Genomic DNA, 72089 nt, shown 5'->3' with positions numbered 1-72089 from the left:
AGTGAACAGGGGCATGAAGTAGGGTGGTGCATTATTCTTACAGAGGGGTAGAGTGCTACTGTTGTTGGAGGCAGCTCCCCAGGCCTTTTGTTGAATTGGGAGAGATGGAATGCATCTGCTGAACTCATTGGTGCACTGTATGGGCTGTGAGATGATGTAGTTGAAGAGAGAGCCAGGGGAGCATAGGGGTGGAGTGGGAGGTGTGGAAGGTGGGTTTGGATGAAGGTGTATGGTAAGATGGAGGAAGGAGATGTGCTGCCCATCAGAAGCCCCCCCAGCGGGTCAATAAATGGGTGAGGCCAAGGCAAGGAGTGTCTTTGGCGTTTATCCTTCATTCTCCTGTTTTGGAACCATACCTAGAAGGATGAAGTGAATTATTCAGTTCAATTACATTTTATTTATATGGTGCTTTTTCACAACAACACTTCTCTCAAAGAACTTTTTGTAAAGACTAGAAAAATTAAGAGAGGGCCCTAGGAGGAACAACTGTGAATCCCTTCTTTTCGTTTAAAAAACATTAAGGTTTAACAAAAACATCTAAAAATTTTTTGAGACATTTCACAGCTTGCCTGTGACACTAAAGGTAAAGCCAATGGATCACAACATTTCTATACCTAGAGAGGAGCTGCTACAATTTCTATAAACATGAAAATATAAATGCAGGGGTCTCACTAACACTTTGAATCAGATTACATAACACATCACTTAATTTTCTTTTAATTACTACTTTTCTCTATGTCAAAGCTCAGAATGACAAGTTACCTTAGGCTACGTCCATACCTACCCGGGTATTTCTGAAAATGCAGATTTTTCTATGCGTTTGCACCTTCTGTCCACACGCAAACGGCGTTTTCGGTCACTGAAAACGGAGATTTTTAAAAACGCCTGCCAGGGTGGATATTTTCTAAAACTCAGTTTTTGCATTTAAGTGTGGACGAGAAAAACGGAGAAAACGCAGCATCAAAGGTGTGCGCCTTTTTTGACGTCACACTGTGCGCCAGGTTATTGTTTCGGTGAAATGAATTTCTACAATACTGTTACTGTTAATTGTACTCTGTGCAGTGTTTAAATGCTTACATATACACACACAGTTACTGTCCCTCCACACATACCACTCGTGTCTGCTTCTATGCCCCAACTTTGTTTACTATTTCCCACTGAGGCTTCTAGACTTCTGATTGGCCAACATTTCTACACGGATAGGAATATAGCGCCACCTGCTGCTTTGGCATGTTCCTAGCATCGTTTTCCTTCATTTCTGACTTTTACGTGTGGACGGGATTTTAAAAAAAAAAAAAAAAAACGAAAACGGAAAATCTCCGTTTTCAAAAATACCCGTGTACGTGTGGACGTAGCCTTAGACACTGTCCAGTTCTCAACTATTTTACCAGCCCATAGAATATTGCAGAAGGCTGTGCTTCTAAAATGTCAGATGCCTGTGAAATTTTAAGGCTTTTTCTTATATTCCTGATCTTTCTTTAAGAAAGACTGCTACTGGTTGGCAAAAGGTTAGTGCATTTATTGTGTATTATATGTGCTGCCTTGGGTGCAGTGAACATCTCCATTAAATGTAGAGGCCCTAAACTTATCACTACTCAATCTACCATAACAACCAATGTCCTTTCCAAGGTGTGTCCAGTGATACCATCCTAGGTGGCAACATTCAAGTAATAGCCACATGAGTGTAATCAATAATAATGACCCAACAATACACTAATCACATAAGATTCTACATAATGGGCACTTTTACTTTCCGAATTTGTAAGTATATTTTGATGCAAAAGGTTTAGTACAATTACTGAAATAGTATTATCACTTTACCTTAAGTAAACAGTTGAATTTTTTCTTTCACCAGTTTGCAAAACAGTTCATTCAATACATAACCACCCCAGGATCTTGCTTAGGGCCCACGGCTGCCCTTATAACCCGAGAATATACCTCTGATGAAATATAGTGTTAATAGCCACCTTCTTGTGACTGTTTAACTAGATTGTCAATGTTAAGATGATTGAAGCAAGATAAAAAAGGATATCCTGTTTCACAATACAAACCAGTCTAAAGAGTATTTTTGAGTCACCCAGTGGACCTGAAACATCTTTGAGCACCAGTGGTTTCTTGCATTTGCAAATTTATTTCCGGTATACACGTATAGCTAGGTCTGTGATGTCACTCTATAGCCACCAACAGCTGGATTAACAGCCATTAATCTGTTTGTTATATAATTTACATTCACCTTTCATAACGTGTTTAATTTTCTTAGGAAAAGTAAGATTCCCCATATTTTTAGTTTATTTCTGTTATACAACTGTAGCATAGACCGAACAAAAATACAGCTTATTTGTTAAATATGGCTTTGGCGTGGCCCTTTATTTTCACTGACTGCAGTTAAACACGGTACCTTTATTGTAGTCTCCGGTAAATTGAGCGCAGTAGCCAGTTCGCAGCGCCGGGGTCTGGATACATAGTTTTCCTTGCCATATTCCTGCTCCAGACGAGACAGCTGCTCCCGCGTGAACGCCGTCCGATGCCGTCGGCTTTGGTCCAACAGGGTGCTCTGTGAGTCTTGCTGCTCTTTACCGGTGGAACTGTGCACTACCGCAGTACCAGCCACCGGATTCTGTCTGCCCTGTGCTACTGAAATGAGACATTTAGATACAGACGCACAGTCGGACACTTTACAGTAAGGATAGTAATAACTTACCTGTTAATTCCCAAATGGGTCTAATAAATCGCTGCAGAACCCTCACCGTTAACTTTTTGTTTTAGGGGTCCTGGAAAACCCAGTCTCCTTTTAAAAGCTCAGAGACAGAATTATTAACTTATTTGCTTGTAATAATTAACACGGACTTCTCGTGCTTTTATGAGAATTACTGTTAACCTGGTTTTGGGCTGATATGGTTTCGGTGAATCCCACATTCTGATTAGGGCGTGAACTCCATCTGCAGCATATTAAACAATATTTACTAACCACATTTATCCTAAAAGCTCTTAAGGAAGGTCGAACTGTCTGAAGTCTAACTGACCTAAACACGCGATCCATTGACTCCTGCATGCAGAGTTCGGTCAGGTATATAGAAAACTATTTTACGAGGAAGTTTTGCAATTGTTATCATCTTAAAAGGACAGTTTGGGTGTAACGAAGTAAAACCAAGTGTTAAATTATGGCTATATAATTTTTAAATCTATTTTAAAGGGAAGTTACTTACGCATCGGTTGTTGTTTTGTTCACCGTGTAAAATAAAAATCTCTTTAGGTGCTCCTTCAGATCAACCCTAGCAACAAATGCTACTTGCAGCCCGAAACCACACTTACACACAGGTCTGTTTAGATAGAGCTAGATGATGAGGTGTTTCAGTCGTCTCATCTGCCCCACCCCTCACCCACCGCAGAACATCTATGATCCCCGGGGCAGCGCTCCTCTCCTCCCTTATCCCAGGCGCTCCAGACGGGCGCCGGCGTGTGCGTCGGCTCGCGGAGGCGCCGCGGCCCGGAGAGGTGTTAACGGTGTTTAGGGGTAAACCCTTTGTTCTCCGTCTCAGCCTTTGTACTTTTGTTATGGAGAATTAAAGAGAAGAGACAGCAGCCAGACCCTCATTGTTCTCCAGCGTTTGATGTTTCTGTGTTTGGAAGTAAATCATTACAGGCCTAATGGCTCCAAATTGGCCAAGGTGGCACACTGGAAATAGATTATTACTATAGATAATATCAACTATTGGTGTTAAAGATGCAGTTTTGATTTAGTTGCTTGAAACATCACAATATTCCATAAACACACAGCAAATCCAGCATGTCCAAATTAACACTGTCAGATTTGATTTCAACACTATTAAAGTGTCTATATGGGTCCACACCAGAGACTGATAATTTAACTCTTTTTGGAGAGTTGGTACGTTAACTCTGATTTAGTGTTAAACACCAAATCTGTCTGGAGTTGATAATTTAACACTTGGTGTTAAGAGTTTATATATTAACTCTCAAAGAGTATTTTAGTTTAACTACGTAAGAGTTATCTTCTAATTCATTCTAAAAAGCGGGAATTTTACTGTTCTGAACTTCTAGAAATTTCTTTTGGAAATAAACATTTACTAAAAAGATGCAATGGTTTTTGAAAAACATTTATTCTGAACTGTGCACCACAATTTCAAAACATTTTCTGAAAGATGTAACAGTATGCATGTTCTCACTTTTATTAGAATTTTGTTTATCAAAAGGTCTGACATGGTAAATGCAAATAACAGCATTCTCATCACTTATTTCTTCAATACAATATGCATGTCCTTCATTCATCCCTTTGTGGAACTTCAACGCACTTCTGCTCTCCCCCATATTCCATCTTCACAAGCATATCCTGTGTGGAGATTGAATAAAAATTAGTTGACACTAATTAACGGCACAAATAATCCAGTAAACAATTGCAGCACAGTAAAAAAAAAAAAAAGGAATCCTCTTTGAGCCATTACTTGTGTAAAGTATTTTCCCAAAAGACAAGGACACAGGCAACAGGTAATACTGAACTAAATGTAAAACCTCAACCTTTTTCATTTTTACCTAAACCGTGTGCACAAAACTCTGGAGGGATCTATGCTACCGTAGAATCGAGTCAGGACGTCTGCTACTGCTGTTTGCTCGTTTTTTGTTTTTTTTTATGGGCGATCGTTTTCAGGCTTCAAGTAGCACCATTATACCAACATTTCACATTCTAGACATTGTTTTAGGTGTATTTGACCAAACGTTTGACTGAAAATTCACATGCAAGCTTTTTTCAAGGCTGTGGTATTTGCCCGCAAACAATACCTTTCAGCTAGCTAAAACAGAATATTATGCTATCAGCGAGCAACGTGGCTAATGCCTTTCACACAGCTTTGTCTCAACTCCAAAGAGCCACAGAAGTAAAGGCTAATAACAATTGAAACAATCTTTGAAAAAATGACTTACCAAGCATGGCAAACAACTCAAATATGTAGAGCAAAATGTTCTGAAACGGCTTCACTTCAGCTTCGATTGGAGCCGTGCTGGGGGCGGAGTCTGCGAATTTACTCTGTTGGTGTCATAGCCCCTCTAGGAGTTCAGAGTTAAGAGGTCAAGAGTTAATGTTTCCATTGTAACACCTCCAGATTTGACAGAGAAACACTCATTTTTAACACTCGATTTTAACTACTATCATTTTACACCTCAGAGTTACATTAAAAGAATGTGACTCTGCTTAGAGTAAAATTAACTCTACTTTTGCAAGGAGACTATTAACACCAAAAAATTTAACACTTTTGAATTTGCTGTGCACTTTTAACACAAATACGCACAGCTGCAGTTTCATATACCAGCATATGAAATTGTAATACGCATATTACTCTCTGTATTGAAATAACAAAGAAAAAAAAGCTTTATCTTTCCTGCGAAAAATAAACCAAACATTCCAATCTTGGCTAATCGCCGATTAATTCATTTATTATGATAATAAATATCATATTTATTTATCAGCGGAGGTCAGAGACTCTCAGATGCTAGGGAGGGTAAGATAAATATGTTGCAAATTGTGCGAAATCTGAAACTGGATTTTTACATTTTAACTTTTAATCTTTTTGGCACATTCACGTTTTAAATTTACAGTTATAGACCACAATGTGTAGATTGATATTATACTGAGCTGCAAAATTGCAAGTCAGATTTTACTCATATTTATTTCTTTATTTAATTAGTAATACTTACAACCACAACTTCTCAAAGTAGTGAATGCGAGCACTCTACTGCGCCCTCTCAAGTCACAAATTCACACATTGAACGCTTTGACTTTTCCAACATGGTGGGGGTGGGAGGCGGTCAGCCAATCAGAATGCAACTAGCTATACACCATAAATACACTGATCAGTGTGCTGCAATGGCAAAAGGGTTAGCTGCGATATTTGACAATCCTTCAGTTCACATCCCAGCAGCAGTCTTCTCACTAATTTTATCCCACAGTTGGAGCTAAAAGAAGACTTTCTTTCTCAACCACAGCACTGTCACTCAGGAACATCAGTACAACACACTTTAAGTCACACTAAACCAGAGCCTTCCTCAGTATTTTCATGCTACCCATTACCCATGTTTATTATGCAAAAAGGAAAATATACCAAGTTGGTGTTCAATTCAATTCTATTCTATTCTATTTAGACAGCACCAAATCACTACAACAGTTGCTTCAAGGCACTTAATATTGTAAGGTAAACACTCTACGGTGATACAAAGAAAAGAGAGAAAAGCATCACTCTGAGACAGGATGTTTATAATTTTGGAGATTCTGTACAAACGGAAGAAAGCATTCCTACATATTTGTTTAATATTGAAGGACACATCCTGATTAAGAACCAATATCTGAACTAAGATTCCTCACAGTGTTACTGGAGACCAGGGTATTGGCATGCAAAGTAAGCGTCTGGTTAGATACCATGTTTCTAAGATTTTCCAATTCTGACCCTGCACTTTCTTCTCTTGCTGCCTCTCCCCAGCCCAGAGAAATTATGATTTAGCTGAACATGAGTTGTTGGCTATCAAACTGGCCCTGGAAGAATGGCGGCACTTAATAGAGGGGACAGAACATCCATTCGTGATCTGGACCAATCACAAGAATTTAACATACCTGATGACCAGTGTTGGTCAAGTTACTTGAAAAAAGTAATCAGTAACCAATTACTGATTACGTCCCCAAAAAAGTAATTCCGTTACTTTACTGATTACTTATTTTCAAAAGTAATTAATTACTTAGTTACTTTTTAAAAACGCGATTTACAACCTGAAGAGGTGATAAAGCGATAGATCTTTCAGCCCAATTCTACTTTTTCTACATAATCCATCATACAAAATGTAATCAAATGGAAAAGTCTCTTTTTTTAACTTGTTTTATCAGTTTTAATCTTTTATGCATCAAGCAAAATTTAATTATATACAACATTCTCTGACTTGAATAAATTAGTTTAACATTTAAACCTATTTTCTGCACATTCCAGCACATAAAATAAAATATTTTTTGTGTTTACACTCACTCTTTTTAAATAGATGCAAGTAAAACACAGCAGAAAATAAATAAAGTCAAAGACTCAGCGGTCCTCTCGCTCTATTTTCACATGTAAAGCAGGAGTGGGGTAGGCGGAGGTTTACCCTGGTGCAGGTGTGCCGCGGTCAGTTGAAGAATCCGCGAGTTTCTCTGTGAATTTCCCATTATGTCGTTGCGCACTCGGTGCTTGCTTGGAAGTTTAGGGGTTTTTTTTCGCTGTAAAAAGAAGTTTTCTTCCCACGCACGATGGACGCTAATGTTTTTGTCACTTTTTATGGAATCAAACTCAAAGTAAGGACAGTACTTCCACGCTTTAAACGCTGCACGCTCATACTCTCTCCCACAATCGATATGTGATCCATTGTTGATCTGCACACAACTGTTGTCACTAACGGCGCACTCGCTTACGTCACTGTCATGAGACATTCTCGCAAAAAATCACGGTTTTAGTAACGCAGTAACGCAGCGTTCCTACGGGAAAGTAACGGTAATCTAATTACCGTTTTTGCAATAGTAATCCCTTACTTTACTCGTTACTTGAAAAAAGTAATCAGATTACAGTAACGCGTTACTGCCCATCTCTGCTGATGACAGCCAAGAGGTTAAATGCCTATCAAGCTCACTGGTCACTATTTTTTGCATAATTTAACTTCTCTATCTCCTACTGCCCAAGTTCCAGTAATGTCAAACCAAACGCCCGCTCTTCCCAATTTGGCATGGAATTCAGTGCCCCAGAGCCCACCAACATTCTCAACACTTCCTGCAAGGTGGGCGCAGTGATAAGCAGACAAAAAAAACAAACATATATCAATCACCTGGTTCACCTGTTGAGAAAGAAAGCAGAAGAAAACGAGAGCAATAGAATAAACAACATCACGATGATATATGGGAATATAACAGTAAATACTAAATATTAAACATTATTGTGCAGCATGCAAGATCGATAGCGCACAGTGTGCTTTGAGGTAGGAGCTAAAAAGGGTGTCGTTTTTGTGTGTGTGAGCACCCGTGTGTACACCTGTGAGCATGAACGCGCTTGTTTTTAAAAGGTTCCTTCATGTAATGATCTGCTAGAGGGTGTAGGGAGCCACAGCCCCGTCCACCAGGGCATGAAGCAGGTATGGAGGAGATCAAAACTCCAGACATCCAGAGGCCCTCAGAACACAAGAGACCAAGGAAGACCAACAGAGGGGCAGCCGCACCACTATCCCAGAAAGAGCTGATGAGAGTCTCAGATGAGGGGTCACTCAGCAGCCGCGGAGCAGAAGCCAGGGGGGGTTGCAGTGACGTGCCCGTGATGGTCTTTTGTATTCCGTGTAGCGTTCCCACCCCCAAGATCCTATATGTATGTGTTATGAGAGTGTGAGTAATGTGAATGTCTAAGTTGTGAGATAAAATTGAGGCACAGGCAGCCAGAAGGGGACAGAGGGGGGGGGGGATGCCTCCCCTGCACCCTGGTGACACACCTTTACCCCAAGGCCCTGCATGTGTGGGTGATTGTGGTGGAGCGGGAAGAGGGAGGCAGCTGGAGATTGGGAGGGAAGGAAGGGAGGGGCAAGTGACTCCTCCCTGGGGCCAGTAGGCACCCCCATACTCTGCAACCCACCAGAGAAAGGGTGGGTTGCATGATGGGGCCCAGGCCCATCCGGACCGGGGCCCATCATAACAGCGCCGCCCGGCCCCACAGAGCCCGGGACGGCCCACCCGACCCCACCACAGAGAAAATTGCACCCACCCTGTCATCCACTCATCTTCCAGACTGCACTTAGGCTGAGATCTTCCTCCACCTCTCCTGTATCCTCCTGAGAGGAGAGCTCCTGCAAGATGTAACCCCCCCCCCAAAAGTTGAAGAGCCCCCCAGGTGGCTTGATGCACTGGCGGCATACACCCACCCGCCCACAACCCCGGCAACACACCAACCAGGACCCAAGCCCCCAAGGCCCAGCCAGGGCCCCAGCCCAGAGACGGAGCGCTCCCAGAACCTCACGCCCGTCCTGGACCCACCCAGGGGCAGCCAGGCTACCAGGTCAGTAACCCACATCCGTCAGCACAGACCCTCCCCTAGCCTCACTGCACGCAGCCACGAGGAAACCGTCACCTAAGAGCCAACAGAGCCCTTAATAGGCCATGACCGCTACCCTGGGTTGAGCCCTCCAAGGAAGATGCTCCTGGGGAACCCCCCGACACCCTAAGCCTGTCCCTAACCCCACACCATCACAACAGCGCAGGTGGGACCAAACTATGACCCCCACTAGGTGATGGAGCTGATCAAAGGAGCCCAGAGCAATTGATCTGATGTGGTGGCAGAGGCTGTATCAAGACTAATGTAATCTAATAGATAATTTCTATATTGGTTAGAATTAAGATTATTTTTATTTTTCCAGTTCATGAGAACTGTTTTCTTGGCTATGCATAGGGCAGTGAAAACAATATGGGCTATATTCTTATCTGTAGTGACATTATCTAAGCTGCCCAACAAACACACTAAAGGGGAAGTTGGAATGTTACATTTCAGACACTTCGATAAGTCTTCACATATCTCGCGCCAAAACTTCTGAACTGGTGGACAGAACCAAAGAGCGTGGATATAATTGTCCGGTGAATTGGTTTGGCAGTGTGAGCAGTTGTTGGTAGACGTAATGCCCATCTTTAACATCCAATGACCTGTATAGTGCACTCTATGTAGTATTTTGTATTCAATTAATTGAAGACTGGGATTTCTAATTAGATGAAAGGTTTTTAAGCAAATCTGAGACCAGAAGTTTTGGTCTAAGTTAACTGATAAATCCGCTTCCCATTTTGCAATAGGAAGTGATATTGATTCATCTGTTTTAGAAAGCATTCTGTATATTTTGGAAAGTAATTTGGGGGGGTTTAAGAGTAAGAAATTGAACCACACTTGGTGGTGTTTGTAGTTCAACTTGACCATACTTACTATGGATTTCATTTGTTGATATTCTAAAAATCTTTTCTTGTTGATCCTATATTGTGTAACTAGTCTGTCAAATGAAATAAATTCTGTTCCTTCTAATATATGTTCTAAATATTTGATTCCTTTACCACTCCAATCTGAAAAGTTTAGAACATATTATTGTTTTGTAATATGTCAGGGTTGTTCCAGATAGGTGTACGTTTGCATGGGATTAATGAAGACTCCGTCAATCTTAGAAACTCCCACCATGCTGTCAGAGAAGAGCTGATGAATGGCGGATCTGAAATCTCTAGATTATTGCAAAGTGCTTGTTCTACATCTTGCCAAGGTTCATCCATGAAGGTATGTTAAGATAAGATAAGATAAGATAGAACTTTATTAATCCCTCGGGTGGGTTCCTCTGGGAAATTCGACTTCCAAAAAGCACAGCAACGACCGAAGTTACAGTTACAGAATTGTTATATATATATATATATATATATATATATATATATATATATATATATATATACACACACACACACACACACACACACACACATATATATAAATACAGAGACAAATATAAATAAAATATACAAAGGGGATAAATAGAATAAATAGGAATAAAAAATAAAAATACAAGTGAATTGCACATTTCAAGTATTGAGTCTATTGCACCGTTGACTATTTACAAAAGTATTGTATGTTTTAGCCATCCTGAGATAAGCCTGTTGGCTAAGAAGTAGTGCTGGAAGTTAGGTAGTTCTAATCCTCCTCTATCCTTGGTCTTTTGTAGTGTTTTTAAGTTTATACGTGGGGGTTTATCTTTCCAAAGGAATGTGGACATGTATGAGTCTAGAGATCTGAACCAATCTTGTGGCAGTTTAGTTGGGATCATTGAGAATAAATAATTTATTTTTGGTAAGACCATCATTTTTATAGCGGCAACCCTTCCCATGAGTGATATGGGTAAACATTTCCATCTAGCCAGATCGCCTTCTACCTTCTTTAAAAGTGGGATATGGTTTAATTTAGTTAGATCTGCAAGCTTGGGAGAAACATTAATACCTAAATATTTTATATTTCCCGATTGCAGTGGTGTAGAAGAAAAATTATGGAAGGAGCAATTAATCGGAAGGACTGTAGATTTTGACCAGTTAATTGAGTAATCTGATATTCTTGCAAAAGAGTTTATCAATTCAGTCACCCCAGAGATATTGGTTTGTGAGTTTTGGAGAAAAAGTAACACATCATCCGCATAAAGGCTGATTTTATGTTCCACGTTCTTGCATTTTATGCCCTTAATTACTAAATTCTGTCTAATTGCTGCTGCTAGTGGTTCAATAAAAATTGCAAACAGTGAAGGGGAAAGTGGGCATCCCTGCCTGGTGCCCCTCAGGAGACAGAAGCTGGAGGATGTTTGGTCATTTGTTTTGATCAGTGTTGGGTAAGTTACTTTAAAATAGTAACTTAGTTACATTACTAGTTACTTCTCTCAAAAGTAACTCAGTTACTTCAAGTTACTCGTTACTTTCAAAGTAACTAGTTACTAGGGAAAGTAACTTTGGTTTTACTCAGAATTCTCTTGTCAATGTGTTTCTTCCATAACTTTGCCAGTCTTCTAGCTTGCTTACTTGCCACAAGTGCACTGTGCCACCGACCAATAGAAAGGAAAAGATAATGTGCATATTTCCACGAGAGAAATCCCACGCCTGGACCGTCATTGACTGCTGCCATGATTCTAGCCTACGTCACAGCGTCATGTGCGCCTTTTACATCCAACACAAAAACTGCAGTCGTGGTGCTTTCAATTGTACTCAGAACTCGGAAATTCTGCCTTCTGAATAGGAAGATGTAGGTAACACCAGACTGCAGATGAGCTGGGAATTTTGACTAGAGACCGGCCCACCATTATAGGAAAAATTATAAAGACTTTGAATGAAAACAAACGCTGTTGTGACAGTGATGAACACTGTTTTGATGGTATATATGCATCAATCTATCAATCGTTTGTTGTAAGATTCAGATAATTATTTTTTTAAAAGCTAGACATTTTAAATGAGAATAAGAAAAAAAAAAGTATTTCTTTGTGCCCCCCTCTCCCTGTTAATGTCCTACCTGCCCCCTGGCAACACTTTGCTAGACCCGCCCCTGCACAGTTACCAGCTGTCAGCTACCTAAAAAAGGATCCTGGTGTTATTTGTCTCTCAGATACAGTTCATAACTTCAACTCATTCATGTGACCTAAAAGGTAAACCTGTTTCTCCATCACCTGTTCAGCTCTGATGATCCAGTAAGGACATCTCCTGGTTTCATCTTCATGTTTCCCTCTCACCAGATAACCAAACCATATCATGACCAGCAGCTTTTTTGCAGCTGTGGCTCCAGCAAACATCAGCTGATACTAGAAATTAATATTTAATAAATTCTAACAACAGCTGATCAAGCTTAAACGTGCTGCTGTTGTTTAGCGCGACATCCGCTGGTTTTCTCTTTCAGCGCAAAGTGGGTGATAAACAAACAAGAGAGCCGATCAGCTGATCATTGATCAGTTTCATGATTGAAGTAGAAACGGGAGAGGGAGGGGGGAGAATGAAAGAAGAGGCAGCTGTGCAGCGTAAAGACACAGAATAACTCCAGCTTTGTGCCTTTTTCATTGTAGCTGAATTACGGGACAAACTGTTCCTTTTCATCTCAATAAGAAAAGCGTAATATTTTCTCTGAATACCAGGCGGGACGGTTGGCAACTCTAATAACTTATGAACAAAATAAAGTTCAACATCATTAACATCATAGCACCACCCAGCTGTATAGAAACTCCGTCATGCTAGCTAGCACGCAGTACGGAAAAAGTCAGAATAACAAAAATAAACTCCACCTAAACTTGGTTTATATCTGACCCAGAGAGACTGCAGGTCATAACTTCTTACCTGAAGTTCAGTTCACACTTGGACCGGCGGCCGCCTCGGGTCTCTTTTCCTTCTGCCTCCCTTTTCCTTCATCCACCTGCTGGCCTCCACCACTTGCTAATGTTACTGAATCTGTGGAAGCTCCGCGATAGCCACCACACGAAGTAACGACCCTATCTAAATCCCAGTAACGAGTAACGCGTTCCTGATTTTGGCATAATAACTAGTTACCGTGCTTGTTACCACAATAATAACGTAGTTACTGTAACGCGTTACTTAATAACGCGTTAGTCCCAACACTGGTTTTGATACAAGCTGTTGGGGAATTATATAATATTTTTAACCAGTTAATGAAAGAGGATCCAAAACCAAATTTGTGTAAAGTTGCAAATAGAAATTTACTCTGTCAAATGCTTTTTCTGCATCTAAAGAAAATATTGTACTTTCAAGGTTTTTACTGAGTAGTCTATCAAATTAAGTAACCTACATGTATTTGTTGATGAGTGCCTACCTTTTATGAAACCAGTTTGGTCAGGATGAATTAAGAGGGGGGTTATTTTCTCTAGACTCTTTGAGAGAGCTTTGCAGATTATTTTAAGGTCTACATTTATAAGGAATATTGGATGATAGCTTGAGGGATATACAGCCTGGTTTTAGCAGGAGATTAATGTTTGCAGAATTCATATTTGATGGAAGTCTGCCCTTTTCTTTGATTTCCAACAACGTTCTGTAAAAAACTGGTGCTAGAATTGTCCAGAATTCTTTGTAGAATTCTGCAGGAAAGCCGTCTGAACCTGGAGCCTTATTATTGGGCATACTTATCAGGACTTCCTGGAGTTCACCTGATGTCAGTGGCGAATCCAGTGCCATTGCTTGAGTGTCTAATCATTTTGGAAGAGTTATGTTGTCTAAAAACTGATCAATTTCCTTTTTAGACGGGTTTATTTGTGGTGAATACAATCTTTTATAGAAATCCCTGAAAATGTTGTTTATTTGTTGCGGGTCATATACTGTGTTCCCAGATGAATCTTGATCAGCACATGTAGTTGTTTTTTCTTTTTTTAGCTGGTTTGCTAGAAATTGACCGGATTTATTACCATGTTCATAATTTTGTAAGCATAGTCTTTGTACTAAGAATTTTGTTTTTTTTAAATCAATTATCAAATTTAATACTAGTTTTGTTTTGCGTATTTTGTTCAATGTTTCCTGATCTTGGTGGGACGCATAGGCTTCTTCTAGTGATTTAATGTTTTTTTCTAATTCCTGAATATTTTTGTTTTCTTCTTTCTTTTTATGTGATGAGAAAGAAATTATTTTACCTCTCATCACAGCTTTCCCTGCTTCCCATAAAACAGATGCTGAAGTTCCGGGATTGTCATTATAGTCTAAATATGAAGTCCATTCTTTTTTAAAATATTTAATAAAGTCTTCATCTTTAAGTAGTGATGTATTAAATCTCCAGTTTTTACTTGGCATAGTATTATTCTTGTGCATTAGTATTAAAGATACAGGAGCATGATCGCTGACAGCTATAGGGTGAATCTCAGTGTCTGAAATGCCACTCAGCAGTGAGCTGCTGACCAAAAAATAATCCAGACGAGAGTAGGAATGATGAACATGTGAGAAAAAAAGTATATTCCTTACTGGTGGGGTGAAGGGAGCGCCATGCATCGCAAAGACCAAAGTCGCTCATATACTGTTTGATTTTACTTGTGGATTGCCAATTGAGTTCCTGCTGTGTTGAGCCATTTCTTCATTTAGTCCAAGGTTGAGGTCGCCTCCAAGAACAAGTGTGCCATCTAAGTGGCAAATACTCTTATCCTTAATGATAAGAAAACTGAAATTATGATTTTTGGTAGTAATGCTCTTCGTGCCAAACTTCGGGATGCCTTTGGTTTTCTCACTAGTTCTTTCTCTGACACTGTTAGGAATCTGGGTGTCTTATTTGACAGCTCATTTAAACTTGATAAACAAGTGTCTGCTGTTGTCAGATCCAGTTTTTACCAGCTTCGCCTTATTTCTAAGGCCAGGCACTATATCCCGTATAAAGACCTAGAAAAGCTCATCCACGCCTTTGTAACGTCAAGGCTTGATTACTGCAATTCACTTTATTGTGGTCTCCACTCTTCCCTTTTACATAGATTACAGACAGTTCAGAATGCTGCAGCACGCATTCTAACTAAAACCAAGAAGTTTGCCCACATTACTCCTGTCCTTGCTGATCTGCACTGGTTGCCTGTCAAATATCGTATTCAATTTAAAATTTTGTTGTTTACTTTTAAAATTACCAATAACACTGCACCAAGCTATCTTAAGGAACTTTTAAACCCATATGCTCCTGCTAGGGCTTTAAGGTCATCCTCACAGTTACTGTTGGTTCAGCCCAGATCTCGACCGAAATCTAGAGGTGATCGATCGTTTGCTCTAGTTGCACCGGAGCTGTGGAACAATCTCCCGATTGGCATCCGGGCGTCTGATTCTATTCATTCTTTTAAATCACGGCTAAAAACATATCTTTTTAAACTTGCCTTTTCTACCAGTTAAATGCTGGCTTGCTTGCAGTGACCTATTGTATTGTATTGTATTAATTTCTCTGCTATCTTTCCATTATTGGTGTCTTTTATCATGGTGGTACAGTCTTACCTTGCTATAACCTATGTGCTGCAGTTTACTCTTATTGGTGGCTTTTATCTGTGAACATAATCCGTTACTTTTATGTATTTGATGTTAATGTGTGAACTGTTTTATTTTTTATTGTTTTATGTAAAGCACTTTGGTATGCCCAAGGCTTTTAAATGTGCTCTATAAATAAAGATTGTTGTTGTTGTAAGTGTTCAGAGAGTGCACTGAAAAAAAAAGTGAAAGAATGAGGGATCATCAACATTTGGACCATATGCACTTGCAATGCATAGCTTTTTCTCACGTATAGATAGTTTAATGATTAAGAATCTGCCCTCTGGATCTATAACTGTATCGAGTACTGTGAAATTAATATTTTTATGTATTAAAATTGCTACTCCCCTTTGTCTAGAATTATAACAAGCTGAGAACACATTAGGAAACTCAGGTGTTTTAAGTTCATTCGAACCTATAAGAGGTCTGTGGGTCTCTTGTAAAAGGACAACATCTGCCTGTAGTTTTTTGAGTTGGTTAAATATTTTTAACCTCTTTTCTTTGGAGCCAGCTCCATTTATATTCCATGTAACAAACTTTAGTGCGCCTGTAACAGGGCAGCCCCTAGCGGCTGGAAACACTAGTGATGGGACGTTCTGTATCGAGGCTTCGGAGCGTGTGTCGAGTAATGGAGGGGGCGTTTCCGCGAAGCGCGTATCGAGGCTTGCTTCATTTATGGGAGGAGCTGAAAATGATGACGTCCGAAGCCTCGCTGCCCGGCTGTACCACGTGACTGGTTCATGAAGTGGTTCGAACTTTGCCGCGAGATATGACAGCGATATAAACCCCTCAGACTTCATTCAAAAATGTGGGTGTTTGATGGAGAGTTGCGGTTAGTGAGAGTTTGGAGACCGTATGGAGGTTTATGAGAGTGAGGAAAGTCAGGAGAGAATGGAGCCAGCTAAGAAGAGGAGGATGTCCTCCCCTGTGTGGGAACATTTTGATCTTATTCCTCCCAACAAGGTATGTAAATTTCTACAGAAGATGTATTTTCATGATACTGATGGTGCAATACAATTTATGTTGAGCTGTCTTGACTTTTGTACAAGGTGAAGTGTTTGCTATGTGCCAGGGAGCTGGGATATAACAGCAACACCTCATCCATGCTTAGGCACTACAGAGCTTTGCATGAGAATAAGGGGGACACCGATCGTGGAGCAAGACCAGGTGAGCCATCAAATGCAATGATAATATAGGATGCAGTAATGTTACTAAATGATATAACAATATTATACAACTGTTATAAGTTACGTGTGTGATATTTATATTTGTGCTTTGTCTTTATTGTCTTTCCTCAGGAGAACAATCTCAAATAGATGAAGACCTGGTCAGCATGGTGATTGAGGACTCCCAGCCATTTAGCATTGTGGAGGACAAAGGATTCAAAAGATTTGTTAAATCATTAAATCCTAGCTATGTTCTCCCCACTAAAAAGGTCATAAAAGCAGTGAAAATGTAGTTTTTACAGAATAAAATGTGAACAGTGTAAAATTATGATATTATTTTATGCCATGTTATACCCCTAATTAAAGATTGTGAATTATTATGTAGTTTTAGTTTGCATTATTCTCCTGAATTAGAAGAAGCTGATAACTATTGCATTAGTTAAACTGATTTGCATTACATTAAACTGCTGACTTGTTGTGAATGAATGATATTGTTTTATGATGCATTATATTGCTGAGTTATAAGAAATACTGTTCGCAGAAGGTTATTGTCTAATTTGTCTGAGTAGAAGAGAACAGAGTGTGCTGGAGTTTTCTGCCCCATTTCAGCAGGAGCAGATAAACAGGGAGCCAAGGTCGTAGCTTAGGCGCTGTGTGAGAGAGAGCATGTGAATGTTTAGGCTTTTTATGATAAGGTGGAGGCACCAGAGGTTATAAAAGTTTGAGCAATGCTCCACCATTTTGAGATTTTGAGGCTGTCTGCATCAGTGTCCATCTCCCACGTGTGTGATCATTAAATCATCGTTTGACTCAACCCGGCCGGACCAGTGTTGTTATTGTGGTTTTTTCTCTTGTCTCCATCCCCAATATTTTGAACCTTAACAACAGGCAGGACTGAGGCTCAAAGCCTCAGTGTGTAGCTGTCCATACCTCAACGTTACAAAAGCACAACCACTGTCCACACCCCAACCACACCTCACCTCACAGTAAATGATCATTTCCATTTCAAGCATTTCCAAATAATCATTTCCCATACTGCCACTATAAATATACACAGTATACTGCCATCACTACAATATACATGTTTTACACACTCCTTTTGTTGTTGACATTTACAGGCTGTGTGCAAAATGCCACACTCTTCAAATTCATGCCAGCTATTATTTTTACGTCCAGTAGGTGTCCTGCTAGAGCAAATGAAGCTTCATGAAGCTTCGCGTTGGGGTGAACCAATTGGATGAAAAGCTTCAGTGCTTCATGGGGCTTCATCTGCCCATCACTAGGAAACACAGTGAGACAGACCAAGGCAAGTGTAGTGGAACAAAGTATTTATTTGCTATATGGCTCTCCTTACCACAATTAATTTGTCGAGCTTCTTCACAGCACAAAAATCCATCCTCTAATGACAACTGGCAGCCTTAAATATGTTCAGCTGTCACAGACTAAACCATTATTCCACTCTCGGGTAAATTCTTAAATCCCAACCTTCCACCACAGTATACAATATATCAATAAGAATAAATAAATACATAAATACATTTTCACATTTACATATTAATAAATACTTCACACTTTAATGTTACACCAAACCCAATATTATAAAAACCCAGAAACCCGAGCACAAAAAGATTCACCACACTCTCTTTACCAATGGTCTCTCCCGGAACCTTTAAATGGTGTCTGGACCCCCGGGGAAACATTTGCCCAAACACCTTGAAGAGGACACAGGCAAGAAAGGTGAGTAATCATTAACTTACAAACACTTATTTGCACCACTTTTATCCCTAGATTTCACACACACATTTGCATTAGTTTTCCTTATTGGTAAACCTTAATCACAATCGCAATCACCATTCTTCTCTCCTGACAGACAACCACCACATTCCTTGATGAGGAGCAGCTGTGCAGGATCTGAAACAAGGCTACCAACTGATTTTAAAATTCCCAATAAATAGTCAATAAATATTTAAACTTCTTGTGTGCAAATCCATGCTTAAAGTGCAATGCTCATAAATTGCTTGATAAGGTGCTTTTAATAAAGTGAAAGGTGTGCTCTAAAGTGCTATACAGACAATACAATATAAATAAATGCAGTAAGGGAGTCCTCTTCCTTACAGCGCCCATAGATGTCTGTGTATAACTAGGGGTGTACGCTGTGTGTGTCGCTTAGACAGGTGGCGAGAATACATCACTTGTTCGTAAATAAAGAGAAGGAGAGAGAAAAAATGTGTGGCGAGATGCTCCCTGAGTTTGACTATGTGTGTGCATATTTACTAACATGAGTACGCTTGGCTTAAGTGTGTGTATCCTATAGGTCTGTGTGCGCTGTCTGACTGATGTAAATGTGCTGCCATTGAGCGCATGATTGTGCATGATCGTGCTGTGTGTATGTGTCGAAATAAAGGATGTTGTTTGTGGATGAATGTGGAAGCAGGTGATCTATGGAACGCCAGGACTGCCATAATGTATTAATTAAATACACCATTAAATAATTAATTAAATGTGTCAATAATTAATTACAATTGGAATTAATTAATTAAATAAATAGTTATGACACATTTAATTAATTAATTATTGACACATTTAATTAATTATTTATGTATTTCACATTGTAATTAATTATTGACACATTTAATGAATTAATTATTGACACATTTTATTAATTATTTATGTATTTCACATTGTAATTAATTATTGACACATTTAAATAATTATTTAATGATATATTTATTTATTTCATTTTGGCAGTGGCTCTCATCATGAAATAATTTTATCTGTCAGCCTCACCCATCAAACTCAGGGGGCGGGGTTAACGCTGCCCATGCAGCTTCTCTAATATTTGATTGGTTGCCGTGCAAAGTAAGTCAAAACAGGTCGATCCTCGATAATCGATTGCTTGTGTAGACTTGGGGCAGCCAGGTATCCCAGAATGCAGATCAAATCACAGGCAGCAATGGTGGTTGTGTAGTTTTTCTGTCACGAGCTACACTTTTAACAGTGTTTTAGCCGCGAATGTCGCGACGTATGTCTGGTCAGGTTGTCAACATAGAACATGTTTGCAAAAGTGCTCAGATGTTTTCAGAGATTTCACTAGCTCTGCTAACAATTAGCATGCAGAGTGCACCCAGGGGGTTACGTTAACCGGTTTGTTTACATATTCCACTCTCCGTGTTCCACATATTGCATTCGCAGATTCTCATTTTCACCGAACGATCGTCTCTTTCCGCCTGGTCTTGTGTCTCTGTGCTTCTTGTAACATAAAGAACGAGCTGACATTTTTCTCACGAAACCAGCGATCAGCTCAACAGACCCTCAGTTTACCTGCATGCATTCTCCTCCTCATCTGTCAGCTGTTTAACACCTGCTGCTAATTCAAGAAACACGCCTACGTTACCTGGTGATAGTCACAGTTTAACTGGGCAGCCGGTGCTCGATATAAAGCAATGTCAGCGCATTTTTCTGCACAAGATAAGTAAATATAGTGTTTTCCCCGAGCGCAGAGCTGCTGGAGCTTGTTTCCTTACAGAGCACTTTATAGGCGAACCAGCTTCATCAGCGGCTGATGTCCAATCACCGGCACACAGCTTTGAAACCTCAGCTGAGTTTTAGCTCTCAGTGGTTAAACGCTGGACTTTATTCACTCAGGTTCTGTCTGTCGGGTCACGTTTACTTCGCTGTTTTATTTACAACTGAGCAAATCGGTTTGGCTGAGGTTAAAGTTACGTTTCATAACTGCATAGTTTCACAGACGTTTAATGGTTCACTGGCACATGTGTTAGACTGAACTATCATCTAAATATCATCTGTTTTTTAATAGTTATTTAACTGTATTCTAAGCACCAGCTGTCTGTTAGAATGTGATTTTTTTTCTCTCTCTGTTGGCAGAGGTATAAAAATGCGCAGGAAAATCTGACGTGCATGGCAAACTTCACCGACGATATTTAGGGAGGAATAAACACACATCAAACATAAATGAACCATTTGCCTGTCTCCATAATTGAGAGCATTTTCTCTTCTTATGTCAACACTCTCTCTCTCTCTCTCTCTTTTTTTTTTTTTTTTGCTTTTTCGGTCATGTTATGTTTACCTGTCAAAGGTTTGTTACAAACTATGAAACACATCGTGCAGACTTCTGGATGTTAGAAGAAAACTAATACTGCCCATGAAGGAGACTAAAGGCAGGAAGGTGTCCTTCAAAACTAAACATGTTAATAGGACCTCCCTATTTATATCATAGTTTATGATATAGCACGTGTATTTCAGTAATAGCCTGCTGATTTCAGTGTAGTGGTGAACAGTCGCACAGCTCACGTAAGCGTTATCTGTGATACTCCTTAACTATAATTTATCCAAGTTAACTTCAGTTAACCATTCAGACAGTTCTTTTGCAATGAAAAACATAAACACCCATGCTGCCGGTAGGTTTCCTCAGTGCCAGCTGTTAACATTATAGCTGCTTATGCAGTAACCATGGTAACCACGGACTCTGAGCGGCTGGATCGACGGAGGTCAGACAACAATTTTACATGTATGATCTTAAAACAGGACACAGCCACTATACGTGCTGGCCTCATATCAAATGTGAAGGCAGACTGAGTCTATGTTTGACGTTTGTTTATATCTAATCTTCCTTTTCAAACATTTAAACAGCAGTGAGTCTGCAGCTGAGGTAATGGCGGCAAAGTGAGGAGACCCGTGCTTCGCGAGCTCAGTTGTTTTTTCTTCTTTAAATACTCTCTATAAATCCAAATAGAACTTACGTTTAATATAGCTAGCTTGGGATCATAAGAGAACGCTATCATGCCTAAAAAATTTAACAAAGACAAACAAAAAACTACGTTTGAGGCACAAGATGAAAGCGGGGTGGAGGAAGGGCAGATAGACGCTATGCATGAACACGAACAACAAAAACAACCGGCAAATTCAGATATGCCTTCTACCTTGGACTTATTGAACGCTATTCGTTTGTTCAAGCAAGAGTTCCATACTGAAATGGGCGGAATTATGTCAGCAATAGGAGCTGTTCAAGTTGATATACAAAAATGTGGAGGGCGAATTGACGAGGCTGAAAAAAGAATCTCCAACGCGGAGGACGAAATCACCTTATTGAAAAATGATATGGAAAGTCTTGAAAGACAGGCTAAATTTCTTTCCAAAAAGGTGGAGGACTTGGAAGGAAGAAGTCGGCGTAATAATATCCGGATCCTCGGCATTCCTGAAAAAGAAGAAGGTACAGATCCACGGTCTTTCATGGAGAAGTTTATATCGGATACTTTGAAAATTCCCCCTCCTGTCCTGGAAAGAGCGCATAAGATAAATACAAGGCAAAGCTCCATTGCAAACCGATCGAGAGCCTTTATAATTAAGTGCTTAAGCTACAGAGATCGAGAAGGCATTATGAAAGCCGCTAGGACAATAAAGGAATTGTCGTATAAGGACAACAAGATAGCCTTCCTGCCGGACCTACCTGCAGAGACATATAGACAACAGCGCCAGTATGATGGTGTGAGGAAGAAGCTGCGGGAGATTGGATTTAGTTAATAGTATAGGTTAATAGAAGTGAATATACATGACAGAAGTCTTGATTGACTGTGCTTCTTGGAATTGTAGAGGTTTGCGCACGTTAGTAAAAATAAAACAAGTCACTAGTAGGATTAAGAATTTAAAGGCCAAAATAGTGTTTCTACAAGAAACTCATATGCTAGATATTGAGACAAATAGAATGAAACGTAGATGGCCAGGTCAAATATTTTCAGCGTCCTACTCCTCCAATTCCAAGGGGCGTCATGATAATGATTCATAAATCTATACCTTTTCAAGTTGAGCACGTGCTTAAGGATAGTAATGGACGTTTTCTAATAATACAAGGAAATCTACTCTCCACTAGACTAAATTTAATTAATATTTATGGCCCAAATGAAGATAATCCAAACTTTTATAGCAATTTATTTCTTAAAATCTCAGACTTGCAAGGTAAATGTATAATTGCTGGGGACTTAAATTGTGCTCTGAATCCACAGAAGGATAAATCCTCAGGCATGGATAATACTCACAATAGAACACGAAAGGTGATCAAACAATTCATGAAGGAGTTAAATTTAAGTGATATATGGCGAGATCAAAATCCAACCAAGTTACAATATTCTTGCTGGTCAGGTACACATAAAGCGTACTCTAGAATAGATTACTTCTTGGTATCAAATGAGTTGGTTCATTTTATAAAAGATTGCCAGTATAAGGAAATAGTAATTTCGGACCATGCAGTCGTTACTTTGACTCTCATAGAACCAAAACTGATCAAGACTCGATTTGAATGGAGGTTTCAACTGAAGTGGATGCAGGATAAACAGTTTCTTGAGTTTTTAGGCAAGCAAATTAATGAATACTTTGAACATAACTCAGATCAAACATCGGCAAGTGTAAGATGGGAAGCCTTTAAAGCATACTTAAGAGGGCAAATTATAAGCTATACTAGTAATAAAACAAGAGAAAGAAATCAAAGGATAAAATATCTGGAAGTAAGAATAAAAAAGTTAGAAGAGATTAGCTTTCAATCAGGTCAAAACAATGAGTATATTGTAAAAGAATTATTACTATTGAGAACGCAATATAATGAAATGACAAGTGAAAAAGCAGCTGTTAATTTATTGAGATTAAAGCAACAATTCTATGACCAAGGTGAAAAACCCAGCAAACTCCTGGCATGGCGTATAAAAAAGATGGAATCTGAAAAGGCAATTACAAAATTAGAAAATTCAAATGGTAATACTATAGTAGACCCATTAGAGATAAATAATGCATTTAAAAGATTTTATGAAACGCTATATAACTCTGAACTCAATAATGTAACTAGAATGCAATCTTTATTTCTAGATAAACTTGAAATACCAAAAATTTCAGAAAAAGACAAAGTAAATGTTGATAGGCAAATTAGTATACATGAAATTATAGATGCAATAAACTCCTTAAATGCTGGCAAAACAGCTGGTCCAGATGGATTGCCAATTGACCTTTACAAATATTTTAAAGATAAATTAGCACAGCCCCTCTTAGATATGTATATAGAATGTTTTAATAATGGCAATCTTACTGACTCATTAAGGAAGTCCCTGATAATACTGCTTCCTAAACCTGGAAAACTAAATAATAAGTGTGAAAATATGCGTCCTATAAGCTTAATCAATACAGACACTAAAATTATTTGTAAAATTTTTGCTAAAAGATTAGAAAGTATTCTTCCAGTTATTATAGGGGATGATCAAAATGGATTTGTTAAACATAGACAGGGTTTTCATAATGTAAGACGAGTTTTAAACATTCTTCATAATCAAAGTGAGCAGGACGATACAGCCATTCTTTCGCTTGACGCGGAGAAGGCTTTTGATAGAATTGAGCGGTCATATCTTTTTGATGTCATTGTTAGATTTGGGTTTGGAAAGGTATTTCTGCATTGGATCAAGCTATTACATTGTCACTCTGTGGCTCAGGTTAAGACAAATGAGATAATCTCTGAACAATTTGATATTAAAAGAGGGTGCCCGCAGGGTTCACCCTTATCTCCACTTTTATTCCTTTTAGCTATTGAACCTCTGGCAATAGCTGTTAGAAACAGCGGACAGATACAAGGTGTTAGGATTGGTAGAAAGGAACATAGAATTGCTTTATTTGCTGATGATATCATAATATTTTTAAAGCAATTAAAAAATTCTGTGCCCGCTGTAAAGGATTTATTAGATCAGTTTGGGGTTTTCTCAGGGTATAAAGTTAATGTAACAAAATCATCATTAATGTTACTTAATCAAGGGTACAATCAAAACGTAAATCAGAATGTATCTGGCTTTACTGTTAACTCTGAATTCATCTATCTAGGTATTAAAATAGTTCCTTCATTAAAAGATGTGGTGGTACTTAACTATAATATAATACTACAGAAAATTTCCAAAGATTTGGAGCGTTGGATAAGTCTACCACTATCTATTATTGGAAGGATAAGTGTTCTTAAAATGAATGTATTACCTAGACTGTTGTATATGTTTCAAAATGTCCCACTGGCTCCTCCTGCTGGATTATTTACTAAATTAACATCACTAATCAGAGAGTTTATCTGGAACAAGAAGCAGCCTCGTATTCGTTTGTCTTTGTTGTACCTTCCCTTTGATACAGGGGGGTTGAAATGCCCCAACTTTTACTGGTACTATTTGGCTATTCAATTAAGGACAATAAGGTTTTATTTTTCATCCCAAAATACCCCGGGATGGAAGCAAATGCTCTTAAAATGCCATTAAATTTGTACTTATATTCTGCGAAATCCAAACAGTTAAAGAAAGAAACAAATAATCCTATAGTTCAAAACATGATTGAAGTCTGGTTTACAATAAAAGAAATGATGAATATTAAGAACAATCTCTCTCAGTTTAGCCCCATCTGGGGAAATGCCTTATTTGTACCAGGAAAGTTGGATGCAGGGTTTCAGGATTGGGCAGTAAAAGAAAGTGGGTGATCTGTTTTGTGATGGAGTAATGGTCTCATTTGAGGATTTAGTCTCAAAATTTCAAATCCCCCAAAAACACTTTTTTAAGTATTTACAAATTAGAAGCTTTATTTCATCTATGCAAAATAAATCCCTTAATTTTCCCCAGTTAAGTAAGCTAGAGGAGTTTATGGTGAAAAAAGGTGGTAATAAAGGCTTAATTTCAACATTTTATAATTGGATTGTTTCTGCCTCTTCAGAAACATCAGTTTCTAAGTTGGAAGCTTGGAGAAAGGACCTAAATATTAATATTTCTGAGGAGACATGGAAGTTAATTTGCTTAAAAGCACAAAAACAATTGATTAACAGTAACTTAAAATTACTACAATACAATTGGATCATGCAAACATATGTAACACCGGTGAAACTGAATAAATATAATAATAGAATACCAGATACATGTTTTAAATGTGGAGAAGCCCGTGGAACATTTTTTCATTGTATATGGGAATGTAGAATTGTTTGTGCCTTTTGGCAGGAGGTGATGAACAAAATAAACCAAATTTTAAATAAAAAGATCACTTTGGATGTAGAAATGATGCTACTACAAGTGTATCCTAAAAATATTAAATTAACAACCTATCAAATTAAGTTTATGGATTATTGTACATTACAGGCAAAACGTATGATTGCAATAAATTGGAAAACATCAGTTCCTCCTGCTATTGGCGCTTGGATAAACTCCTTGACACAGTGTATGGAAATGGAAAGGATTACGTACTTTCTGAAAAATAAGTTAATATATTTTGATGAAATTTGGAAGCCATTTAAAAAAAATGTAAAAGTAGTAAATATAGAACAACTTATGTAGGAGAGTGGAGTAGGAGGAAATTGTTTAGCATGTGCATGCTATTTTTTATTGTTTATTCCTATTGATTATATTTTCTTATTTCTTTTTTTTTTTTTCTTTTTTTTCTTGAATTATGTATAAATGCCACATATGGTACAATTGTATATATATTTCATGTGAGCTTGTTCTTTTTTTTCTTTGTTCGGAAGAGAGCAGAGTGGGAGGTGAGGGTGGGGGAAAAGGGTTTCTATTACAACAGCATATTATTGGAAACTACCTTTGTATGTTGTTGGAAAAGTAATAAAAATATAAAAAAAAAAAAAAAAATCGAGTCTGCAGCTGAGGGAATACAAACTCAAATTGTCGGAACAGGTTTGCTCGTTTCTTGGATTCATTTGGTGATTTATTAAATGTATAACTGTTATTCTAATCTGCTGCTGAGTCTCTTACACTTTTCTTTATGCTGTATATTTTCAAGTCTCTGGAATAGTTGGAAGTTAGATAGTCAGCTGGGAAACTCTGTGTTAACTGTTAGCTGAGGATATCGTGGATATGCTGACCTCGCTGCGTGGTGTACAGAGCGAGGTCAGCATGATTAATATTCACAATAAAAATATTAGCCGAACATCATGAAGTCTGTATGTGTTTCATAGTGTCGAGCAACCTTTGTACAGTTAAAGCCAACATGACAGAAACACCAACGTTATCTCTTTTATGCGTTTATACACAGGTCACGCTGATTACTGAACAAAAACCCAAAGATCAGATGTTAAACAGATTTATTTGCTCTCTCTCCTCCTTAAACATGTTTTTAATGTTAGTTATAATTCAGAATTGGCGACTGAAACACGTAGGACACATAAGAACATCAGGAAATAAAACACCGATAAATATAACCTCAGTAAAAGAAGTCAGCGGGGCTTACTACAGCTGTGTACCGGGGCCTGCGCTTTGTCGGTGGGATTGCTTGCGAGGCGAGCGGGTCTATCCCACGCTTTGCCGTGAGACTGGGCAGACATCTCCGAAATCATCGAAGCACTTTTGCAAAGAAGCTGTATCTTGACAAACCGACCAGACACATGAAGATTAAACCACTACATTCTCGGCTAAAAAAATATTAAAACGGTATTTGGTGACACACAAACAGGGTTTATCAAAGTTCAGTTCTGTTAGCTTCCACATGCCGGTTGTTGTGTGCTAGAAACAATGGCCACCAGGCCAAAGCAATGGTTTTGACTCGATCAGCGTTAACCCCGCCCCCTGAGTTTGATGGGTGAGGCTGACAGATAAAATTATTTCATGATGAGAGCCAGGCGCCAGGACTGCCAAAATGAAATAAATAAATATATCATTAAATAATTAATTAAATGTGTCAATAATTAATTAAATGTGTCAATAATTAATTAAAATGTGAAATACATAAATAATTAATTAACTGTGTGAAATTTTATGATTTAGTTGAATATAAAATGGCACAGATAATGTATAAAGCACAAAATAACTTGCTTTGCCCCAGTACTCAGAAGCTGTTCAAAGTCAGAGAGAGTCAATATGACTTAAGGGGAACAGATTTCTTTAAAAAAAACAAGATAAGGACAAATATAAAGCAGAGATGTGTTTCTGTTAGAGGAGTTAACCTGTGGAATAGTTATGACAGTGATTTAAAAAGGTGTGGTTCATTTTCCTTGTTTAAAAACATGTTTAAAAATCGAGTAATAGAAAAATATATAAATCAAGAATGAAAAGAGCAAAAAGGAGAAAAAAAACAACCTCTTGATTCTTTTGCTTTGATGTAGTTACTTATCTAAGGTGGAAAGTTGTTTTTTTTTCTTTGTTTTTTTTGTTTGTTTGTTTGTTTGTTTGTTTGGTTTTTGCTTTGTTTTATTATTTTCTTCAAGCCCTGTGTACAGGAGCTGCATACAAAAAGATATTTTGTGAAAAGGGTTGGCGTAATAAGCAAATGCTTCAGCCAATACCTTTTGATTAGCCTTGTCTCATGCTTTCTTTCTTTATGGTAAATTTTTGTTCTGTTTTCACTGTTTGTTTGTTTTTTTTTCACTGTTTTCACTGAGATTTGAATTTGAATGCTAATCAATAAAATCAAAATCAAATCAAATCAAATCAAAATAATTAATTAATTACATGTGTCATAACTATATATTTAATTAATTAATTCAAATTTTAATTAATTATTGCCACTTTTAATTAATTATTTAATTGTGTATTTAATTAATTCATTATGGCAGTCCTGGCACTCCATAGTGATCGAGGCAGTGAAAGAAAATAAAAAAGAAAGAAACCAAGGACAAGGGTGAGCAGCATAAAAACAAGACGGGGAAAAAGAGGGGGAAAAAATGAGAAGAAAAAAACCCCCTGAAACATTCCAATTAAACCATTGACGGAGAGTCTCCACCTGCTGCTGGCTGAACTCCAGGGATTCTCGCAAGGATTTAAATTCCCGGTGAAGAATCTCCACCAAGGACAGCCTTGCATCAAAACTGGACAATCGTTGGTCGATTGACTCCAGTATGTCGACAATATCTTTGCCGGCTGGCGATGTTGTGCCGGGGGAATCTGCTGGGTGAAGTCTTTTTGACGATAGCGCCTGTGTGTTTGGCATGCCGTCTATCGCTCTCTTCTATTTGTTTTATTTTATTGTTTTTAGTCAATTTTGTGCAACATGTCAGCCCTGCATTGTTTTATGATCGCCAGACATTATTGGAAATAGGCCCATCTACCCAAGCTTTAGCTCGGTTTGGAAATGACAACCAAGGCTTTCTGCCTCCCGATTTGGAAGTAACACCACCTCACTGGCGCTCCTTACCATTGCCACTGGATGTGCGGAAGCGACGCAGGAGACGAGGTAACCGTGGAGGTCGCCTTGTCAAACTGAGACTCAGGATCTCTTGTTTTCCTCATGAGCTTCGCTCAATTTGTCGATCCTGCCCGCTACTCTTGGTGCCGTTGCGTGCTTTGGACCCGGTGGACTCCTGCTTGGTTCCTGTTGTGGGATCTCTCGAGAAGGGTTCTGCAAAACCCTCTCCTCTCCAACATCTGCGTTGGCGTGGAGTGGACCAAACAAACCTCCGACCTGTGGATCTGGTTGTTGCTGCCTCGGAAGCTCCCGAGCCAATTCCTCTCAGGTTGGGATTAATTAACGCCAGATCGGTGGCAAATAAGACATTCATTTTGAAGGAATTTTTCGCTTCCCATGCACTGGATATTCTTTGCTTGACTGAAACTTGGATTCCACCCGGTGAGTTAAGTGCCTTTTCTGAATTACTGCCGGCTGGTTGTGCCTTTTTTAGTGTTCCGAGAGTTTCTGGTCGCGGAGGGGGGCTAGCTGTTGTTTTTAAGGCACATCTTGACTTTAAGCAGCTATCCCCATCAACACGCCACACCAGTTTTGAACTCTGTTTGTGTGAACTGGGCCACTCGTCTTCGCTGTTGTGTGCGATTGTTTATCGGCCCCCAAAATATAACAAGGAGTTTTTATCCGAGTTCTCAGAGTTTCTTGCTGACTGTGCATCACGGTATGACCAGATCCTTTTACTTGGTGATTTTAATATACACGTCTGCTGCCCGGGGAAGCCCCTGGCTAAGGACTTTCTGGACTTAGTGAACTCTTTTAACTTTATTCAGTCTGTTAAAGGTGCCACTCAAGAACGTGGTCACACACTGGACTTGGTTTTATCACATGGTTTATCTGTCCAAAACGTACTTGTCGAGGATGCGGTGTTCTCTGACCATATGCCTATTTTATGTGATATTGTTCTTTTTAATCCTGTTCTTAAGCGTGCTGTACCTGCTCAATGTTATCGTGCTTTTGGCTCAGATACTGCCGAGCGGTTTTCCATATTGTTTGACCAATTTATTTCTTATCCTCCTGAGTTGTCCATCTCAGATGGATTAGTTTCTTGTTTGGATTCTGCTTGTAAATCTGTCCTCGACGCTGTCGCTCCTTTTATATTCAGACAATGCAAGCCAAAGGCTAGTCCTTGGCTAACTGATTTTACCAGAGCCGCTAGAAAAGAATGTAGAAGATGTGAAAGACGGTGGAAAAAAGATAGGCTGTGCGTCTCTATGGAAGCTCTTAAGACTAGCTGGAAAGTCTATCAGAGAGCAGTAAAGGCTGCCAAGCACTCCTATTTTTCTCAACTTATTGCTGCCAGCTCGCATAACCCTTGTGTTCTATATAACACTATAAATTCTGTACTTAATCCGGAAGGCTATATTCTTTTGCACTCTTCTGCGGTTATGTGCAATAAGTTTCTTAATTATTTTGTGGAAAAGGTTGCTAGTTTGAGACCTCCGACTCTACCTATTGCTGACCCAGCCATGCATGGTTCTTGCTCAAGTCTGTTCTCTGCTTTTCTACCAATTGTTTTATCTGATTTAGAGAAACTTGTGTTGAATGCTAAACCGTGTGGCTCTCCAAATGACGTTGTTCCTCCCCGTTTTCTTAAAAAGGTATTTCCTATCATCGGACCACATATTCTGAACATTATTAATACTAGTCTTTTGTCTGGTCAAGTACCTAGGGAATTTAAGCATGCAGTCATACATCCTTTACTTAAGAAACCAGGTTCAGTCATATCAAATTTTAGACCCATCTCTAAGCTTCCCTTTCTTAGTAAGATTCTGGAAAGGATTGTTTATACTCAGTTGATGGACTACTTGAATGACTCTAAATTGTCAGAAATCTTTCAGTCCGGCTTTAAGCCATTCCACAGCACGGAGACAGCCCTCGTAAAAGTTATGAATGACATCCTGATAGCGACAGACCGTGGTAAATATGCAGTGCTGGTCTTGTTGGACATGACAGCTGCATTTGACACTGTGGATCACGATTTGCTGATCTCCCGCTTACAGCACGGTGTGGGAATTACTGGTTCGGCACTTTTGTGGTTAAAGTCCTATCTTTTAAATAGGACATTTTGTGTTAAGTTGGGGTCGGCTTCATCCTCTGTGGCCCCTCTGCTTTGGGGTGTTCCACAGGGATCTATTCTTGGGCCGTTATTGTTTTCATTGTACCTCTTGCCCCTTGGTGCGATTTTCCGAAAGCATAAAGTGCCATTCCATCTATACGCAGATGACTGCCAGCTCTACTTACCTCTTAGTCATTCTGATAGTCTCCCAACTGGACCTCTGCTTGACTGCCTTACTGATGTCAAAGCATGGATGGCAAACAACTTTTTAAATTTTAATGATCGGAAGACAGAAGCAATTTTATTTGGCCCAAATCGTTCTTCTCATACTCTGGATGTTGATCTTGCAGCTTTGACTTCCCAACTAAAGAGTTCGATCACAAATCTCGGAGTTAAAATTGATTCTGCACTCACCTTTGATGACCATGTAAACGGGGTGGTAAAATCAGCATTTTATCACCTCAGACCTTTAACAAAGGTTAAGCCCTTTCTTTCCAAGCGTGACTTGGAAAGCGTTATTCATGCCTTTATTACCTCACGTTTAGATTATTGTAATTCTCTTTTAACAGGGGTTGGGCAGGGCACTTTGTCACGCTTGCAATTAGTGCAAAATGCTGCGGCACGATTTTTAACTGGTAGAAGAAAATTTGATCACATCACTCCGATTTTGGCCTCTACACTGGCTTCCAATTGAATTCAGGATCTGTTTTAAAGTCCTTTTATTGGCTTTTAAATCTCTAAATGGTCTGGCACCTGTTTATTTGTCTGATTTGTTGAAGCCCCACGTCCCCACTCGTTCCCTTCGGTCAGCTGAGCAGTTGATGCTTTCGGTCCCAAAGTCACGGCTGAAACTTAGAGGAGACCGAGCGTTCTCTGTTGCCACGCCGATGCTTTGGAATAACCTTCCTCTCCATATTAGACAGGCTGCATCAGTGCCAGTTTTTAAGTCTTTATTAAAAACCTATTTTTATTCCCTGGCTTTTAACTCTGTGGGTAACTGACATTTTTATTTTATTATTTTTTTTATTTTTTTTATTTTTTATTTATTTTTTTCATTTTTTATTGTTTTTTAACTTTATTGCTATGTCTGGTTTTATTACTATGTGCATATTAGTATTGTACAGCACTTTGGTCTACCAGGTGTGTTTTTAAAGTGCTATATAAATAAATAAATGATGATGATGATGATGATGATGGCGTGTCAGGTTTGGGGGAAGCTGCACTCTGGGCCTTCTTCATCACGAGATCCTGGAAGCACTGATCAATGTAATGTTGGAGAGCCTCTAAACTCTCCCCGTTGTTCTCCAGGGTGTTGGAGATGATTTAGACAAATGTTGTTAGTTATAAGACAATTGATAAGTGTATTTGGTAATACTGAAGCTTAAAGGAATTTGTTCAAATGTAAACTACCATTCGCTTTAATTTTCCGCCAAAATCTCCGGCGTCTGACATCAGTTACAACATGAGTCGCTTACCTAGGTTTGAAAAACACTCTGCAAATCGCTATCTCTTTCTCTTGTGACGGTCTGCGGACCTCGTGTCAACAATGGCAAACATATTTACTTTAAATACAAAAGAACAGGTAGAGGCACAAATCCAGCCTTAGGGATTTACAAACTAGTGCATTCCTAGTGCCGGTCTCTAGTCTGGATGAATGATGGCTTCCATCAGATACAAATACAAACATGTTAATAGATAGATAATAGATAATAGATAATAGATAACTCTTTATTGTCATTGCACAGTCATACATAGTACAGTAGTACAATGAAATTGGAAAACTGTCCTACGTCGGCACTACATATAACACAACACGACACGATATGACACATCACAACGCAATAAACAACACAACACAGTATATTAACTTAGTATAAAAAAGAAGAATAAGTGTATGTGTATTGCACAGTGTTATTATTGCACATTAATTATTATTGCATCTTGTTATAAATATAAATATTATTATTGTTATTGTTTTAAACACTGTTACCTCCCCCCTAAAAAAGTCCAGGGAGGTAGCCAGTCAGGTCAGCTATTTGCATTGATCGGGGCTATTGCCCTGTTGTAAAAGCTGTCCTTGAGTCTATTTGTTCGGGACCTCAGCAGCCTGAACCTCCTGCCAGACGGCAGCAGCTTAAACACCCGGTGTCCTGGGTGTGTGCAGTCCTGTAGGATGCTGCGTGCCCTCTTGAGACAGCGAGTGCTGTACAGGTCCTTCAGGGAGGGAAGAGGATGTCCATTGATTTTTTGGGCCATATTGATGACCCTCTGGAGTGCCTTTCTGTGTCCTGTGGTGCAGCTGGAGAACCACACACTGATGCAATATGTCAGCACACTTTCAATGGAGCAGCGGTAGAAGACGGTCAGCAGCTCCTTCTTCGGGTCCATTTTTCTGAGGATTCTCAGAAAGTGGAGACGCTGTTGGGCCTTCTATAAGACCGCAGAGGTGTTAGAGCTCCATTGTAGGTCTGTGTCTATGTGCACACCCAGAAACTTGAAAATTGAGACCCTTTCCACGCACTGCCCGTTGATGCTGACAGGCTGCAGCTCGGACTTCCTCCTTCTGAAGTCAACTACCAGTTCTTTTGTCTTGGTGGTATTGAGGTCCAGGTTGTTATCTACACACCAATCTGACAGCCTCTGAACTTCAGCTCTGTACGCAGTCTCATCTCCCCCTGAGATGAGCCCCACCACGGTGGTATCATCTGCAAACTTGATGACTGTGTTGTCTGGGTGGGAACTAACACAGTCATGTGTGTACAGAGTGTACAGTAGGGGATTCAGTACACAGCCTTGTGGAGAGCCGGTGGTGGAAGGAAGTCCAATTTCCAGCAGTTTAACTATTAGTCTGTCCGGGAGTATTGTATTGAAAGCAGAGCTAAAGTCAACAAAGAGCAGCCTGGCGTAATGGCCCTGCACTTCCAGGTGAGAGATGGTGGTGTGGAGCGTTGTAGCAATGGCATCTTCAGTTGATCTGTTAGCTCTGTATGCGAACTGGAGCGGGTCGAGTGTGGGTGGCAAGCAGGACATGATGTGAAGTCGGACCAGTTTCTCGAAGCACTTCATTATAACAGGTGTTAGAGCAACTGGTCGGTAGTCGTTGAGGCTGGTAATGTTAGTATGCTTTGGCAGTGGGACAATTGTGGCTGACTTTAGGCACGGCGGGATGCAGGACTGGGACAGTGAACTGTTGAAGATCTTAGTGAAGACCCCAGCCAGCTGGTCTGCACACTCTTTTAGGACCTTTGCGGTTACCCCATCTGGTCCGGCGGCCTTCCTGGGGTTCACTGCCCTCAGTGTGCGCCTCACCTCATATTCCTGCACTATGAGGCTTGGGCTGCTGCTGCTGTCCAATGTTTTTGCTGCTGCTGCCTCTGGTGCCTTCACCTCAAAGCGTGCGAAGAAGTGGTTCAGCTCCTCCGCAAGCTCCGCGTTACCCTCAGTCAACGTGGTATTGCAAGGTTTGTAGTTGGTTAAGTGCTGAACTCCCTGCCATACCTGTCGTGAGTTGTTGGTGCTGAAGTGGTCTTTGATCCTTCTCTTGGCCTCTCTGATGCCTCTTTTCAACTCAGATCTGGCTGGACTGTACTGCATACCATCACCGGATCTAAAAGCGGTGTCACGTTGCTTCAGCAGGACCTGGACCTCTTTAGTCATCCAGGGTTTCTGGTTGGAATACACCCGGAGAAGTTTGTCCACAGTGACACTGTTGGCACAGAAGTTAATATATGAGAGCACTGATGTTGTGTGCTCTTCAAGGTCCTGATGTTTGAACACACTCCAGTCCGTGTTTTCAAAACAGTCCTGCAACTGATGTGATGCACCTTCTGGCCAGGTTTTCATAGTTTTTGTGACTGGGGGGGCTCTTCTCCTAATGGGAGTGTATGCAGGGATCAGCAGCATGGACATGTGGTCTGACAAACCTAGATGTGGTAGAGGGGTTGCTCTGTTGCCTTTTTGGATGTTGCTGTAGGCTTTATCCAATGCGTTTTCCCCCCTCGTTGCACATTTAATATGCTGTTCAAATCTGGGGAATACTGACCTTAAATCAGCATGGTTGAAGTCCCCAGCTATAATGTGCACTGCGTTTGGATGGGAGTTCTGCTGGTTGCTTATTGTCTTGTGCAGCTCCTCCATGGCCGAGTTAGCATTAGCATCGGGTGGTACATACACAGCCGTTACCATGACAACAGTAAACTCGCGAGGTATGTAGACGGGTCTGCACTTCACAGTCAAATATTCCAAATCCGGGGAACAATGGCTGTCTACAGTCTTTGTGTTTTTGCACCAGCTGTCATTGGTGTAGATGCATAAACCCCCTCCTTTGATCTTACCGGAGTGGCCGTTCCTGTCGTGATGGTGGACCGTGCGGCCTGCTAGCTCAATAGCCGAGTCCAGAATTGATGGCTGCAGCCAAGTCTCTGTGAGTAATATTATGCTGCTGTCCCGTACACACTTGTTGACTGCAATTTGTAATCTCAGTTCGTCGATTTTGTTGGTTATGGACCTGACGTTGGAGAGGAAAATACTCGGAAGCGGTGGCTTAAATGGCTTTTTCTTTAACCGAGCTAGTGGGCCCGCCCTGCAGCCACGCTTTTGCCTCCTTTGTTTACGTTTCCTCTTTGTCTTGCCGCTGGGAAGAACCAACCACGGAGACCCTGGAGCTCTTATTATGTCCTCCGGAATGCCATGAAAGTGGTGGTAGTCCGATGTAATGCTCCTTGCACAGCGTAATCCCAAACTCAGAAGGTCCTGACGACTGTAGGTGGACTCTACTCGATGTATAATAATAAAAAACACACACATCCACAGAGATACACGTAGAAAAAGTAAAAAACAAAACACCGAACGTGAGGAGCGGTGAGCCGCTGCGTCTGTGCGCGCCGCCATCTTGAAAATCTTTATTTGTTGATCAATACAAATACAAACATGATGATCCATCTACTGTGGTGACCTCCTGGGAAATAGGGAGAGCCACTGAAGTGCTTTTCAACATTCAACATCACAGAATTGTCCTGTTCATACTCATCTATCTATCTATCTATCTATACACACACACACACACACACACACACACACACACACACACACACACACACACACACACACACACACACATATATATGTATGTATGTATATGTATGTATATGTTGTGTGTGTTTCAGTGACAGCCAACTGGCTGAAGTACAGGCTGATAATGTCCTAATACAGCTGAATAACTTGGAAGTCTGGGGCTTGGAACAATGAATTATCCCAATCTGTGTAATTGATCAAACACTCAGACACGGTTTTCTTCACTAGATCCATATTTGAGGAGCAATGCACATGTTGCATTTAATCTGCATGTGCCAAACATATGTAACTATGCTGTTCTTGTTGCTAAAATGTCTTGGAAATTTACAGAAAATGTGTGTGTTGTCCTCTAGTACACACACATAACAAATCGATTCACAACTCAGCCCAGGTTCTGAAACATACTTTGTATGAAATGTTCTCAAGGTGTTATTGTTGCTTTTTTATGTGGTGTGGACCTGTACCAGTACCAAATAGACCTTAAGGGATCTTTTGACAGTGATAAATTAAATGTAAATTTGACAAAATTATTTCTTAAAAAGAGTCCTATAATCTCTCTTGCATTTGCAGACTACATGAGCTAGCCTCCCCCCCTCTCCACATCTTCTGGAGCTTCTCTCTCAGCTCTTGATATTTCTCAAGCTTCTATGCTCTAAGATACTATGTCCAGTTCGTTAGTCATCATCAGTTTGTCTGTCTATATCTGAAAGTCAGAGAAGATCTTAGCTCGGTCATTCTTAATCACCCGGGGGGGCGTATCGCATTACCTTGGGACTTTCAGGCCATACTTGACACAGATGTTCCTGTATACTATGCCAGCCACTTGGTTATGTTGTTCCATGTATGTTGTGCCTGCTAGCATCTTGCATCCTGCTGTTATGTGCTGGATTGTCTCGGGGCGTCTTTGCACAGCCTGCATCTCTTGTGCTCAGAACTCAAAGCTCCTGTGCTGCCATGATTACTGCTGCCTGAGGTATTCACTAAGCACACGGTCAGTTATGGACATTTTCCTGATGTACTCAAGGATGTTTGTTGCCTCATCCTGGAAGCAGACCAGACTTAAAATGTGGGAAAGTCTTTCTGCCGTGACCAGTTGGTGGTGAGGGAGGTGGTGTGTAAATACATACTGAGTAAAAGAGGTGAGAAAAGAAAAATGCTTAGTGCATCATGTGAAGCCCCCTTGCAGGCTAAGCTAGCATAACTAAATGTGTTTACAGTATATGGACATCATTGTATTTCTCATTGTCATTGATCATACAGCTCTTACTCGCTTTATAATCACATATTACTCACATATATTCAGATAGGGACTGACTACAGTGGCAAGTGTGGTACTACATGGCTGATGCGGGCCTCATCAGAAACACATGTTATGCAGAAAAAAACGAAGAACATCCTGTGCAGATATATTATTGAGTGCATATTTCCCATGCAAGGATAAATAGCATCATTTGTGACCATGCATGACAATGAGATTTTCTTATTGTCTTTGATTTCAGCTTCATCACCGGACTTTTTACAGATGTCATGCTTTGCAGAGTTTGCATGTGGACACTGCCAAACTCTTTTCCAAAGGGTTGGTATTTTTGATCAAATGATCAAAGTACACAATTGTATCTGTATAACATATGGCTATTGGACTTGTTTTTATCATGACATTCAAATAGTTTAACATCCATAGTTTTGTTGCCCACAGTACCCAGAATAGAAAAATGAGTTTGCTGTTGCAGTTTTTCTTATACCTATGTACTTATACTTGTACTTATGGTGGTGTGGAGTAAGTGTGTCATGTCTTTCAACTCTTTATTTACCTAAACTATGGAACTATCTTTCATTTAATAAAATCAGCAGTAACACATGTTCTAAGGTAACTTTCACTATAAATTACTACCAATCACAATGAAAGTCTTTAGAATTCAAGTCTGAAGGCATTTGGAAACTACCAACAAATTATTGTAATAGGATGTTTTCAAATACTTGGGCAGTTATGACAACTGATTATTTTAATCTTGATCAGGTGATCCTAAAAACCTTGTTTATTTATGCTGTAAAGGACCTAGGGTGGTGGCAGCTTCCCATGATGCACTCAGTGATTCTTCTTCACTCACTTTTTTTACTCACTATGTATTTATACACCACTTTGCATTTAATCATTAGTTATTATTACCATATGGTTCAATTGCAGTATGTATTTTTTGTATTGTCTTCCTCCTCCCACCCAAAACCAGTTGTGATGGATCACTACCTCTTCTTAACCTGGTTTTGCTGAAGGTTTCTTCATGTTAAAAAGTAGTTTTTCCTTTCCACTCTTGCCAAGTGCTTGTCTATAGGGGGTCATCTGATTGTTGGGATTTTCTCTGTATTTTTGTAGGGTCTTTACCTTACACTTTAAGGTACAGAGATGACTGTTGTTGTGATTTGGTGATTTGGTGCTGTATAAATAAAATTGAATCCAGAATCATGAAAACAGAGAGCTTTGAAAAAAGCTTTTATCTGTTGTAACCAAGGACTGGATTCAACACCAAAGCAAACAAAGAACAAAAATGAACCTAAATGCAAACTATGTAATGTAAAAAAAATAATAAGTAATGTAATAAAGTGTAAAACTTCTTGGTTCATTGTGGGTCTCAATCTGTGGTTGATGATGTGAGGAGCAAAATAACTCATCCACCTGGTCTGTTCATGCAAATCAAAGAAAGGAGACAATTTCCTGTCCAACAACTCAAATTAATAGATTTCACTTTGTTAGTATTTCATGAAGGGTTTCTTAATTTCTAATACATGTATGGTGTATTCATGTCATTTTGGCTCTCAAACGTTATATTCCATTCGATTGCCCATTCACGTTGTGAAGCATAAATAGGTAGCAGTTTTGGCAGTTAGAGGAATAGCTCAACATTTGCTTCGGAAAAATGTGTGACAAATTGGAATTCATATTAGCATATTATAATAGGTGTCTGAATCTGTAATCAGTACATTCTATTTAGTAGGATTTTATATGCCAAATTTCCTTACTGACACAGTAAATTCGTGCAGTATTTTCATTTCATTTTCATTCTTAATCTAAAAAAATAATTTGTTGATAAAGTGGGACTTGTTCCAATTCAAGTCAAATGAATAAAACAAATAGACAGATATAAAATACCTAATTTTCTTATGCAAGCAAAATTATTACTTAAATTAAGTACTTTTGAAGGCAATGACAGCTTCAAGCTTCATCATTCAAGCTTGGCACACTGTTCTTTTAGATGGCTCTTGTAGAAATTGCTCAACTAGGTTGCCTATGAAAGGTATTTTGAGGATTTTCCAGAGTTACTTTATTGGGTTCAGGACTTTTGCAGCTACCAAGCATGTTCTTGGTAGTGTGCCACCATTTTCTTGTATTTATTTATTTTTTGGCTCAGGATTGCTGGCAAGCTACACCCTTGACAGGTTGCCAGACAGACAACCATTGTCACTCACATTCACACCAAAGGGCAATTTAGAATTGCCAACTAACCTAACCCCACTAACTGCATGTCTTTGGACTATGGTAGGAAGCTGGAGTACCTGGACAGAACCCATGCAGACATGCAGAGAACATGCAAACTCACTCTCACACAAAAAGGCCCTGGCCTGATGGTGGAATTGAACTCTGGACCTTCTTGCTGTGCTAATCACTACACCACAGTGGTGCATGCAATTTCAATCAGGCAGAAGTAAAGCAATGAAATTGCTTATTTGTTATCTCAACAATGTTTGTTAGAAGCAGAAATCTGTAGGGCTATTTCATACTAGTTATTTTGATCTAGAATAACAGAGTAAACATAGCACATCACAGTCATTCTAGTGAACCACCCAGTGGTTATTGAATTCCCACTATAAAGACTCCAGTTGAGTGTTTTTACTGTCTCCTTTGTGTTTAAAACTGGATGTGGCAGATGGTCATATGCTGGATAAGTGACAAGGGACAGTGAGGACACTGCACACTGAAGGACACTGCACACTGATAAGCTAGTGACTTGTGAAATAACATGCTAAAATATATCATCCTTCTTGACTCAAAAGCCTTGATTGTATTTTATGGCTGCCAATCTGCTCTGAGTGACAAAAATGTAGTCAAATTGTGGGCTGGAGTCACCCATCCAAGCACTGAAATCATCTTATCTCTTGAGGCAGAGAAAGCTTTTGACCGAGTGGGAAGTTTTACTTGCTACACTCCATAAGTTTGGCTTTGGGGTTGGTTTAATTTCATGGATAAAGTTACTTTATTCCAACCAGGTGGCAGTTGGTGGAGGCACATGCGAGGGATGCCCGTTGTCCCCACTCCTCTTTGCGGTTGTTATAGAGCCCCTGGCCAAATATCTTTCTTTCAAATATCTTGGAGTGGAAGTGACACGTAAATTGCAAACACTTTAACAAAAAATTTTTCTCTTCTTTTAAAGAAATGTAAATCTGATTTTGACAGATGGAAAGACCTTCCTTTGTCTGTCGCTGGAAGGCTCAATATAATTGAAATGGTCGTGTCTTGATGCATGCTCAGTCATCCAGGTAAGTAAATCCCAAAAGGTTGATTCTGTTCATCTGGATGTAGCGTTTCAGTTGGAGAAACATTTCATCACTCATCCAAGTGACTTCTTCAGACTTATAAACACTGATGTACTGAGTACATTATAAACAGTACATTTGCACAATAACTGAAACTAGCTCACAATGGCCTGTGAGGTCAGTTTTTTTATCATTAATATTCAAACTGTCCTAACCATTGATCAACAAACTGATGAAAACACATTGATCAAAGACCACTGATCAGGGACCATAAGTACTATTCACAGAGCGTTGGGGAATGGTTACAATCACAGCATTGTAAGATGGGGAAAGATGTAAACTTAGGCCCCCCTCCTTGATTCAGAGGTGGTCTTTCCTTTTTTGTGTAAATTGCCTCCGTGACACCACGCTCAAACCAATGTTCTTCCCTGTCCAGGATGTGTACATAATCATCATTGAAAGAGTGTGTGCAAAAGGTGGACATGCTGTCTGTGCTGATTTTCTCTTTTATTGTAGTGAGACACAACTGACAGTTTATCTCTCTACTTTTGGCTCAGCACCCACTCATGCAGCTTTCCAGCTGCACTCCGACACTCCTCTCCCACACGCCGCTCCAGTTTTACTAAATCATAAAGGAAGAGAGCGATCTCATTAACAAAACACCACACACCTGTCCCACCAACCTCCCTGGAACTGCCCCTTGAGCTTGCTGCACCACCCTTCCCTGCAGCTGAGCCAGAGACCACACCTCCACCTCAGAGTGGTCACTGGTCCTTAGGTGTAAATAGACTTTGTAGTTCGGGTCTGACGAGTTAACTCTTCTGTGTTGTGCCATCTGCATAGCCAGAGGTCGTTTTGTTTCCCTGATGTATGAATCATGGCAATCCTCCCAGCACTTAAAATCATACACTATATTACTCTGTTTGTGTCAGGGTACCCGATCCTTGGGGTGGACCAAATTTTGTGCAGTGTGTTTTGGAGAGGCGCAGTGTTTAAAAAAAATGTGCCTCAAGTGTTCCAATTCTCCTGACACATACGAGATCACTAAGGATTTTCGCTTGATTTGATTTTCACTCAGATATTGTCCACATACCTGAACCAATGACTTGAACACGCATCTTTCTGCATGTAGTACTGACACTTGTACGTGAAAATGGTGTTTTTCTTCCAAAAGAAAACACACTTGGTCAGTGCCGAGAGTAGGTCTGTTGCTGAAGTTGGGGTCATCCTGTAATCCCTTATGAACTACCTCCACTGCTTCAGTGACTGGAACGCAAGTGAAGAGAGATGCAACATCACACAAGACCATTGTTTCATCTGCTTCCATAATGAAATCTCTCATCTTCTCAACAAAATCCAAGGTTTTCTGGATGTGGTGTTCAGAGCTGCCTACCAGATGGTTAAAGGTTCGAAGCCAGAAACTTTGAGATGTTATAGGTGACCGTGTTGATCATACAGACAATTGGTCTTAAAGGGACATCATGTGTATGCATCTTTGGTAAACCATGTTTACTCTTTGGATGCCTATTATCAATTATGGCACACAAAAGGCATTAAATTTTTGTTTAAAATGTTTTTAAGGGAAAATGTTTTCCCATTCTTTTAACTAAGTGACCTTTAATTTTTCAAACTCAAATTTCTTCAGATATCTGGAGATTTTCCTTCCTTTCCAAATTTACCAGATGGTGACAGACAATATTTGATCACTGTCACCACCAAAGAACAGACTAATTGCCACCCTGTATGGGTTAAGTAATGACACGATAATGATAATTAATGACATGATCTCTTGAGCAAAACAAAAGGTGGTGGGAAGCGGACATAGGTTCAGCAACTGGTGATGAATCATGGGAGGCCATTCTTAGAGGTATACCTGGATCCTCAATTTGTTCTTAAGAGCTTCCAGACATGTATTCTGATGCAGACCCTTCTTGCCTTCCGTGTAAGAACCTACCAGCAGATTACATACAGTGGGGCAAAAAAGTATTTAGTCAGCCACCGATTGTGCAAGTTCCCCCACTTAAAATGATGACAGAGGTCAGTAACTTGCACCAGAGGTACACTTCAACTGTGAGAGACAGAATGTGAAAAAAAAAATCCATGAATCCACATGGTAGGATTTGTAAAGAATTTATTCGTAAATTAGGGTGGAAAATAAGTATTTGGTCACCTCAAACAAGGAAAATCTCTGGCTCTCACAGACCTGTAACATCTTCTGTAAGAAGCTTTTCTGTCCCCCACTCGTTACCTGTATGAATGGCACCTGTTTGAACTCATCATCTGTATAAAAGACACCTGTCCACAGCCTTAAACAGTCAGACTCCAAACTCCGCCATGGCCAAGACCAAAGAGCTTTCGAAGGACACCAGGAAAAGTATTGTAGACCTGCACCAGACTGGGAAGAGTGAATCTACAATAGGCAAGCAGCTTGGTGTGAAAAAATCAACTGTGGGAGCAATCGTCAGAAAATGGAAGACATACAAGACCACTGATAATCTCCCTCGATCTGGGGCTCCACGCAAGATCTCATCCCGTGGGGTCAAAATGATAATGAGAACGGTGAGCAAAGATCCCAGAACCACACGGGGGGACCTGGTGAATGACCTGCAGAGAGCTGGGACCAAAGTAACAAAGGTCACCATCAGTAACACACTACAACGACAGGGAATAAGTAAGTAAGTAAGTAAGTAAGTAAACTTTATTTATTAAGCGCTTTTCGCAGACAGGCAATCACAAAGCGCTGTACACAAATATTAAAATATTAAAATAAACAATAAAATCAATAGACATTATATACAATGTAAAAGATCAAATGTAAATAATGTAAAAAATAAATAAATAAAATATGTAGATCAACAAAAGGCTTGTTTGAACAGAAGAGTTTTTAACTGTTTTTTAAAAGAATCCACAGAGTCAAGCAAACGTAATTGTAGTAAAATCCCGCAGTGCCAGACGTGTTCCGCTGCTGAAGCCAGTGCATGTCCAGGCCCGTCTGAAGTTTGCCAGAGAGCACATGGATGATACAGCAGAGGATTGGGAGAATGTCATGTGGTAAGATGAAACCAAAGTAGAACTTTTTGGTATAAACTCAACTCGTTGTGTTTGGAGGAAGAAGAATACTGAGTTGCATCCCAAGAACACCATACCTACTGTGAAGCATGGGGGTGGAAACATCATGCTATGGGGCTGTTTTTCTGCCAAGGGGACAGGACGACTGATCCGTGTTAAGGACAGAATGAATGGGACCATGTATCGTGAGATTTTGAGCCAAAACCTCCTTCCATCAGTGAGAACTTTGAAGATGAAACGAGGCTGGGTCTTCCAACATGACAATGATCCAAAACACACCGCCCGGGCAACAAAGGAGTGGCTCCGTAAGAAGCATTTGAAAGTCCTGGAGTGGCCTAGTCAGCTTTACTTTTTGGGCAGACGTTTTCATTGTATATAAAAAAATCTTTAGGAAGAAGTGCTATATGTGGGCTTTAGTAGATTTCTTTTTATTATTGTATTAATTAAATTAATTAATTCCTTAATTAATGTATTAATTAACTAACTAATTATTTAATTGATTAATTAATTATTTACTCATTTTATTTTATTTTTACTAGTATTATTGTTTAATCTCTGTATATCTATATTAGTGCTAAAATTATATTAACGCCATTAAGCCCCGGGTACGGATCGCCCTGTGCGTGGGGCTGCACGGCGCTAATGCGTTAACGAGCTAACCGCGCTAACGTGTTGATGCCGTCCAGCCCCACGCAATCCGCGCTATCCCGCTAACGTAGGTTTGCCTTATGGTGTTAACGTCATAACCGCGCACAACAGCACTAATACATATATATAGATATAGATATACTAAATGCCCAGGTACACTGGATCTGAAAAGGGGGCAGTGATCCCATCTTCTGCTCTAGCCATTCGCACACTGATAAAAATTCCAAAAAATCTTTTGTTCAAAGATGCTTGGGACTCCTGACCAGACCATTCAGGAAACAAACTTGAGGCTTCAGTTTTTCAAGGTGGTGATTGATGGACAGCACGGATGGAACAACGGCACTGATCGTGTTCTCATGTAATGTCAAATCCAAAAGGCTTCAAAATGTCTACCATCTCCTTCAACAGGTTCCACTCTCCTTGTGCCCAGGCATTTCAAGAACAACTTTAGATGTTAACATTGCGGAACTGCTTTTACTTGCCTCAGTGTTGAATTCCGTCTTGTGATTACAGCAGCAGGGATCACTTTCTGTTTAAAAAATTCAGCTTCAAACACATCTTTGAAGGGGAGATGCCACTTTGGTCTTTGACAACCCATCTCTCGCCACCAGCTGAAGTGTGTGCGCAAAACACTGCAGGTGCTGTTTTGTTGCCATTGCAGCACCTACTGTTTCCTGATCTTCCAAGGTTAAGTCGTGCCAGAGCTCTGGGTCATCAAGATGATCACCATCATCATCATTTTTGATGTAACTGTTCATCAAAAATTGTTCTGTATTTGCTGTCAGAAACGACTGTTTTTGTCAGAAACTATTACTGTCAGAAAGTGCCGAAAATGCTTGTTTTCCACAATAGACAGGGGCAGGTTGCAACCAATAATCAAGTCACTTAATAATGCATTTGTGATGGCTTTCTGCTGTAGATAGCCATACTGTACTGCCCAGCACAAATCTGCTAGAGTTAAGAAAACTGATATAATAAATTCCATTATAGCCATTAATGAATTGCATTTGACTTTAATTGTTTCTACTAACACTTAAATCCTCATAGTTTTCAGACAGTCAAAGTCACAGTTCTAATAAGCAATATTTCAGATCCCTGTTAAGAATTACTGACATTTGCAAATAAACAACAGCTAACTCAATAAGAGCACTCAAAGTATTATATGTGATTTATTGACATAAATGACAGAAGAAAAAGGCCATGTAATACAGGGCTGTTACACACTAAGATGGGCCAGTTTTTCAAGCCAAGAAATTTCACTGGGCCAGACATTGCATTTGGCCTGTCCAGATAAAAGCCATGCAAAAGTAAAACACTGCCATGCACTAATTGCAAATTAAAAACAGTGGGTTTTGAATTTTGACGTGATGGTAAAATAAATATTTGTTAGTCCAAGCGGGGTTGAATAATGGGAAAGAGATGGTGAGAAACTGTCTTTCAGGTTCAGAGCCCACTTCCTGAAATGATTTAAAATAGCATGACAAAAACATCACATATATTAAAGCCAAACAATATTATTGACATACCCGGGAGAACATTTGCTAATAAGATAATGTTAGCTAAGTCAGCTATCTCATTGTAGCAACAGAAAAGAACCACAGACTGTTCTTCAAATGTCTTACAAAGTTGGAGGTTGTTCCATCTCCATGTGTGATTCCCTTCTTGCATGTTTTACATATTGCATTTTGTTTTTTGTTGACTACCTCATAGTGGGCCTGATCTCTGATAACAACGAGACGGCCTACTTGAAGGAGATTAGGAATCTGGAGAACTGGTGCCAGAGGAACAACCTCCTTCTAAACGTCAGTAAGACAAAGGAGCTGATAGTGGACTTCGGCACTAAGCAGGAGAGGAACTGCCAGACCCCTGTCATCAACGAGTGCCCAGTGGAGAGAGTGGACAGCTTCAAATACCTCGGAGTTCACATCACGCAGGACCTGTCATGGTCCTGTCACATCAACACCGTGGTGAAAAAGGCCCGTCAGCGTCTCTACCACCTCAGACTCTTGAGAGACTTCCAACTGCCCTCCAAGGTGCTCAGGAACTTTTACTCGTGCACCATAGAGAGCATCCTGACGGGAAACATCTTATCCTGGTTCGGGAACAGCACCATGCAAGACAGACGAGCTCTACAGAGGGTTGTGCGGTCAGCTGAGCGCACCATCCGCTCCGAGCTCCCTGACCTGCACTCAATCTACAGCAGGCGGTGCTGGACCAAGGCCAGGAAGATCGTGAAGGACCTCAGCCATCCCAACAACAGACTGTTCTCTCTGTTGAGGTCAGGAAAGCGATTCCGCTCCCTGAAGACCAACACAGAGAGACTGAGGAGGAGCTTCTTCCCGCAGGCGATACGGTCTCTCAATCACACCACCACACAGTACTGACCCACACATATAGTTCTTACACACACACTGGACATTCTGGACATTGTTTTCACTTCATCACTTAAATCACTTTAAGCATATTTGCACTGCACAAGACATAATGTGGATTGCACAACACTGGTCACTACATTCTTCATTTCCAGTTAATACTTGTACAGCTGCTGTTATTGTGTATATATTTATTTATATTTCTTCATACATTCTTATATAGTTCTATATTGTGTATTTTGTTGTACAGTTATTTTATTTTCAACTTTAATTTATATATTGTATCTTATTCTTTCCCAGTTAAATTTACCCTTCATTCTAATTTGTGTTGTACAGTTATTTCATTTTTAACCTTAATTTATATTTTATCCCTTCCTAGTTAAATTTACCCTTTTTAATTTTTCATATTTATTTCCTATCTTATTCATAGCCTTTTCCTTTTTTGTTTTCTTTAGGTCACGAGCAGTTGTCCAAGCATTTCACTACATATCGTACTGTGTATGACTGTGTACGTGACAAATAAAATTTGAATTTGAATTTGAATTTATGTACCCCCCCCCCCCGCCGCCCTTACTGGCCAAAATTTTGTCTGAAACGTTTTTTTGTTGTTTTTTTAATCTAGTTTATTTGATTGGCTGTGCTACAGTCATTGCACACATACATACGGAGTGTGGTAAGAATGAATTAAATGAATTAATGGTACGCACTTTTTATATAATATATGTTTTAAATTTAATATTTGGGGTAAAATATCAAGTCTTTTCAAGTAAACAGGTTCATATCCAATTTAAGTCCCAAGTCATTGGTGTAAAAGTCCAAGTCAAGTCACAAGTCTTAGAACATTTTTTTCAAGTCTAAAGTCATAAAATTAATTTTTGTACAGTCCGGATTACAAGAAATGCCTTAAGGTGACTGCTGTTGTGATATGGCCCTGTATAATTAAAATTGAATTGAAATTAACCACACTACAGTTCATTATACCACCTCCTTCAAAGCAGTTTTTGGTTGGCACCCAAGTTTGATTACTAGGCTTACATCTGCTCAAGTGAACTGCAGCCAGGGTGGAAACAAACCAGACCGGAGTTTAAAGAAGTTCAACACCGCAGGTGTGAAAACAACCCTTTCAGATTCCTGTGGCCACTCACTGATGTACCTCTCCCCTGACTTCCTCTGTACATCCTGATGATTTGATACAAAATGTCAAATTTACATTAATCACTCCATCAGACCTGCTGGCACTGATGTTTAGTCCATTTCTTGTGTAATTTCTCACACCTAACCCCTTTCACCCTGTTTCCTTTCCTCAATAATGGCTTCTTGACAGCCAACCTTCCACTAAGACCATAGGGAGAGCAGGGGAAGAGGGCCACAGCTTGGATTCCATAGATCTAGACCTGTGGCATACAGTGAGTTAAACTGGCTCAAATCAGGTTATTTTTTGAGTTAATACATATCATGACTGCAGTTAATAGGGTGTTGAAAACTTTATTCTACTATGTAGCTTAATTTATAATTTTAACTTACTATAATTTTTCAAGATTGTATATTGCTCTTTAGAGGACCAAGTTGTCCATTTTGTGAATGGAGGTTTTCAAAGTGTGTACAAAATTACCTTTACACTCTTTATTTAACAATGCTATTCCATAGTGTATTTAAATGTTTGTGTGTGAAGTCATATTTGAAATAAAGTTCGAGGATTTTATATCAATACTGAATACCCTAATGATTTAATATGTTTTTACTGCTGAATTAAACATGAAGATTATAAAAAAGGTACCCTATTTGAAACACTGCTGACTGGTGCAGCTAAACTCAGGAATGTTTAAATAAGCTACATACAATCAGCTAAATATGTTGATTGCATGGTATTTTATATACTTCCTACAAATATAATATATTCACACATTTATGTGATTAATCGTAGATACTTTCTTTCTTAAATAGATAACTATCATATCTGATATCATATCTCACAGTACAATAATATTGAATGGGTTGCATTGTTGTATTTTGTCATGTTTCTCAGGTCTTTGTCTGAATTTCTACGAACATTATTACTAAGGATTGTCTTATTGCATTGGAGTCACACTGGGTTAAATATGTACACTTGGGTTTTAAGGGGTATTTATTATTTTCTTCTTTTTTGGGGGTTGTATGGAAGCCCCAAACGCAATTTCATTGTTCTTGACAATGACAATAAATAAATAAATACTAAATAAAAAAATACTACAGCATTATGCTTGACCTAGTTCCTCTACACTATTGTATATACCGGTACTTTAATTAATAACTTATACCATAGTAAGTAATTAGTTCGATATATTGACTATACAGCATATATTTTCTAAATATATCTTTATAAAACTAGAGGTATAAATGTAACTAACATTATTGGAAATTTAGTGTAAAGATTACAGCCACTGCCTGGCAACTTTCCTTCCATTATTCTACTGAAGCTCTTACGGCTTTTTATCGGATGTAAATTGCTGAATTAAATTTAGATGAGTGACATTAAGTCTAATGAAGTTAAAGACAAAGTCTGGATAACGAATTACTTTCAGCCACGGCACCTTTGGAATAAATTTGAACTTTGGACAGGTCATGTCAATTAGGTGACAGCTCAGACTTTTTTCTTTTTCTTTTTTGGGATCAGGTAACCTAAAAGAAAGCCGGAAGTGGTATTGTGTTATGAAACCGGCGCGTTTTTCATACTTCAATCCATATTGTCAGGCTGCAAATGTTCCTTGTTTACTGCATTTGCATCAAGCCTGGATGCACTGTGAAATTACAATGGATGCAGTTCTTTAAACTGAAACAAACCTGCAATGCAATGATAACCTTCAAGAGTTTGCTCAAGATGGAGAATAAGACAAGACCACGTAAAAGCACCAGGATCGATCTGCGCAACCGTCTTTTTCACAATTTATTACACAGAAAGCCAAAGGGAGAAGTACATAATACTGTATGAAACCAGTTTTGTTCTCATCTTAACATTCTAAAATGTGTCCAATGTTGTAATACCATTTTTTTCCCAGCTTAATATATTCTATTATATTATAGTCCTGCAACCCTAAACCCCTATATAAATTTATTATTTTCTATTAGGCAGGGTGATTTTATACGTTTAATCTAAGTCTATTGTACTAAGTCATCAAATGAAATAACTGATATAGCATATACGATATTTTTACATTCGCGGGATTTCTAAAAGTAAATGCTAGAAGACCCGTGAAACCGTTCCACTGGCCTTTATGAGGGTAAAAACAGGACATTTAGATGTGTATTTATTTAATTCTTTTTTGCGCAGACTAATCGGTTGTAATTAACCTATAACTATCACCAAATGAAATCAAAACATTAAAACATGATTAAGTCGACGCAGATATAATTTGACACGTACAGTTTGTAACGTTTCTGGGGAACGCGTAGTCGGCTCTATTTTCTTTTGATGTTACGTTTTCCAATATTTATATGCCCTGCTTCTTATAGCGCTTTCCTGCTCTACCTGAGCGCTCAAATCGTGTTCAATTAACCCATTCTGATTGATGGATACAGCGGAGAGCAACTTGGGGTTTGTTTCTAAGTTATGCAGACTGAAGCGGTTAGGAATCAAACCACAAATCTTCCGAGTAATAACTGACATGTTCTACCTTTTGGGTGCCAGCCACCCTTGTGGCAGGAACCACTCCCGTAGTTCAGGAGGTAGAACATCCCACGTACCTACCGTGTAAATTTCTTAAAATAAAATATATCAGTTTATGCTTGCTTTAGCCGTTAAATTCCATCTCTCACTTACTGTATGACATTTTATAACCTATACCGCTGATTTCGATTCATGGATTGCAGAAATATGGGGAAAATGAGACTGGGAATGTTTTAGTAATTTCACAGTGGCCCAGAGAAATAGGGTTAGCCTAGGAAACTAATGAAATGTATCAATGAATACGACACAACATTTTCTTTTTCTAAAATAAATGATGTATTAGCTTTATTTGTCTATAGACTGTATTTAGATTAAAAAGCGAAAATACATACATGACAAAATGCCCTGACGAAGACCAGAGGACGATTCAGGCTTGAAATAAAGTGTACTATCCTCATAGCGCTGTGTATTTGAAAGTGAAAATATTATTATTATTATTATTATTTTCAGAAACGACTTTTCAGTCTCTCTGTGAGTCTGTTGACTTCTATGTTATTGAGAATGGTTTTATTTTTTATTCACGATTCATTTTGAGTGAATTGCAGTCTGCTGATTTAACTCCATACCGGTTATAGTGGTAACATTGGGCCTCATCCGTGCGTGGCATCATCTAAGCAATTTTGAACACAACCATGGTGACACACAAGCACACGCAGACAGAGAGAGTGAGTTTCAAGGTGTGCGGTGGTCTTGAACTTGAAGTTGAACTCATTACAATATGTCTGTCTTTCTGGCTGTAACCCCCCAACCCACCCACCTTTCACGTTAAACTTGACCTTGACCTTCGGGGGCGGTCTGACATTTGACACCCCCACCAACAGCAGACCACACTGTGGGTTAGAGTCGTACTGTCTGGGTGGTTTGTTTGTGAAGTCTTGTCTGCAATAGGCCACGCTGCAAGGTTTGAATATTTTTGAACAGAAGACTTCAGCTATACAAAGCAATAGCGTCGATTTGAGCAGGTGATTCATCTGCATTTACGTCACCACTGAGCTGTTTATTTCCTTTCATTTCTAAAGGACTATGTCTACTGAAGCATTTTTAAGCTTTCTACTTTGTTGGGCAAAATACAAAATATTATTTTAATTTAAAAATAAACCCTCAACCTCGCAATCTACTGATTCCTCGTCAGAATAAATTGGAAATAAGTAAAATAAATGCCAAACTAACATGGGAGATTAATTTTCCTTATGTTGATAAAAAAAATTATTTTTAAATTATTTAGGAATAGAAATTTAAAAATATCCTATCAATAATGTTTACGGACTATATTGGTGATATTTCAGAATAACAATTATAGATATTATGCTTATCATGGACTTAATGTTAACTGTGTAAATTTATCATACTGGCGCCCCATTCACTTGTATTTTCAGACTTATTCATTTGCTTTAAAACAACACAAGGAAAATAAATGTTGCATATGAATATAACTGATGGCAATATTGTGAATATTTATTTATTTATTCATTGGCAGCTTCAAGATTTAAGATTGTATTTGTCACATACACAGAACTATTGCACAGCGAAATGTTTATATAACTGTCAATAACAATTAAAGATATTACAACAAAAATATAGAATTAAAACGAATATTTTCTTTCCTTGTTTTGATATTGTGATAGTATAGTCATATTGTGACGGCAAGTGAGGATTGGACAGGAGGTTTAGCCGGTCGTCTACTGGTTTCCCCAACCTGCATGTAGAAGTGTCTGTGAGCAAGTTGCAGCCATCCGAGTGTATGAACATTACTTTAAAAGTGTTCATGCATAGAAAAAAGCACTTGTGTGAATGCTTGATTGAGACCTTGAGTAAGAAAAACGCTTCAAGTGCTCACTTTTAGTATAAAAGCGCTATATAAATATTAAATATAATAGTGTTTATTCGAGTTCACCTGATAGTGAGCTGGAATAAACACCGTGATGGTTACATGTGTAAGAATATATTTTAGATACAAGTTTTACATTCAGCTTGTGTTGCTAATTTTGAATTCTAATACATTTCAAAACATTTAAATGATTGCACAGATTATTATATTTTATTTATTTAAAGTCCATTATAACGGCTTATTTCTTTATACTGTACAGATCCAGCCACTGTTCTATGACCACAAAGCTCAAACAAAGACTTGATCTGGACACGTATTTCCTCTTTATGTAGCTTGGTGAGAAGTAAACTTCCGCATTCTTCACATTGTACAGGCTGTTGGCTTTACACGTGATCCTAAAGTCTGTCACTGTAATGTTACTGAAAACAAAGTCTGATGTTAACGTGTTCGGATTAATTCTGCGGCACACGTAAAAGTGAACTTCCCCACCGTATATGCGCCTAATGGCGGACTCCCTGGTGAAAATGATGAAAATCCAGTGAACTCAAATGAGTGGCCCTACGCTTTTAAGCTGGAAGCTTCGGGTTAAGAGCTCATGGTAATGTGTAAGGAGTTTATTTTACCCACCACATTTCTCTTTAGATCTGCTTTCTGTAGATAATGAACTTGAACAAAATTATTCTAGAATGAATAAAAAACTGAAAAAATGCTTAATCTTTAAGTTTCCTTTTAAATTATTTGCAGAAGAAGTAGTCATATAGGTTCATTGCAGGCCAGAGATAAAACATGTATTGAAGCAAAATAATGGTTCCTGTCTGCAGTATTTCATTGACCAACCATTTCTTTTCCATGTCTTCATGTTCATTAATAACCTTTAGGAAATTCACTAATTTCTCACTTACGGCTTATTTAGCCTTCATGTATACGGCACATGGAGTGATTCAAAATAAAAATAATTACAGTAATTTCAATTACACTATAGAGGAGCATCAGAAGGATTAATTTCAAACCAAGCGCAGACTAAGTTCCCGTCTCCTATAAAAAATGAGAACAATAACTTCCCCGTAGTGAAATTGTTTCTTAATATAACGGCCCTTGAGTGCCGCGGAAACCTTTCTGAGACACTTTCAACCAAAGCCGTTTTTCTCAAGTTTTAAGAACTCCAAAACCCTTCCATAAATCTCCTTAACGTTTACTTTAGTCAGAACGACTGAGAGCGAGTTAAACTAAAACCTGGTTTTTGACTAGGTGGAGAAATGTTCCAGTGGGTGCACTTATTTTAATAGCCAAACTTTGCTTTTGAAGGCTTGAAAACATTCACGGTAATGATAAATTAATAATACGTTTTTCATGCATTTGAGAAGCACCGATTTTAAATGTGTTCACATCTGTATAAAACTGAGCATCTGGAGTTCCATATTAAAAGAAGAATAAATATTGAATAAATAAATAACATTTACACAACAAAATTTCAGTTTCTCTGAAAGTGTATAAGTTTCAAATCAGTTTGAAACTTATACACTTTACAGTTTACATTTTTGTTTCTTGTGGTTCAGGTGTGCTGTTAGTGTAGAATGGAGAGTATAGTTATTGAAAAAGTGATTATCTAAACGGTCAGTTCAGATATTGGCGAGTCGATTTCAGATATTGGCGAGTCCATTTGCACCACGAACTTTTATGCACGACACAAAAGAAGTTGGTCGAGTGATTTATTTTCATTGTCTTTCTTTCTTTCTTTCTTTCTTTCTTTCTTTCTTTCTTTCTTTCTTTCTTTCTTTCTTTCTGTTTTTAGGCAGACTAAGGTAATGTCACTCTTAGTATCGACCAGAGAACATCACATCACAGACTTGAGTCTGACGCAAAGGCAGCTGCAGAGACAAACTAAAGTAAACCAAACTACAGTAAGCTAAAGCGAATCTGCTCATTCCCTTCTCATATCACAGCTGGAAACTCATAAAATGCTTTTTCCCTCCTCTCACTGACAGTCCTCAACTAGTCTCTTCTACTCTTCTTTTTGCGCTTGTCCCATCACGTGATCACCCTGTCTCATCCAATAGTTATGCTCCCCTTACTTCTTGGTCCAGGGGGCTTGTTGCGTCAAGGCTGCGGCTGGGATGTAAGTGGAGATCCGGCCGGTTAGTGGGAGTCTTTGCTACCGAATGACACGCCGTCACTCCAACAAAGCAGCATACCGTGCTATGATAGTGCTGTACAAGTACATTTCTTGAGCTGCGTTTGTGTGTTTGTATTTGTGTGTGTATATGTATGTATGTGTAGTGAGCGCCAGTGATCAGCCTCATTCAGCAAATGTAGCAGCTTAGCGCCAGGAACGGACGGAGTCTGAGGCACACGAAGGCCAAAACGGGGAAGGGTGGGCATATGACAGCCTCTTTAGTACTCAATCCTCGCTGGCCAGTGGAAACGGTAATGTTTGTGTATGACAACAACGTGGACGAGTTGAACAAGAACATGGAGGGGCTGGTAGGTAGCGGCAACTTTGCCGCTGCCACTGCAGCAAGCCAGTGCCGCAACATCATGGCACATTCGGCGGCCGCCGCTGCTCTGGGTGGCCACCCGTCCAGCTTGGTGCACTCTTCAGGTGGGTATTCCACAATGGATGTGTCCGCTTCAGGCTCCGGTGAGACCGCTGCCTCTTCGGGGAAGCAATGTGCGGCTGTGCCGCACCAGAACTCGTCGGCCGCAACCGCATTACCCTACAGCTACTTTGGTAACGGCTACTACCCATGCAGGATGGGTCGGGCTCCTCTTAAGTCCTGTACACAAGCGGCCGGAGCCGCTCTCAGCTCACAGTACATGGACACAACAGTGAGCTCAGACGAATATCCGAACCACCGGGCCAAGGAGTTCGCCTTTTACCATGGCTATGCCAGCCCATACCAGTCGATGGCCAGCTACCTGGATGTGTCGGTGGTCCAAACGCTCGGCACCGGGGAACCGCGCCATGACACACTGCTGCCCATGGACAGCTACCAGCCCTGGGCTCTGACCAACGCCTGGGGAGGACAGATGTACTGCTCCAAAGATCAGGGACAGGCCGGCCACCTCTGGAAGTCCGCTCTTGCTGGTGAGTACTGCTGCTTTCAAGGTTCATAATAACGATTTTAAAACAGTTAAACAGAACTCTAACAGATTTTTTGTAACTATGACGCAACTGAACATATTTATTTAATAAAAATTACATTTAATAACAATTAAGAAATTAAAGGATTGACATTTGTTAAAACAAAAAACATCTCGGATGATTAATTTGCTCCGATAGTAAATTATCGTCTTCATAAATTTGGACTAAAATTAGGCGGTTAATGCATCGAGTTTCTTTGCAAAAGCAAGGCAATAATGTGCTTGAGGTTTGTGATGGCTGAGGTTAATCACTGCCCTTGAATCCCCATCTAGTTTAGGGCGTCACGTACAAGTGAAAATTAACGTCATGTTGATTGGATCCTTGATATTGTGAAAATACCAACATGTTGCAGACTCTAACTTAGAAATGAGCCTTGCATTGCCATCTCTTGGTGCAGAGTGAAAAACATTTTGGTGTTTCGTTCAATATCGTTTATTAACCAAGTGAGATAATCATTTTATTGCTGGGGCCTTCCAGTTAATTTAATGGTTATCATAATGGTTATTATGATGAGAGACATGTTACTCTGCTGCCACTGCTAAAATTAATGAATGAATAAATAAATTAAATAAACAGGAAAATTTACTTTCATTATTAACATTGTAATTAATTCAATAATAATGATGGAAATAATTAATCCTCTTGGCCCAATATTCACAGTGAACAGGAAAAACCCTAACGCCCACTCCACTTCTCTCTTTATTTAACACACACATCGCACAAATGTAGAATTAAACTAAAAACACTGTAAACACAAAGTCAAGAGAAGACACAAAATGCTGTCCTTGTGACAGTCTATGTGGAGTAGAATAGATGCGTGCACTGTGTTTAAAGACGCCATTTTTTGTAGGTCAATTTGAACTTGACCCAGACAGCAGATATTCGTTTCCCGTCTGCCTCGCAGGATTGTATCCAGTCCGATCGAAACATAAAGTTCCCGTTCACTTCCTTAAAGATGCTAAATTGTGCTCGACAAATATTTTATCGGCACTTACACTATTACAGCAATCGTGGAGTGTAGAGCTTGAAAATGTATCATGGTGTGTGCAGCCCATCACCTTCAGACTGGCTTTTTCTCTTTGACAGATGTGGTGGCGCACCAGAACGACAGCTTGTCTTTCCGCCGAGGCAGGAAGAAACGGATACCTTACACCAAGGTCCAGCTCAAAGAGCTAGAGAAAGAGTACGCAGCCAACAAGTTCATCACAAAGGACAAGAGGAGAAAGATTTCGGCCGTGACCAACCTGTCAGAGCGACAGATTACCATCTGGTTCCAGAACAGGAGGGTGAAGGAGAAAAAATTCGTGGCCAAAGTGAAGAGCAGTACTCAATAGCATGCAGGTCACTGCTCTTTGGACAATTCGTAACAGTTGAGATAATTAACAGTGAATGGAAAAAAAGTAAAGAAACTGGAAGTGGGACCTCTCACAGACTGTAATTACAGAACTTTCCTGACTGCTTTGATAATATATCTGTCTAGTGTGTGTCTTCCACTGTCAGTGTTGTCCGTGCCAAGTAGCCTATAGCATAACTACTATGCTCTCCATACTGTTTATATCGCATGTAAAACAGTAACCAAATCACAGTGTAACACTAAATAAATTTTGTCCCACCCCAATAAAGGTGTTATGTTTTTAAAATAATTTTCTATGCCTTGAGGAGGCAAACAAACTTTTATTTAACATTGAAAACTGATATCCGAAATTAGACAAACAGCAGAGGAATCCATATTGCGCTTGTTGATTAAAACTGTTCACGATAGACCAGATTCACTTACCAAGTCTGCCTCTGGAGGAACGCTCCCTGTGGTGGAAGCCTGTCTCATGGAATGGCAAGCATTCTGGTTTTCCATGCCTGTGACAGAACCGCGTATGGGAGAAGAAGAAAAAATCATTAGTGTACTTATTATTATCATAGACATTGGAAATGTGTTTTAATATATCTACTTGTTAAAAAGTATTTATAAAAATATTATTTAAAAAATGCTAAACAAAAACTCTCGTTCCTTTCTTCCCTTTTTGAACATTCTATCCATAACATTAACATCACAGAGAACTAACGTGAACAGTATTTTAATTTTAAATAAAGTTAACTTAGCAATTCATATCAGTTCAATATTTCGTGAATAATAATAATAATAATAATAATAATAATAATAATAATTCCAGAACAAAACTGAGTAGAGACTTCAAATCGTGTTATTTTCTTTGCGCTTTCTGCAAGTTCTTTTAGCCTGCACTGTGCGTGCGTTTGAGACAGACACACACACAGAGAGAGAGAGAGAGAGAGAGAGAGAGAGAGAGAGAGAGACAGAGAGAATAAGGAGGGTGGGGGGGAGGGACAAAAAAGACCCTGACCTTGAGCGTGATGTGTGATGATAATAATAATAATAATAATAATAATAATAATAATAATAATAATAATAATAATAATAATAATAATAATAATAATTGATGTTCCGTGAAGATAATCCTAGAAGCTCCTGTAGAACAAAACAGAATTGTCTGTGCGTATGTATACAATTTTTTTTAGCCTGCATTGTATGTAGCTCTCAAACACAAACGTGAGGGTGGGTGACCTTGAAAATCATGTGACCAGACAGGCTTGTATCAAGTCTTCCATGAATATTTTATAATAGCGGGGTGTGTGAGGGACATCACTAACAATACACACAATATATACGGGCCACTGCCATGCACCACAGATTACAGCTACACATGAGTTCACCACAGTTTTTACTCGCTATGGTTTCAATGCGATGTCCAGCCCTTTAACATTAGTGTGCTTTCTGGCGATTGGGATCTGTTTTAATTTACATAGTCTGATTGTGTGGATGCAAGACAAAGTATACTTTGATAACTTTGTCTCGCATATATGCGAGACAAAGTATGCGACTTTGGCAATCGATAAATGCCACTCCATTTCATAAATGTTCAGCACTGGTGAAGTCAAAAGATTTCTGATGTGAACTTCTTGCGCAACGCTGAAATCTGAGTCCTCAATCTGAAAACCATGAGCAACGTTTTTTGAATTTAACAAATCCTTTGACTGTGTTTTATGGGCGATAAACCGAGTTCTAAACATTTACGTTAATGCTCAAACATAACTGAAATGAATGAATAAACTATTATTATTATTATTATTATTATTATTATTAAGAACTGGGGCACCGGACCTTGTGTCGGATCTTATCACCTCTTTACCAGACACACAGATTGTGGTTAGTAGGCTTTATAGATGCAGAATATGCTGAGTAGTTTGATAACCACTTCACTTAAAGGTAATTTGTTTGGAAACGCACACAATGTGGGCTATCCTCAAATAAATTTGAAAGTGTTTATAGGGAGAGGATGTAGCGACGGATTTAAGAGGGTGCTATAATCAAAGATCTTTGAAACATTTTTTGACGCAGTTTTGTGTGTCCAAAACAAGGGTTTAATATTCACATAGGCTGTCCAGATTCTAACAAATAAAATGTGGGGCAAACACAGTGTTTATGTGGGACAACATGGGACAGGTGAACAATGCTGAGAGTTACTCTGAAATTTTGATATCTAAACTAAAATTAAAAATACAATAAATTGTGGCTGATACAGGATTATCATTTAGCTTGTACAGGCTAAACATATCATATTTCCAACAATTTGGTTTGTCCTTATGATCTCAATCAATAGTTGGTATATGCTCAGGCCAATATTCTTTAATTATGGTCAATTGCTTTTGTAAACTTTGCAAACTTTATCCAGTTATGACACACATATTGTTACAGTACTGGGTCTGTGACCCAATATTTATGTTTCAGATTCTGATTTAATATTCTTTGACTTTTGTTATTTCTGGTTTTGGTTATCTTTATTTCTTAAGTTCTTAGTGATGTTAGTTCTTTCTCCCTTAGTATTTATCTGTGTTTAGTCTCTGTTCCCTTGTCACATGTCTGTGCTTTTCCCGTGTCCCACGTTTCATGTATAGTCAACTTTGTCTCTATGTTCCTTATGTCTCCCCAGTCACTGTGTTAAAAGTGTGTGTCTTTGGTTGGTGTGTTTCTCTTTTTTATTTTGATAGTTCCGCTTCCTGTGTTCAATGTATTCAGTTTTGCTAACTCCTCGTCTTGTTATGTCAGATTAGCACTAGCTGTGTTTCCCTCCTGTTTCCCATTCCCTCATTACTCTCTTGTGTATTTAAGCCCCGTGTTCTCCTCTGTCCATTGTTGTTTCATGCTACTGTTATAGCTGCATGTTCCTCTATGAGCCTTGCAATGCTTAATTCTAGTTTCTCAGTTTACAAGTTTTATCCTTGTCTCTAGTGTCTAGCTTTTGTTTTAGTTTTCTTGTATTTAGTATTTGAATTTTTGTACACCCAAAATAAAGCTGCCTCCCTTAGTTCACTCTTTCGGGTCGCGAGTCCTGCATTTGGGTCCCATCCTGCCTGCCACACAGCCAGACCTTGAGACATATACTAAGTGATTTCACACAACATTTCCCCCCCAAAGTGAAAATGAAAAATAACATTGGCAAAAAAGACCAAACATCGATTTCTCAGAACATGCTGCTGTTCCATTTTTATTTGTGAAAGTTTCCATCATATTAAACATTTGCTGCAGCAAGAGTACTGACAGTGACTAGAAAGAGAGAGCATATTTCTCCTGTATTGGCCTCCCTTCATTGGCTCCCTGTTAAATCCAGAATTTAATTCAAAATCATGCTCCTCACATACAAGGTCTTGAATAATCAAGCCTCATCTTATCTTATCTGCTGAGGAGTAGGGCATTAGACTGGCTAACCTTCTTCAGACTATAACAAAAAGTTTTCCTTTCATGTACATAGATGTGGGTAAAAACCAGACTAATAAGCGCTAGTTCTAAATGTCCTTTAGAACTAGTCACAGTGCCTCAAGATTTGGGACAGGAGCACAGGGAACAAAAACGCTGTGTCACGTTCTGAGGGACATTTGGTCACCCTCGTGGCCCAAAATTCAAATGACTATCAAGGAGTGCCTTCTTGATCGCCATGTGGTCCCTTCCAAGTGGTTTTGACCACCGGTACAGGTTGTCTTTTTTTTCTGCTGTAAAAAGGTCAAACAAACCTGAAATGCAGCAAAGAAAAATCAATTTTATTGTAAGAGAAATTTTTAAAATTCAGGAATTGTTATTGAATAAAAACACTTTTCAGAATTTCTTGTCTTAAAACAGTTTTGGTCTATATCCAAATCTCTACCATGAATCCCCAGAAATAATTTACACAAAATCATATTGATGGCTTCTTTTTCATGGCCGTAATTTTTATTTTATTTTATTTATTTTTTTGCTTCATTGGGCAATGTCTTTTACATGAGAACATTTCAGTCCACCAGAAAATGGTTTTCATTGCACTGAGCATTTCATCTGCACATTTCATGGAAGTGACACTGTAGACTTTTTAAAGAAAGTCCAAGTCCACTCAAGGAGTGCTGACTATAAATTTCATGGGGTGACAGCAGAAATATAATAGTTTAAGTAAAACTATAAAGGAAAATGCTTCTGTAAAACTTGACTGGTGTTAAATGCATGCACTTTTTGTGTTCCTGTCAAATTGAAGTTAATTGCTTCAACAGACCTGCTTCTAAAAGTTCTTAGTTCTCTTTCATTGGATACTTTGCTTGAAGTCAGTTAATTGTATTAAACAAATAGAATATGTATACACATGCTTCAGATACAATCAAAGATGAAATGTGAGATTTCTGTGTGCAGGAAGATTTTTACAGTAATATCTACAGGCTCAAATATGTGGCTTAGAATACAGTGTTAAAAATTGAAATACAATATTAAATACAACTTTATTTGCTTTGCCAGGGCGATTTGGCAGAACTGAAGTGAAACTCCAGGGTCAAGTGTACATTAAAGCATACAATGTATTAATTAGAATGAACTGGACAGCAGTAGTTATTTTTGCTTAAAGCAGGCTGCACCAGGGAATGCACATAATTGAACTGCTGGGTACATATATGAAGAGTTGATTAATTGCTTCTATCAAGAAAATAATACTTTATATTTCAAAATGAGGCACATGCATGTAAATGGTAAATGGCCTGTATTTGTATAGCGCTTTACTTAGTCCCTAAGGACCCCAAAGCGCTTTACACTACATTCAGTCATCCACACATTCACACACTGGTGATGGCAAGCTACATTGTAGCCACAGCCACCCTGGGGTGCACTGACAGAGGCGAGGCTGCCGGACACTGACCCCACCGGGCCCTTTGATCACCACTAGTAGGCAACGGGTGAAGGGTCTTGCCCAAGGACACAACGACCGAGAACCAGCAACCTTCCGATTACAAGACGAACTGCCAACTCTTGAGCCACAATCGCCCCATGTGTGTTACCATTAAAAATTAACACTGAACTTCACAAATAGCAGTGTGTTCTGCTGGTCTGTTTACTTTCTTTACTGCTTCATCTCTTTCCTTCTTTAAAACCAACAAAATTGATGGAAGACCTGAAGCTCACAAAGTTACTTCTCCCCTTTATTTTGCATACCAGCGAGGAGGAGGAGGAGATGAAAGAGCAAGCCTTTGAGCTGGACCATGCTATCACTTTATTCACACATAACTATAGAAAATCCCTTTAATCCACACATGCATTTTAAATATGTCTTTCACTTAGCATGCCTTTTTATCTTTACTAAAGAAAAAAAGGCATGCAGCATCTAATGTAGTATGCAAAAGTCTGGGGCAGGGGTCTGAGCTGTGGGCCACTGCTGGTACTGTCATCTCATTGGAGGGCCACTTTAGTGTTCAACTAGTAAATTTAACTTCAATTGTGAATACAATTTTTTCCCTCACGCTTACAGTAACTAACTGAAGCCTTTCATTGAACTACCAAATAAATACATTGGTACTCTCTTTCTGACCAGACACGTGGCAGCACTTCTGCTATCATTTTGTTTGTATTTAACAAAATAAAAATGCAGACATAAGTGTATATATTAGTTTTTGACAGCCAGTGACAAATAACTGTCTCACTGAACTAACACAGCCAATCCGGATGTTTGTACTCTCTTCTCATATTGCTTTCATATTAAATCATTTTTTGCTTTTTAAATAACTTATTTTAACATTGCACTCAACAACAAACGAATCCTCCCAAGCAAAAAAAGTAACTTCAAGGGCAAAATTGCATTGTATTTCTTCACATCGATATGCATGTAGGGGTGACGTGGGCCTCAAGTGGCTCCCGGGCCACGAGTTTGAGACCCCTGGTCTAGAGCCACCCCTTATTTCTTTATATTTTCCTTACTAGGAGCAAAACTTGTCATTTTTAAGATTGTACTTGAGCCATAGTTTTTTGAAGCAGTGGCGTGTCCAGCAGGGTGGCCTGGGGGGGCACAGGCCACCCCCCCCAACCAGACTGGCCACCCCAGGTGCCACCCCAAAGGCAAAACAATAAAATTCAATCAAATATCAAATGTACGAGTATGTTTTCACGGTGAAGCTCAGATATCCGAGTGTAAGTGAATGCAGCATCGGCTTCTGCGCTATGTGCATCACTTTAGCAAAGGTAGGAGAGCCAAGCACGAAAGAGGGCACTGCAGGAAACAATTTTTCGGTGAAAGAAAATGAGGACAGAATAAATGTCCCGGTAAGTAATATTAAGTTTGTTGAGTTTAGTAAACTTCGGTGAAATTAGAATACCAAGGAAAAAATAACACTTAAAGAATTATTGCAGCCGTCGAATATTTCAGACAGTATGCTACTGAGGGGAGCTAACATAAGAGTTATGCGTTATAAGATATAATCTAAGTCGTAACATTGCTGTATGGAGCTGCAGATTTGGTTGCAGGTTAACATAGCTGGACTGGCCATCGGGCATACCGGGCATATGCCCGGTGACTTATTTTTTATTTTTTTTTGTAATGGCATGAACAATGAGAGGTGGTGGATTGGCCAGATGCAGGTCGATGTGTAAAAATAACTCAGTTGTTTGGTGGTGGCTATGGCAGGGCTTCCACAGAGGCCAGCAGGTGGATGAGGGAAGGGGAGGCAGGAGGAGAGCCCAGAGGCAGCCGCCAGTCCGAGTGTCAGGTGAACTGAGCTTCAGGTAAGAAGTTATGACCTGCAGTCTATGTGGGTCAGATATAAACCAAGTTTAGGTGGAGTTTATTTTCGTTGTGCTGACTTTTTACTGTCAGTTACAATAACTCATACTGCGTTCTAGGCAGCTTGACGGAGTTTCTACACAGCTGGGTGGGTGCTGTGATTTTACTGATAGTGAACTTCTCTCATTCTCCCCCCCTCCTGTTGCTACTTCAATCATGAAACTGATCAATGATCAGCTGATCGGCTTTTCTCTCTTGTTTATTTATCGCCCACTTTGTGCCAGAAAGAGGAAACCAGCAGATGTCGCACTAAACAACAGTAGCACATTTAAGCTTGATCAGCTGATGTTAGAATTTATTTAATATTAATTTCTAGTATCAGCTGATGTTGGCTGGAGCCACAGCTGTAAAGCTGCTGGTCATGATGTCGGTTTGGTTATCTGGTGAGAGGGAAACATGAAGATGAAACCAGGAGATGTCCTTACTGAATCATCGGAGCTGAACAGGTGATGGAGAAACAGGTTTACCTTTTAGTTCACATGAATGAGTTGAAGTTATGAACTGTATCTGAGAGACAAATAACACCAGGATCCTTTTTTTATGTAGCTGACAGCTGGTAACTGTGCAGGGGCGGGTCTAGGAAAGTTTTGCCAGGGGGGCAGGTAGGGCATTAACAGGAAAGGTGGGGCACAAAGAAATACTTTTCTTTCTTATTCTCATTTAAAATATCTAGCTTTTATTAAATAATTATCTAAATCTTACAACCAAAGTTTTTATCTGATGTAAAATGTATAGAAATCATACATATACCAACAAGACAGTGTACATATGGAAAAGATATATATAAATTTTATAAAGTTTGTATCTGTCTTGTGTGAAACTTGTATGAAAAGCATGAAAGAGTAAAAACAGATATAAGATCCCTTGAAAGATTATATAATGAATCTTGTATGTTTTGGATACTAAAACAATATATGAAAGTAATAAGAAAGTGGCCACTTTCATGAGTAAATCATATAAGTTTTTACTATTTCTTTTCCATATGGGCACTGTCACAACAGCATTTGTTTTCATTCAAAGTCTTTATGGCTTTAATACCTGGTGGGCCGGTCTATAGTCAAAATGCCCGATTTTCTGTCCCAGTCCAGCCCTGCAGGTTAATACTGGCAGTGTCACCATGCCAGCTGACTGTATTTCATCATCAGCCAGTGTTGCTCTTGATCAATATTACCAAAGTTTACCATAAGGCAGCATAGAAAGTATTTACTTGCTTTCAGGTTTTATTCAAATGTTAGTCTTTTCATTTGTTTCCACACTTTTTTCCTGTTTCAAAATCAAACACCAGTTTGTGAGAAGATTGTATTGTATTATAGGATTGTTGAATTATGGTTAATGGTTGGTAGAATTTTTTTTAAACATTATGTGCCAATTACATCTGCCACTCTTCTCCAAATCTGTGCCCCTACCTGGCCCCCCCAACAAAAATTTTCTAGACACGCCACTGTTTTGAAGGTCTTATGATAATTGCTATATTTTCACTGACTTTTCAGGCCACTCCTTGTACCTGGCCGTTGTCAGAGGAATTTTTATTTTTTGTTTGTTTTTTAAGCCACTTAACACTCATTTAATAACCACTGAAAAAATAAAAAGGTATCTAACTGAAGGTAGGAACCAGTGTTGTTTAAACACATAACAGACAAGCACTAAAAATTTATACACTTAGTTACTAGCAGCCTGCCACAAAAATAATCCTCTCCACCCCCATTTCTTTAGCTGAATCTATAAAAATGATAATGATAACACAATTCAACAGTCATTTTTTTCACCGTGGGTTATTTCAAGGAGTATCGCTGAATAGTTGGCATATCTTGGCATGGAAGGCAATGCAGGTCAGAAACCATTGCTGTCAAGAAGACATTTTAAGGAAGAGAAACAGCATTACAAACTGCAGATGCGTTGGATTTAAAAACACACAATGGACACTCCTACCCAGAGACCTGACCTCATAATTATTAAATCAGTGTGGGATCATCATGAAAGAGAATGGAATAAAAGGCAATCAGCATCTAAAGAAGAGCTGGAATGCCGAGCTAGTTATACAAGATATTAAAGATAAAGATATTAAAGATATTACAAGAAAGCTTTGGTAGGAGTCATGTTGTCATATGTTTCCACAAATTACTGTACCTATTGCCCATGTTCCTAGTAAAATAGAAAAAATGCAGGACTCAAGACTATAATTTTATGTAACTCTTTAAGAACTTGACAATATCTGTTGAAAATGTCACAAAATTAAGAGCAAAAAACACCAAGGGTAAATAAATAAATAAAAAATATATAATCAATAAAACATAAAAAATCTGAAATATAAGTAAAGTGATCTTCAATTTAAAAATGAATGCAGTAACACACACATATGAAAGAATCAGAAAGAACATTCAAATTTACTTTATTTATTTTATTAATGATTAAGTGCATTTTATAGATTATTATTCAGTACTTTTATTCAGGAAGGGTTTCAATAAAGTTATTATGCTTTCAAAGGAGTGGATCATTTTCACTGTGGAATTTTCAGGGTTATCACGCATCACTGGCATTTATATGTTTATATATCAGTGCACAGCTAATATTTTGCAGAGGAATTTTAATATTTGTTAAATTATATTATATACTTAGTCAAAATTCAACATTGGATCCAACCAACCATTTTTTTTAGAGACTAAATTGACTAGACTTAAAACAACAACAACAAAAAAAGAAATGGCATAAAAAAGAAAAGAAAGATGTTCAAAAGAAAGCTGCCTATACACATTTATCCACAGCTGGGATTGACAGTGGTGTGAAGTGAAATTAAATATTATACTTAAGGGGGGTCACAATGATTTCATTATCAGATGCATTATGTGTGCAAATAAATTTATACATGGAAGACAGCTTTAAAAAGATTGACTTGTACAACCACAAACATGTTTAGAGATTAATATAAGAGATCAGCGAGCTAGATAGTATCACACTATACCCGTGACCTCAGGAAACTTGCCTTTACTTTGTAGTTTGCCTGTGTACAGAGGTATGCAATGTCATGTTTTATTTAGCATAAATAAACACAAAAAACAACAAAAAAATAAAATAAGAATTAAATTCTATAATTGAATAATTTAAATCAAAGAACTTAACTTAAATTGATAATGTATTTATTCTAAAAAGTATGATAAAATACTTTAGCCGAGTTATGAGTAAATGGTAAATGGTAAATGGCCTGTATTTATATAGCGCTTTACTAGTCCCTAAGGACCCCAAAGCGCTTTACATATCCAGTCATCCACCCATTCACACACACATTCACACACTGGTGATGGCAAGCTACATTGTAGCCACAGCCACCCTGGGGCACACTGACAGAGGCGAGGCTGCCGGACACTGGCGCCACCGGGCCCTCTGACCACCACCAGTAGGCAACGGGTGAAGTGTCTTGCCCAAGGACACAACGACCGAGACTGTCCAAGCCGGGGCTCGAACCGGCAACCTTCCGATTACAAGGCGAACGCCCAACTCTTGAGCCACGATCGCCCCATAAAGCCTGGAAAACAGTATAAAATTTCAAAATTAAACCATTATTTATCACCCCTAAGCTTTACAAATTACACAACTAAACCTAATGAATACTCAATGAAATTCAGTTATTCTAAAGTCAATAAATTATACTAAGTACAAATTATGATTTAGAGGCATAAAACAAAGTGTCAATTCACTACACACACACACCTTCTCTAGGGTATGCTTTACATCAGGAATGCAGGACTGTAGCTCTTTTTTTCCCGTCTCAAATTCGTGTTTAACAGACTGCAGATGCACACATGCACACACACACACACACACACACACACACACACACACACACACACACACACACACACAAACCATCTTTAGCCATCCTTCTCTGTGTGCATTGCAGACTGATTTTTTGTTCTCCAGGTTGAATGTTGAAGTTGAACTTGAGACAGACAGACAGCTTGTAAACTGTTGGCAGTCTGGCCCTTGTCTAGTGCGGAATGGCCTGGGGGAAGTGGTGGCAGCAGTGGAGGGGGGAACTGAATTCAGCAACCCTTTTTTAAACCAAATGCTTTCATATGCACATACAATCTCTGATCTGTTTCAAGTTCAAGATCTGTTAAAAAAAATACAGTTAAAAAAATACACACTGGACTAGGTAGCACAGATATTGGATGTAAAATGGTAAAACTGTTGAAGCTCTAGAATGGAGAATATATGACATCAAACTAACTTTAAATTGAGATGTAAAGAAATAACACTACTACTGTGTGTGTGTGTGTGTTCGTGTGTGTGTGTGCATGCATGTAACTATGTGTGTATGCGTGTGTGTCTGAGTATGTGTGAATTTTAACAGCTCAGGAAGAAAAGGAAATGACTATAAACACACTATACAGCCGGACAGGCCTCCAACAAAGCCTTTGTGTGTGGGATGGTGAATGCCAGCCTGGTTTGAAAAACACGGAAAGAGTTTCCTGGAATTCAGAGGAGCAGGAATAAAAAAACAGCTTTATTTAACCTTCATTTATTTCATCAGCTGCATATTTCTAAAGTTGATAAACAGTAAATTCAGTGGAAATTATTGGCATATAATAAACAAGGCAATTACATTTATTTCTCTTGTACAATTATTACTTTTAGTATATTCTTAATAAGGTAACATTCAAAATATGAATCAATACAAAATAATTTAGTTTATTTATTAACACTGTTGCAATGACATGTTGGTATTCCTCTTCAGTAGACCATTCTATGTTTGATACCAGAATAATTATGTATAATCTTGTATTTTGCTCGTTTGTGTTGTTGTGTTTGCACATCTCTGTTGCTTGTGGGGCTCGCACACAAGAATTTCACTCGCATGTGCTGTGCCAGTGTGCCTGCACATGTGATGTGACAATAAAAAGTGATTTGATTTGATTTATAACATGCAAAGGTAAGGGAAGACATTAGAAATTATATATATATATATATATATATATATATATATATATATAAACGTATCCATTGTGTAAGAAAATTAAATATATATATGGCCTGTATTTATATAGCGCTTTACTAGTCCCTAAGGACCCCAAAGCGCTTTACATATCCAGTCATCCACACACTGGTGATGGCAAGCTACATTGTAGCCACAGCCACCCTGGGGCGCACTGACAGAGGCGAGGCTGCCGGACACTGACGCCACCGGGCGCTCTGACCACCACCAGTAGGCAACAGGTGAAGTGTCTTGCCCAAGGACACAACGACCGAGACTGTCCAAGCCGGGGCTCGAACCGGCAACCTTCCGATTACAAGGCGAGCTCCCAACTCTTGAGCCACGATCGCCCCAATGGTTTCTAGAAATTCATTTTCAGTAGACATGTTAAATATTTTACTTATACCGGTAATAAAAATCACAGTTCTGAGTGAAAGACAGCAATTAACATCATTTACAGAATATACTGGAAAACTGATGAACCAACAAATCTCTTTTTGTAAATGTTGATATAAGAGATGTTTTAATTCTAATACTTTGACAAATGTTACATATTTCAAAAACAATGTTATACATCTTCTTAGATAGCTATTGCTTCAAGTATGCTCATCCTATATTCCTCATCCTCTAGATCACCAAGTCTGTAAATCCTGGTGATCTTTGTTCTTTGTTCAACCAGCTGACTACTCAGAGACGAAATCCTGCTGCCCACTTTCCACTGACTCCTCAGAAAACCACAAACTCTTTCAGCTCACACCTGAATTCCCCTCTGATATCCAATAGATCTACTTCATTGGGTCTTGGAACTTATTCTGTCAGTTTTTTGTGTGTACTCTAAAGATTAATATTTTAAGTTGCAGTCATGCTTTGTATCTTGGAACTTTGTAATGCACTGCACTGCATGATAAACCCTGACAAAACATTATGCAGCTGAAAACATCAGTGACTGATGATTATAAAAATGCTCAGAGTCAATAAAAATGGCACAGAGGTAATGCAAAATAGTCATATTATAGGCCAAGAAATACATTCAAGATGAGATTGATAGTCGTTATTAACAGGTCAATAGCTCGCGAAATTATTTCCTACAGTGAACTGATGCCTACACAAATTCTGTTCCCACCCATATAATTGAGGGCCCTACAAGTGGCAAGAGACAATGCAACCTGATACTGTGACATGGCATTTACATTGCAGGTCACTTTTTAAAATAACATCAATATGTAAGTAAATAAGGCTACGTTCACACTGCAGGCGAAAGCGCATCAAATCCGATTTTTTTGACCCTATGCGACCCATATCCGATCATGGTATGACAGTGTGAACGGCACAAATCCGATATTTTCAAATCCGATCTGGGTCACTTTCGTATGTGGTACTGAATCCGATACATATCCGATGTTTCAGAAAGCGACTGGTGTGTGAACGGTCAGGTCGCATTAAATCCGTCTTTTACGTCACCGACACAAGACAGACGCCAATTATCAGCGCCAGAGAAGACATCGCGAACGCTTCTCTGGCCATCCCGTGTAGATATCAGTGAAACTGTTGGGCAGACAATGTTGGAGAAACGTGAACATTTTATTTGTACTGTATAATCTGCAGATTCTGACAGAAATCTGCAACTATCCTTTGAAGCACCGCTCCTCTCTAAAACAGCAATAAGGATCATTATTAGGTTATTTACATTATTATGTAAATAACAAAATAACTTAAAGAAAAAATTGGGAAATGTAAAGTCCGAACTCTTTATATTAAGGGCCATCTATCAAACAATACTGTTTGCTCTGGGTCTAAACAGAGCGCGTTGTGTGTGAAGTCTTCTTTTGCGCATGCGGGCCGCTTTGAGCGTTCACACTAGAGCGCGTTTGCTGTCGCATTTTATTTGTAGTGTGAACAGGCAGACAAAAAGATCGGATTTGATCAAAAAATCGGAATTGAGCATTAAGACCTGCAGTGTGAACGTAGCCTTAAAGTTTCTTTATACAGCAGATTTTGCAGACAAATGCCACAAAAAAACAGAAAATAATACAATCATAAATGCATCATCAAAGCATTAAAGCCCTTTAAGTCATCACAGGGTTCAATGCATTCCACAGTCTGGGTGCAATAGTTTTGAAGCAGGTGTGAGAGGCCACTAAAAGGTTTTGATTCTATGACATCAGGCTACGAGAAGAGGTATATATATATAGTTATATATGAATCATATCAACAATACAAGGAAGGGCTTCTCCATATAATGCTCTAAAACAGGGATGTCAAACTCAAATACACAGTGGGCCAAAATTCAAAACTGGAATTTAAGAATGGATCTCTTCTTATGGACTCAAACAAGTTTTGCTGAAAAACTGAATATGGGACAAGCAAAGCTTAATACTAAACAATATATATATTAGCTGTATAATACCAGTAGGCCAGCTCTAATAATAATTTGGTATGGCGCCCGCGGGCCAGAGTTTGACACCTATGCTCTAAAAGTTACAAATAAAATTTAAAAAGTGCAGCAACTTTAAAACAGGGGTTATGAGTTCCTCTGTTTCAGAGAGCCAATAGTCTCGCTGCAGAGTTTTGGACAACCTGGAAACTATTCAGCCCTTTCTTGACACGTAAATAGACAATTAGAATAGTCCAGTCTCGTAGAGACAAAAGCATGAATTATCATCTCAAGTTCACTTGCTGACACCATTGATTGAAGTTTTGAGCTGTTCCTCAAATGAAAGAAGCTAGTTCTTACTGTCTGTTTTAAGTTATATTTCTGGGAAAAAAGCTTTGTCAAAAATAACACCTAAATTTCTGAGTGACCAGGATCACCCAATTTCTGATTAACCTCTAGGACCTGGCGCCCAAATATGTGAACATCACATTTTGGGTTGTCTAGACCAAAATACTCAATTTTGGTCTACAAGGGCCTGATATTCACTTACGAGGACATTATACTGCCACTGTTCTTTTTTTCATTTTAAACGAAAGTCCTCATATGTGGTTCTCATTTATCTTCGAAATAAAAATTAGGTAAAAAAAAAATCTGTCCAAATATCAAAGAGAAATTAAAAATGTATGCCATGGAAGAGTTCGGTTCTTAGGAGGTTAATGTTGGACACTGCAATTTCCAACATTAAACAGCAATAATCAATTAATCAGCAATATAATCAAAGTTTCAGTTTTATCTGGGGTTAGCTGTAAATAGTTTTTATTTAAACATTGATTAATGTTAGTTAAGCAATTAATTAAAACAGACAGTTTGTGAACCTCTGAAGGCGTAAAAGAGCAGTACTGCTGAATATCATTAATATCTGGTCTAAAAGAAGAATATATATTAAAAAGAAAATAGGTCCCAGCACAGAGCCTTCAGGGACTCCACATTTAGACATAATCTGTTTTGCAGACACATTAAAACTCCCACCAGATTAGGATGTAGGATGAAAACCACTTTAAAACAGACTGGATATCTCAACCAGATTCTTCAGTCTTTTTATTAGGATAGTATGATTAATTGTGTCAAAAGCTGAGGAAAGGTCTAGTAAGACCAACGCTGTGTATTCTCCAGAATCGTCTGACATCATAATAGAGATGGACCGATCGGACTGATACTGACCGAAATTATTGGATCGGATATCGGAGAGAAATAAAAAATGTAATCCGATCCATTAAATATCATAAAAGCGCCTCACAAAACTAGCGACACA

At 39.0% G+C, this 72089-nt stretch overlaps 3 protein-coding genes and 1 long non-coding RNA gene across 4 annotated transcripts in view; 2 read left to right on the top strand and 2 right to left on the bottom strand.

The window, feature by feature from the left end:
* The window catches only part of eve1 (even-skipped-like1), a 3370-nt gene extending 160 nt beyond the window's left edge, over nt 1-3210 (bottom strand). The window contains exons 1-3 of the mRNA XM_085455339.1: nt 3207-3210; nt 2399-2634; nt 1-356 (exon numbers count right to left, since the gene is read on the bottom strand). The exon at nt 1-356 is cut by the window's left edge and continues 160 nt beyond it. Of these exons, the coding sequence (XP_085311465.1) occupies nt 1-356; nt 2399-2634; nt 3207-3210 (596 nt within the window). The remainder of the gene's footprint in view (nt 357-2398; nt 2635-3206) is intronic.
* Nucleotides 3211-4173: 963 nt separating this feature from the next.
* Nucleotides 4174-5270, bottom strand: LOC146710755 (uncharacterized). Its single transcript, XR_014920267.1, has 2 exons — nt 4936-5270; nt 4174-4348 (listed from the first exon to the last, which is right to left on the bottom strand). It is a non-coding gene; the product is annotated as an uncharacterized LOC146710755 (long non-coding RNA).
* A 10877-nt stretch (nt 5271-16147) lies between these two features.
* LOC146710754 (uncharacterized) lies at nt 16148-17004 on the top strand. Its single transcript, XM_085455379.1, has 3 exons — nt 16148-16489; nt 16576-16693; nt 16825-17004. The coding sequence occupies exons 1-3, from the start codon at nt 16382-16384 to the stop codon at nt 16983-16985; spliced, it is 387 nt and encodes a 128-aa protein (XP_085311505.1). The 5' UTR covers nt 16148-16381; the 3' UTR covers nt 16986-17004.
* Nucleotides 17005-54539: 37535 nt separating this feature from the next.
* Nucleotides 54540-56665, top strand: hoxb13a (homeobox B13a). The gene is made up of 2 exons (XM_085455378.1): nt 54540-55245; nt 56389-56665. Exons 1-2 carry the CDS (start codon nt 54540-54542, stop codon nt 56634-56636), a joined length of 954 nt encoding a protein of 317 aa, XP_085311504.1. The 3' UTR covers nt 56637-56665.
* The last annotated feature ends 15424 nt before the right edge of the window (nt 56666-72089 follow it).

This window comes from Copadichromis virginalis, linkage group LG4 (assembly GCF_057382275.1).
Source record: "Copadichromis virginalis isolate Kocher_CV1m ecotype Utaka linkage group LG4, C_Virginalis_male_GT1.1, whole genome shotgun sequence".
In the NCBI taxonomy this organism is placed as follows: domain Eukaryota; kingdom Metazoa; phylum Chordata; class Actinopteri; order Cichliformes; family Cichlidae; genus Copadichromis; species Copadichromis virginalis.
This window is presented reverse-complemented; position numbering and strand designations above follow the sequence as displayed.

Excerpts from the sequence above, each read along its gene's own strand:
- LOC146710754 (XM_085455379.1), top strand. The coding sequence starts at position 16,382 with ATGGAGGTTTATGAGAGTGAGGAAAGTCAGGAGAGAATGGAGCCAGCT. Across the intron at positions 16,490-16,575 it reads ATCTTATTCCTCCCAACAAG|GTGAAGTGTTTGCTATGTGC; the intron begins GTATGTAAATTT and ends CTTTTGTACAAG. Across the intron at positions 16,694-16,824 it reads CGATCGTGGAGCAAGACCAG|GAGAACAATCTCAAATAGAT; the intron begins GTGAGCCATCAA and ends GTCTTTCCTCAG.
- hoxb13a (XM_085455378.1), top strand. The coding sequence starts at position 54,540 with ATGACAGCCTCTTTAGTACTCAATCCTCGCTGGCCAGTGGAAACGGTA. Across the intron at positions 55,246-56,388 it reads CTGGAAGTCCGCTCTTGCTG|ATGTGGTGGCGCACCAGAAC; the intron begins GTGAGTACTGCT and ends TCTCTTTGACAG.